The sequence below is a fragment of the Heloderma suspectum genome, chromosome 2, assembly GCF_057233095.1.
Source record: "Heloderma suspectum isolate Gila_16-S chromosome 2, 16-S_ref, whole genome shotgun sequence".
Taxonomy (NCBI): domain Eukaryota; kingdom Metazoa; phylum Chordata; class Lepidosauria; order Squamata; family Helodermatidae; genus Heloderma; species Heloderma suspectum.
Genome location: NC_139459.1, coordinates 222376405 through 222441533, shown reverse-complemented (window position 1 = coordinate 222441533; position 65129 = coordinate 222376405). Strand labels below are relative to the sequence as shown.

General features: G+C 46.6%; 1 protein-coding gene across 3 annotated transcripts; it reads left to right on the top strand.

Moving 5' to 3' along the window:
* The first annotated feature begins 19310 nt into the window (after nt 1–19310).
* On the top strand, nt 19311–63988 carry ST6GALNAC2 (ST6 N-acetylgalactosaminide alpha-2,6-sialyltransferase 2). 3 transcript variants are annotated; one of them, XM_084838199.1, is made up of 10 exons: nt 19311–19536; nt 45470–45562; nt 51609–51778; nt 58049–58214; nt 58403–58541; nt 59361–59464; nt 60120–60203; nt 61645–61744; nt 62328–62500; nt 62596–63987. In XM_084838199.1, the coding sequence occupies exons 1-9, from the start codon at nt 19319–19321 to the stop codon at nt 62493–62495; spliced, it is 1242 nt and encodes a 413-aa protein (XP_084694325.1). In that variant the 5' UTR covers nt 19311–19318; the 3' UTR covers nt 62496–62500; nt 62596–63987. The 3 variants fall into 3 exon arrangements, with proteins under 3 accessions (XP_084694325.1, XP_084694327.1, XP_084694326.1); XM_084838201.1 differs by adding an exon at nt 47350–47401 and having other exon boundaries at nt 19331–19536; nt 51604–51778; nt 62328–63988; XM_084838200.1 differs by having other exon boundaries at nt 19415–19536; nt 62328–63988.
* Nucleotides 63989–65129: the final 1141 nt, after the last annotated feature.

Sequence of the window (65129 nt, the reverse complement as noted above, 5' to 3'; positions counted from 1 at the left end):
CTGATAGGATGCTGAGGAAAGATAATAAGCTGATGTCCATGTTCTCCTGGCAGAACTACATTGCTACTTTTGGGTGCATGAGGAGACAGTATCTCTTTAGTTTGTGGCATGATTTGGGTCAGCAAAGCCCAAAGGAAATATCATGAAATTGGAGCATGTTGTGTTTCTTTATCATAATGCCATAAAAACCCATTGAGCAATGCACTCTAATATATAACATTGTAATATGTAATGCTGTAAATTCCATGGTACAAAATACAGTGCACCATATATTGGACACCTGTACAAGAAGGGAGAGTTGTACACCAAGGGAGAGTTGCACAGGCATCAAATTGGCTATTGACAGTGGTTGAAATCTGTCAATTGGGCAAGCTTGGATGCATCCATGCAGGAACACATAACACCTCAGCAGGGTTCCTCAGCCCCCAGCCGAAAGTTCCCTTGCAAGCCCACATGGTTCAGACATGGCTGGATGTAGCTTTTGCATCTCCCCATCAATTTAGTACCTCTAGTCTATTTTCAGTATCCTTATTACAATAAGCCAGAGGAAAAGAAATGAATAGGTCTTGGTTTCTGCATCCTGCTCATTGCTAAGTTTCCGTGTCACCAATGAAATGGAGGAGACTTATGTGGACATTCAAAAGACCCACATACTAAGTCAAAGTTGATGCTTGAAGTAAGCTGATTTCTGATGGCCTTTGAAGATGGATTTGGCCAACACAGCTAATACCCTTTAAGAAGGGCCTTTGGGGAAAGGGGTGGGGTGAGAGTGAGACAGAGCAAGCTTCTTTCACCCTTGAGGAGCTGTGGGAAATTGTTCCTCAGTCCTTGTCATTGGATGCAAGCATGCCTGGGGCCACCTGGCCTTCCTTGCTCTCTTTCACTCCAGCCTTCGAATAACACAGCTTCAGTCCCTGGCATCTCCAGGTAGGGCTAGGAAAGAATCTGCCTGAAACCCTGGAGAGCCATTGCTACCAGTCAGTGTCGACAATACTGTGTTAGATAGACCAAAGGTGTGATTCCATATAAAGCAGCTTCCTGTGTTCCCAACCTGCACAAAAGGATGTGATTGCTGAGAAGGTTGGTCAACAGCTTCTTGGCTACCCCTGAAACTGCATGCTGTTCCCTCTTTGTCCTTTGGATCATGAGCTACCCTCAGGTGAGTTGTGTTGATGCTGCTTCCACCATTTTATTTTCTGGAGAGGATGAGCTCCACCCTTTTACTGCGCCCCCCCCCCCCCGCCATTGTATGGACTCTTTCAAGAGGAGCCTGTGTTGAAGGTTTGGGTTACAAGAAGGTCCCAGCTCTTAACCAGTTGAAGGCCACTGTTCTACTGCAAGTTGTTGTACACTACCCAGAGAAAATTGGTTAAAGGGCGGATTAAAAGTACAGTAAAGAAATAAAGTTCCAGTTATCCAGGGAGGCTCTTTGAACAGATGAACTCCTTCTGGAAGCCAGGGTCCTAAGTCAATTTCTAACGGTTTATACCATATGACCTTGATTAATAATAATAATAATAATTTGCATGGCAGTAATACTCTATTGCAAATTAACTTCTGTTTTGGATTGTAGCCCAGGATTACTTCTTGTTGCCATAACCTTGCCCTTGAGTCTACTCCTTCATGCTCCTCCTCCAACTTTCAGTGTGACAATGTACCACAATTGCCAATATATGCACATTTTCTCATGTCAAAGCTTATCACGTTCACCACGGAAGGATTTTGTGCAAGTCTCCTGAGGCATCTGTGTCTACTCTATCAGTATGCTGCACTGTTGCCTTCCCAGAGTGCCATATGCTCCATGTTCTACTGTGGGATTGACAGAACACAATCTTTGTATACCCTCCTGCTTGGTTTTTATGGAAGATTTTATTATCTTTGTACTGGATATTCTGCAGTTGGTGGAAATGAACTTCCAGTCCTTTGTTGAAAAACTGTAAGGCGGGGGTGCAGAATTTTTGACCCTAAGAGCCACGCAAACATATACACACCTTTCTCTTCCCCCTTCTCCCCCTTCCCCTGGGCAATCCTGAAACAGGTCACTCTTTCCTCATTGGTAGTGTTGAATCCCCACTCACTCCCGCAAAAATCCTCATGTAGATCAGTCTTTCCTCTGTGGGGGTTGCACATGGTCCCTGGGATGCAGGTTGTGCGGTCCTGTTATAACAAGATATCATAGCCTCGAGGCAGCTGTGGCCACAGGCAAATAGCTATGACAACTGGCTGCCCCAGCTACATCCGCATCTGCAACAGGAGATGCTTGAAGGCCAGTTCCATGGATCTTGGATGAGCATTGCAATTGCCAGGGCTGAACCAGTGGCAGTGGCGGTGGCAGTCAGAAGGGAGCCAGGAGTCATGCCAGGATGTCAAAGCCACAGAAGCATCCCAGATGTATTGGTGAGATGTATTGTATTTCTACTTAAATCATAGTAATGATTTCTACATCTGCATCTATCCATGCTGGGAGGAGCTTCTAAGAGTTGAAGTCCAAACCATGTGGAGCTCTAGCTTCTGCCCACCCTTGCTCTAAGAATCACCTTCATTCAAGCACTGTATGCAACCTCAGCTCCTTCTCTCTGCAGTTTTTCACCCACAGTTACCCGGTCTTGGATGCTTTTGTCTGTCTTTCTCTAGCGCTGATCGCTGTTTTGGCTCTCACCCCAAAAAGGGATTAAGGGAATCAAAAGATATGGATAAGAAAGAATGCTCCCTGCCAGCCATCATAATCTCTCCTACTTCAAGACTTTAATTGGCAACTTCAGTATTATGAGTTTGGTGCTCTGAATGTTGACTCTTGCATGGGCCTCTTTGGCATGCATCCTAGCCTACAAGAATTAATGAAGAGGAGACACATTTGATGATCAGTAGTACCTCTCAGACCACGGCCTAAGCAAGGGCAGAAAGCTGCTTGCTGTGAACTGTGGGAAACTACAGCACATCAAAAAGCAGCCTTCGAGGACCAATTTCATGAAGTTTGATCAGGGCAGTGAGGCAGGTGGATGGTTAAATTTCACCCACCTTCTAGCAGAATAAAGTGAATCATCTGGCTCCATCCCTTCGTTACTGTCTGGGTCTCCATGTTTACTGAACGTACATGGCATGCAGGCGTATTATTTGGACACTCTAGTTTTGAGCAGATCCATGGCCTTCTTTGGAATATATGGAAATACAACTGTGTCAGCATAATCGTCTATATTTGCTGGTGCAAGGTGGCCCTGTGATGAAGGGCTGCCAGAGGACCGTCTTTTATTTGAAGGTGTTTTCTGTTTGAAGGGCTACTTGACAGAGGACGGACCTTTATTTGAAGGCATCCTCTATTTGAAGGGCTGTCCAGTCCAATTCCAGTTTAAAGATAATGAACCACAAAAACTGTTCTCCATCACCAGTTAGCACCTGGATAGCAGGCAGAATAGGCAGGCACATAGGCCTTTCTCCTTCTCTGGGCACTTTCTCCCTGCTTGCATTGACAGGCTCCAGAGACCTCGCCAGATCGGAGAAGCGACTTTACATAACATCAAAGAAGCGACTTTACCCAACATTGGAGATGTGATTTAACACAACAATGGAGAAGTGAAGTAATTCAAACAACAGAGAAGTGCATCATCATGAAGGCTAATTACTGGTGAGATGGAGTACAGGGCAATTCTAAAGGCTGGAAAAGCTCAGTGAGGTCACAGTCAGGTGAAAGATACACCCCAAAGTAACCATGCTGAAGTAAATGCAGAGGATAGGGGCACACAGCACTGAAAGCGCGGAGAACTGGAATTAAAGAAATAAAACAGTAAAAGTAGTCTCAGAAAATCCGGCTTTTCCACCAGAAATCTCCAGGGTGGCTGCAGATTGGCCACGACGTCATCTGCTGCAGCCTGCCAACAACCTCGAAACACAATTCGCAGCAAATCCCCTGTGAGGGCGGCCCCCTGGTCAATGGTGAGATGGACTGTATTTCTATTTAAAATAACAATTATTGCTAAATTTGCAGATATACATATGCAGATACTATACAATAATTTTCCTCTTTTGTCCTCTTCTTGGGTGGTGTGTGTCCTCTTTTTAAGGCGATTCATAAGTGGCCACCCTAGAACTGGGCCTTGTGCAGGATTATAAATACCAGGGCTATCTCATGTCACATAACAGAGAGTTACTCATTCAACGCACAAGTAGTAATGCCCTCACTGTACAGGCGCTGCTCTTCTCTGTGATCAGCTTGACCGGCCGCTCTCACATCAAGAAATTGACCCATCTCAAGTTAAACTGAACTCACATGGTTAGTCCAGTTTAGTGAAAGCCCTCTTAACAATACTGGGATTTTGATCCATTATCCAGACACAGTTGGTTTTCTTGCGGGGAGAGGGGGAATATACAGGCCTGAAGACTTGGAAGTGCACCAGGCTCTACAACCTAAAAAGGGGGAACGGGTGCCCTGCCCATCAGTTGATCCTTAGGACTACCACACACCCCAGCTTCTTAAATCACCTGAAGCCTGTTCAGCCCCCTCAGAGAGCTTAGGACTAGGGGTGAAACTATATGTTTGCCAGGCAGTTTGCAGACCCTTATGGTAGCCACCCCTGCCAAGAGCTGGGAGAGGTTCTGGAAAATGTCAGCCAAGACTGAATGGCATGTTGAACTATGGAGCCTTTATTCTCAGTCCTTTCCCATTCCCACGCACACACTTTCAACCATTTTCATAATCCTTTCAACTGGTATTTAGCTGCATTCCTGGTGTTCCAGCACAACTGCTGCAGCTGCTTACCACACAGTGATATAATACGAAGATCTAAGAAGATCACTTCCCACCTTGTTCTGTTGACTAACATGATGACCAAATCACAATGCTGAAGCTGGTTGTGAATACATAGAAAAGAATAAGTGACCAGTCCTGTGCACCCTAAATTAAGCTTTGGGCCACCCCAGGTCATGCACTGACACATACATGAGTGTGTCCTTTACAAGATGACATAACTGTCATTGTCATCTGAGGTCATAACACATTAATGTGTTTTGCCTAAAAATGACTGCTTTGATTGCAGAGAATCATTTTTATCTTTTAGGGGAAAGTCTCCTGATCATGGAGATATATGAGATGAAGTAGCCCTTACCTTATTTTGGTCTGCAAGAACATTTAAACATTAGGTCCTCATTTGATTTACTGACGGGGCTCTCTTTTAAAGTTTTGCACAAATAAGGAGCTGGAAACTAGTATGCAACTTCAGCATTATGACCAAATCCTACTTATGTGTGCATTTAGGTCGTGTGTGTGTGTGTGTGTGTCGGTGGGCACATTTGTAATTTTGATAATGTGTCATGGACACTCTCACAAAATGGCTGCCATGGAGGTCATGGGTGGTCGCAAAACACCCAGTTTCTAGAAAGCAATCTGATGAGACTAAAAGAAAAGTTAATTTGGCCAAGAGCCTAAATACAAGGCAGAGGTGGGGTTTGAGCTCCAAAACACAGCACCACTCTTAAACACACAGTTTTCTGCTCCACATCCAAAATATAGTAGTACATTTTGAAGTTCAGGCACTTATCATGACATTCCCCAAGCATGCACACTCTCCCACTCAGCCATTTAACTTCTAGGAACCCTGGGGAGGGAGCTAAACCCTGAAGACTAATGACAAGTAGAGGCCAAATATGTAGTTAGTTGTATTGAACCATATCAACAAAGCAGTTCTATCAGTTTTATTTTCACCAGGAACACGTCTTTTGCAAAGCTAATGGGTCTTAATTACCCATTCAAGACCAAACCACCACAAAATGGCTTGTGACTGCAGTATCTGACGGAACGATTCTCCCAACCTGAATATACCTGGATACTACAATCAATATCTGGGGCCTTCCTCCGAATGCCACCTCCAAGGGAGGCTTGGAAGGTGGCAACAAGGGAGAGGGCCTTCTCTGTGGTGGCCTCCCAACTGTGGAATGAGCTCCCCACTGAGGCCTGCCTGGCGCCGACACTGCCATCTTTTTGGCACCAGGTTAAGACTGTCCTCTTCTTCCAGGCATTCAATGACATATGATGGGGCATGTATGTCTGCTGTTTGAACAGGTCTATTAAATTTTTTTATTGATATTGCTTTTAGCAGTTTAAATTGTTTTTAAATTGTGTATATTAAAAAATAGACTACGTTTTTATCATAATGTTGGATTGTTGTATAATCCTGTTCTTGTATTTCTTGTGAATTGTTGTGAACTGCCCAGAGAGCTTTGGCTGGGGGTGGGGGGGAGGATAGAAATGAAAATCATCATCACCACCACCACCATCCTCATCCTTTGCACTACAAGATGAACCATATCTTGTTGTTGACCAAATTCATTTTTCCCCAGCTACTGTGAAAATTGCAGCTAAGCTCAGAGAGACCAGGGAATTCGGGGGGGGGGGGGGCAGAAGACATTCCTGCTAATCAAAAAGTGCTGGCACTGCATCTCTGTAAACCCTGGTTCCAGTACATGACTGTCCACCACCCATTTCTCTGAAGGCAGACTGATCAGACGAAGTAATTTGTTCAAGAAACGGAGCACAGGGCAGAGACGGGGTCTTTACCACAAATGTCAAATCACATATTTGCTCTCTCAAAGCACACAAAAAATGCCCATTTCACAAAAGTCACCCTGGTGATGCTCAGAGAAACACAAGCACACACACAAGAGAGACAAAACATGAAGCCACACCCACACCAACCCCCCCTGCAAAACACACACCACACACAAAACCCAGGCAAAATACACACCACACCAAACGAATAAACCAGCTAACTCAGCACATACACACAGAGAGACAACACGCATGCACAGACACACACACACACACACACACACACACCACATTGCAGGTGCAGAGAGGAATCCATAGGCACCACATTGGCGACCCAAGGAATAGTGCCTTAGTCGCCATGCACATGCATTTAAAGGCATGTGCACTAAGACAGGGTGCGTTCTCCTGCTCAGCCATTTAACTTCTAGGGACCCTGGGCAGGGATCTAAATCCTGGAGACTAACAACAACTCACACTAACACCAAGACATTTCCCAAAGGCAAAAATAGGCATACTGAGTTACTGGGGAACAAGAAAACAGGGACGCTTGGCAAATACTTTATGTACTTGTTTGCTTGAGAACATTTATATCCTGCCCTTTCACTGTATTTACAGTGGTCAGGATAACGTACGACCATGTAACCTTTAAAAATGAGACCTGCGCATGTTAATGATGTAATAAAACAGTAAAACTCTAAGGAGACAAATATAGACCCAGAGCTGACCCTACCATTAAGTAGAGGGAGACGGCTGCCTTAGGCAGGAGATGCTGAGGGGTGGGGAGTGGCAGCGAGGTGCTGCAGGACAGAGCTGTGTGTGCCACGTGGCCTGCCCTGAGCCCCCTAAGCTCTCTGATGCAGTGGAGAATGCTGTCCCATTGCCTGTGTTGAAGTAAGTGTAGGGGAAATAAATCTGGTCCCAACACTAGTTGGGCTGCTTTCAGTTTTCATGCTTCCATCAATGTCCCATTGAGACGAGTCCCTACAGCCCTAGCCAATGAGAAGAGAAATGGACTCGGGACTTAAGATCTACTCTTTTAAGATCCACTCTTTTAACTAAAAGAGCACAATTCCACAACAAGCTCATTTAAAAGAAGATAGGCTTTATTGAAAGCAGGAAAGAATTCATCCATTCACTTGTACAGAAAGGAAAAGAAGTTAATAATCTTACAACCCTTTTTCAAGCAGTAAGTTGCAATACCTGCTAACAGAGGCATTCCACTGATCCAGGACTCAGGGAAGTCATGGTGCACCCTCCAGACTACAGGATCAGAGATAGGCCAGAAGCTTGGGCCTGCTCCGTTGTATGTTTGAGGGCTTCTGTTAGCCCCTACCCCATATACCCAAAATGGTAACAATAGGATTCAAACTCCCTTATTGGTTCTTAGGGTTCCTCAAGTCCATCTCCCCATGTCCAAAGCTCTGCCCCACTTATGTCAGTTGATTCTTTTACATAATTTGGCTTACCATTGTCCTGTTGATACCTCCTGAAGTTTGTCATGTGTTTGTGGTTATGCATGGCAAGTGCTCCTCTTCATGGATCACTGCCTTGTTGTGGCGAAGGGGCTTGCGTAACTCAGTGAAGCCATAAGCTATGCCGTGCAGGGCCACCCAGGATGGACAGGTCATGGCGGAGAGTTCTGACAAAATGTGGTCCACTGGAGAAGGAAATGGCAACCCACTCCAGTATTCTTGCCAAGAAAACCCCATGGAACGTATCACAAGGCTAAAAGATATGATGCCGAAAGATGAGCCCCTCAGGGTGGAAGGTGTCCAATATAGTACTGGGGAAAAGCAGAGGGTATTTCCAAGTAGCGCCAGAAAGAGTGAAGCGGCTGGGCCAAAGCCGAAAGGACACTCAGCTGTGGATGTGTCTGGTGGTGAAAAGAAAGTCCGATGCTGTAAAGAACAATATTGTTTAGGAACCTGGAATGTCAGATCAATGAATCAAGGTAAGCTGGAGGTGGTCAAACATGAGATGGCAAGATTGAACATCGACATCTTGGGAATCAGCAAACTAAAATGGACAAGCAAGGGCGAATTTAATTCAGGTGACCATTATATTTACTACTGTGGGCAAGAATCCCTTAGAAGAAATGGAGTAGCACTCATAGTTAACAAAAGGGTGGGAAAAGCAGTACTGGGGTACAATCTCAAAAATGATAGAATGATCTCAGTACGAATCCAAGGCAAACCATTCAACATCACAGTAATTCAAGTCTATGCCCCAACCACTGATGCCGAAGAAGCTGAGGTTGATCGGTTCTATGAAGACCTACAACACCTTCTAAAACTAACACCAAAAAAAGATGTCCTTTTCATCATAGGGGATTGGAACGCTAAAGTAAGAAGTCAAGAAATCACCAGGATAACAGGCAAGCATGGCCTTTGTGTACAAAATGAAGCAGGACAAAGGCTAATAGAGTTTTGCCAAGAGAACACGCTGATCAGAGCAAACATGCTTTTCCAACAGCACAAGAGGTGACTCTACACATGGACATCACCAGATGGTCAATATTGAAATCAGATTGATTATGTCCTTTGCAGCCAAAGATGGAGAAGCTCTATACAGTCAGTAAAAACAAGACCTGGAACTGACTGTGGCTCAGATCATGAGCTTCTTATTGCAAAATTTCAGCTTAAATTGAAGAACGTAGGGAAAACCACTAAACCATTCAGGTATGACCTAAATCATATCCCTTATGAATACACAGTGGAGGTGATGAACAGATTTAAGGGATTAGACCTGATAGACAGAGTGCCTGAGGAACTATGGATGGAGGTCCGTAACATCGTTCAGGAGGCAGCAAAGAAATCCATCCCAAAGAAAAAGAAATGCAAGGAAGCAAAGTGGCTGTCTGATGAAGCTTTACAAGTAGCTGAGGAAAGAAGGGAAGCGAAAAGCAAGGGAGAAAGGGGAAGATATATCCAACCGAATGCAGAGTTCCAGAGAATAGCAAGGAGAGACAAGAAGGCCTTCTTAAATGAACAATGCAAAGAAATGGAGGAAAACAATAGAATGGGAAAGACTAGAGAACTTTTCAAGAAAATCAGAGATATCAAGGGAACATTTTGTGCAAAGACGGGCATGATAAAGGATGAAGAAGGCAGGGACCTAACAGAAGCAGATGAGATTAAGAAGAGGTGGAAAGAATACACAGAAGAACTATACAGGAAAGATCTGAATGTCCCTGATAGCCATGATAGTGCAGTCACTGAACTTGAGCCGGACATCCTAGACAGTGAAGTCAAGTGGGCCTTAGGAAGCATTACTAACAACAAAGCTAGCGGAGATGACAGTATTCCAGCTGAGCTATTTAAAATCCTAAAAGATGATGCTGTTAAAGTGCTGCACTCAATATGCCAACAAATTTGGAACACTCAACAGTGGCCACAAGACTGGAAAAGGTCAGTTTACATTCCAACTCCAAAGAAGGGCAATGCCAAAGAGTGTTCAAACTACCATACAATTGCACTCATTTCACATGCCAGCAAGGTGATGCTCAAAATCCTACAAGCTAGGCTTCAGCAGCATGTGAACCGAGAACTACCGGAAGTACAAGCTGGGTTTTGAAGAGGCAGAGGAACTAGAGATCAAATCACCAACATTCACTGCATCATGGAGAAAGCAAGAGAATTCCAGAAAAACGTCTATTTCTGCTTCATTGACTACGCTAAAGCCTTTGATTGTGTGGATCACAACAAACTGTGGCAAATTCTGAAAGAGATGGGAGTACCAGACCACCTTACCTGTCTCCTGAGAAACCTGTACGAGGGTCAAGAAGCAACAGTAAGAACCGGACATGGAACAACCGATTGGTCCAAAATTGGGAAAGGAGTACGACAAGGCTGTATATTGTCGCCCTGCTTATTTAACTTATATGCAGAATACATCATGAGAAACGCCGGGTTGGATGAATCACAGCTCAGAATTAAGATTGCTAGGAGAATTATCAACAACCTCAGATACGCAGACGATACCACCCTAATGGCAGAAAGCTAAGAGGATCTCAAGAGCCTCTTGTTGAGGGTAAAAGTGGAGAGTGCAAAAGCTGGTTTGAAATTCAACCTTAAAAAACTAAGATCATGGCATCTGGCCTCATCACTTCTTGGCATACAGAACGGGAAGAAATGGAAGCAGTGACAGATTTTATTTTCTTGGGCTCCAAGATCACCGCAGACGGTGACTGTAGCCATGAAATTAAAAGACGCTTGCTCCTTGGGAGGAAAGTTATGGCCAACCATAACTTTCCTCTTTTCTTTTGAAAAAGTTCTTTTTCATAACTTTTCATAGTTATGACTGCAAGGAGGTCAAATCAGTCCATCCTAAAGGAAATCAACCCTGAGTGCTCATTGGAAGGACAAATACTGAAGCTGAAGCTCAAATATTTTGGCCACCTAATGCAGACATGACTGGTTGGGGACTCCTTTACCTTTACCTTTTAATGCGAAAACTCCCTGGAAAAGACCCTGATGCTGGGAAAGATTGAAGGCAAAAGGAGAAGGGGACGGCAGAGGATGAGATGGCTAGATAGCATCACCGATGCAATGAATATGAACTTGAGCACACTCCGGGAGAGAGCGGAGGACAGGAAGGCCTGGCGTGCTGTGGTCCATGGGGTCACGAAGAGTCGGACACGACTTAACGACTGAACAACAGCTACAACGTGGCAAGTACTCCAGCTGAAATTCCTCCCTCACCCGTTTCCCATGTCCTTTATGATTACTCTAGGCTATTCTAGGCCATTTTATGACACGCCAAAGACTAGTTTTCTTGCTGATGTTCATTTTTTTTTCCATCCAGGGCAAATTGTTTCTGCTAATCCTTAACTAAAGACCTAATGTTGCCTTTAACAATTGTCTCATAGCAGGCCACCACACACATTGGTGGGCTTCAAAAACTCTGCCCTTATCTAGCCTGCTAAGCCTGCATAGCTTTCTTCAGTGTACCTTCTCATCTCTGCAGTGGTGAGAAAAAGTTTGTGAACCCTAATGACAATTATGGAAATTCCATAGTTTTACCATGATAGCCTTCATTAATCAAAACCAGTCCTTTTCTAAATATCCAATAGGGTTTATATTAACCAAGTCCATGTCTTGTGAATTAAAATGATGTTATAAATTAGGCAAACAATGAGTACTTAAGAGCTATGGCATGTGCAAAAGTAAGTGAACCCTGGTTGCATCAGCTCAATTAAAGGGAATAATTAGAATCAGGTGTTTAAGTAATTAGATAGATCTTCAAGGGTGAGTTTGGGAGGCCCTATCCTATAGAAGGATCAGAAATTTTGTGAGTTTGGTCTTCACCATATGGTTGTGTGGAAACATGTCATGCCATGATCAAAAACCATCTCTGAGGACCTCAGAAAAACAGTTACTGCTGCACATCAGTCTAGAAAGGGTTACAAACCAATTTCTAAGGATTTGGGGCCCCACCAGTCCACTGTCAGACAGTCTAGAAATGGAGAAGGTTCAAAACCACAGTAACTCTACCCAGGAGCAGTCATCCGGCCAAAATCTCTCCAAGAACAAACTGGCACATCATCCAGGAAGTCAAAAAGAAAACTAAAGTAACATCCAAGGATCTGCAGGCCATGCCTGCCTTGGCTAATGTGAGTGTGTTCATGACTCAATGATCAGAAAAAGACTGAACAAGAATGGTGTTCATGGGAGGATAGCCAGGAGGAAACCATTGTTCTCTAAAAAGGTCATCGCTACCCATCTGATGTTCACTAAAGATAACATAGATGATCCCCCCAAACGTCTGGAACAATGTTTGCTGGACAGACGAATCAATGGTAGAACTTTTTGGCCTCAATAAGAAATGCTATGTTTGGCGAAAAACAAACACTGAGTTCAAACAGATGAACTTCATCCCATCTGCCAAGCATGGTGGTGGGACTGTGATGGTTTGGGCCTGCTTTGCTGCCTCAGCACCTGGACACCTGGACGTCATTGACACAACCATGAATTCTGCAGTGTATCAGAAGATTCTAGAGGAGAATGTCAGGCCATCCGTCCGTGAGCTGAAGCTGAACTGAAAGTGGGTCATGCAACAAGACAATGATCCTAAACATACAAGCAGAGCTACAAAGAATGGCTGCAAAAGAAGAAATTCCGTGTTTTAGAACGGCCTAGTCAAAGTTCAGACCCTAAGCCCCATCGAAATGTTGTGGCAGAACCTGAAGTGAGCTGTTCATACAAGGAAGCCCTGAAATGCCACTGAACTGAAGCAGCCCTGTCCATAAAACAGTTGAAGAAGGCTTCATCATTAAAACTCTGCAGCCCCTGTTGGAATAAAAATGCCTTACCTAAGTGGCGGAAGGAGAGGGGGCCAGATGATCCTTGTGGCATTCCTGCCTGAGGTTCCACCTTTTCCCCAGCCTCCACCTCTGAAACTGAGAAACAAACCCCTCAGGAAACACCTGCTTTCACTTTGGGACAGCTGTACCCACCGTCCCATAAGCTTCAGCCCTTTACCCTCACTGGGTTCCAGAGAAACTCAGTATGCTCAATTGGTTCTCTCAACCCATTACAGGACAAGTAACAAGGATAGAGTTATAATAAAGGTGACATAAAATCAAATAACACATGGAAATTTGGATGTTTAAAAACAAATATTTATTTAAAACATAAAACGTGTTAAGTTATTATTATTAATCAATGCTTGTTCCTAACTTCCTTACCTACTCTACCCCTTCTAAAATCCCACACACAAATCCCACTACCTAGATCTTGCTTCTTCAGTCCATAAACCCTATCTGACTAACCCTATCTGTCAGTTCATTCCTTTTATAACCTCAGAATCCACACACACACACACACACACACACACACACAGGACCCTCCCACCTTTCACTCACGCTCCAGCATACAATTAACCCTATCTTACCTGGGTTAAATTTAACAATATAAAAACATACATAACAAAACAGGCCAATGTTGTGGCCCTCCTAAGTGGGGCTAGCATCAAGGGTAGGCATGGTTGGGCACCTGCTGAGGGCCCACACCCCAGTAGGGGCCCATGGACAAGAGCCCCTGGAGTTGCTCCTCCTCTTTCCCATTGCAACCTGCTTGTTCACCCGCCTCTCGCTCTGGCCCAGATAATGGTGGTGGTGAGAAGGAGGAGCAGTAGATGCCAAGGCCTACTTGTTCACTGGCTCTCTGCCTGTCAGTCAAGCAAATGACAGCAATGATGAGAAAGAGGATGAGGAGCAGTTGGTGACAATGGTGGTGAGAAGGAAGAGGTGGGGGTGTCTGGCCCAAGGGCCCTCAAAAACCTGGAGCCTGCACTGCTCCCAGGGCAGAGAGTTCCACAATCTAGATAGTTGGTTGCCCAACAACAACACTCTTAGGAACTTTCAAAAGTTACAGAATACAGGGGATCTTCAGGTATTTGGTCCAAACGAAGGGTCTGCTCTTTGTGCAACATAGTGGCAATGCCCTTTTATAACACAGCCTCTGCTAGTTCTTCTTGCATTTCATTTGCCTCAAATTCCTCCATCTTCAAATTTCTCCAAGTGAAATAAACTGATGTTTGAAAATACACCCAAACACACAATCAAGGAACATACTAATACGTGAAAGGACTGAGAAGCTTATTTCAATTCATGGTAACCTTCCACACTCTCTGGGATGTCCCTTTATAGCCATATGTGGTGATACGGAGAAAATTACTTCATGCCCTGCTGGATGTAGATGGATCATGAGAGTGTAAATAGAGACATTTACAGCAGCGGCATGGTGGCCATTGTGTGAAAACCAGCCTACTATGCTTTAGGGACAAGAAGTGGGGAGTTGTAAAAGTGTGGCCTAGAATTTTGAAGTTGACATTACTCATGCCAGGAAGTCAGTGCACAGACTTAATGAGAGGGTTGACATAAAGATACTGATTATGAGTTTAGTCGAGACATGTTTAATATTATTTATTACAGATTTTGTTTACCCACCCTGTCAAACGAGTTCCCAGCTGGCTTAAAAGAATAAAAAAGACAAGACAGGAAAAAGACAAATATATACTGAACTTATCACCAAGACTTTGAGTGCTCATGTAACCTGAATATTGATATTCTGTTGGAAAAATTACTTTATCAAGTCGGCAAATATTTTAAAAAACAGCGACACCCAACAATGTTGTTGGGAGGAGACAGATTCTTTTGTTTCATTATAAAATGAGCAGTAATGTATTAAATAATTGTACATTTTTAGCTTAATGCAATAACAATGTCATCATAATATTTGTATGCCACTTTTCCATGGTAAAAACACCCTCAAGGTAGCCTACAGCAAATGTCAAAGCCTTTTCTTCTGAAATTGTTGACAACCACCCTTTTAAAAAAACCCATTCAGAACCAGAATCACTGCGCAGAAGAGCTTCCTTCCCTCTTTAATCCCACCCCACTTCCTTCCCTCCAAAACATCCATTCCTAATGTCTCTCTCACACACATGCCACGTCCCCCACTCCCACTGCCTGGGCTGGCTTCCTTCGGTTCTTCTCAGCCTTGGCTGTAAAGGTCACATTGCTCCAAATGCGGTGGAAGGGCGGGTGGGCAGGCAGGCAGCCATGGCTAGGGACACCGTCCCTGCCGCCCCTACCATGTCTGCCTTAAATGTGGGGTGGGCAGGCATGCCTGGCACTATGCCTTGCCTGACTGCTGGCTGCCACAGAGTTCAGTGCATGTGTGAGGGCAGAATACTGCTGCCACCGCCAGTGTGAAATGTGGGGCAGGTGAATGGGTGAACGGCCACCACTGTTCCACTGCCTGCACCGGGCATCACCAGCCAAACCGTGAGATGGATGGGCGTGCTGCTGCAGCAGCTGCTGCTGCCTGCTGGCTCAAAGAGCTGTGAATATGAGTGGGGTGGGATGTGCCTCTGCCCACCAACTGGCCCAGAATCCAGTGTGGGCAGGCAGACAGGCCCAGCATGGCTGCCTTTGCCACAGTGCACTCTGTCCTCCTCTTCTCTTTGCAATTGCCCCCCCCCCCCGCTGTTCCGCTGGCCCCACCTCTCCTTCCTGGCCAATTGCAGTATGCAGTTAACCTGGAGGAAGACCAGGAGGTGCAGAGACGTGGGAGCAAATTGGGAAGGGAAGAGGCGGCAGAGCCGCATGATACCCTTTTGCATTCCTCCCTCCCTTCCGCCACCCTGTAAGCCAGGTCCTACAGCCTGGAGATTTGGGCTGTGGCCAAATGCAGAGACTTGTGAACCCTAATTGCAAGGGGGTTAGACAAATTCATGGAAGCCACTAGTCATGACAGCTATATGCTACCTCCAATATCGGAGGCGGTATGCCTCTGAATACCAGCTGCTGGGGTACACAGGTGGGAGCGTGCTATTTCAAGTCCCATCTTGAGAGCTTCTCACAGACAGCTGGTGGTTGGCCAGTGCCACCGTGTGAACAGAGTTCTGGACTTGATGGACCCTTGGTCTGATCCAGCATGGGTCTTCTGATGTTCTTAAGGGCACAATCCTATGCATGTTTAGACAGAAAAAACGCCCACAACTCCCAGCAAGCAGTGCTGGCTGGGGAGTGCTGGGTATTATAGGCCTTTTTTCTGTCTAAACATGCATAGGATTGTGCCTTAAGTAACTTGGCTCGTTCAAATATCTTAAGGCAGCGTTTACAAACTTTGTACCTTCAGGGAACCTTTCCTTGTGCACTGTAGGGGATTCTGAGACAAGTTCTGTACAAGAACATAGGGGGCAAGCAGGGTGCTGGCCAGAGGTTGGCCCTCACTGTCTTCCTGCATGGTGCACTTACTGTTGTTAATAAAATAGCAGCAGTAGCAACAGCAACAATAGTGATAATGAGGACAATAATGATAATATTCGTCGTCGTCATCATCATGATTGTTACTATTATTTGTTGAACCTGAAAAAACAAAGCACTGCCCAAAACAAATATAAATAGCAAAAACTGCCCAACATTCCCCCATGCCTTCACATTACAGAATGAGATTGGAAATGGTAAACAAGATAGTTAGCCATTACCACCTTTGAAGAGTCCTTGGTGAGCTTTCAGGGGCCTCAGCAAACCCCTGTCTTTCTTAAGCTGCTTTTCCAGTCAACCAGCTTTCTGCAGGGCATCTCATCTCTGGACCATGGTAGTGAGGATCATGCAGGTCGATGTACCGGTGCCTGGTGGAAAAGTAGCCCCACCATAGGCAAGTGATGACACTAGATGTGTTGAGGACAGCTGCAGTTGATGAATTTCTGCCGATCCTGCAGCTGTTCCTCACAGAGTTTCTTTAAGGAAAAATGATAGCAGCCCTAGCTAGGACACTATGCCGTTGGCAGACAGTTAAATTTTGTGAAGGTCCCAATAATGATTTTAGTCAGACCTGAAATCTCAACACATCACATGCAAGCACTTTCCTTTACATCAGGGGTGCAGAACCTCAAACCCCCAGGGCCAAATTTGGCCCTCTGGAGGTTTTCTGGATGGCCATGCCCCTTTCACATGGCCCTCCCTCTTTCTGCCCACACCAAGTATTTGGTGTTTTCCCAGCTTTGGGGCAGTTTCCACCCCATGCTAAACCGTTGAAATACCTCTCCTAAGGCATAGTTACTGGCAACAAGAACTTTAAGCAAAAATGTGGCGGTATTTTTGGTAGTTTGGCACTGCCCTTTTGCCTTCCACCCTATCCCGTTTGCCTTGAGCTCTGCCCACTCACCACTGGAATACGCCCCCCAAAGCTTCTCTGAAATGGAATTTGGCCCTCAGGTGGGAAGAGGGGCTGCTTTACATCATAGTTGAGTTGGTGGGTCATAAAACACGGGCAGGTGGTCTGGACTGAGATGGTGTTATGCGAACTGTCTGTCCCTACCCTACAGCATCATTTAGCTTGAGGGTCAATCCAGTCCCGCAAGTATTTTAGGAGCACATTCATGTAATAACATCAAAGTGACAGACATGTAATTCTCTATCACACCTCCAACTGTCTCTCTCTCTCTCTCTCTCTTTAATCTAAGTGGGTGTAAATGTGAACAAGGCTATTGGAAAGGTGAACATGAGAATTTAGTGTTGCTCAGGTAACTCTACTGATGGGGATTTAAGAGGCTGCTGGAATTTTCATTTTCGATTCGTTGAGTGAGGACTTCGGGTGTGAATCTGCATAGGAGCGTGTGTCAGATTGATTGTGGGCATGAACAGGAGTGCTACATGGGGGCAGCTTCAGACCATGGCTACACCATTCTTGCATTAACAGGGAGTACTACATTACGATTTAAGCCTTCAACTGGTGATTACTTAAGGTGTAATCCTATGCATGTTTCAACAGGAAAAAGCCCTACAAGTCCCGGCATCCCCCAGCCAGCATGGCTGGCTGGGGAATGCTGGGCCTTGTAGAACTTTTTTCTGTCTAAACATGCATAGGATTGTGTGCCCTTAGGGAATCATGGGAGCTCCAGCTTGACAGAAAGCAATACCTGAGTGGGAATTCTCCCCCTAAACCCCAGAAGTGTGGGAGCTGTCTGTGGTCACCTAGCAGACCGAGGAAGGAAATGGTGCCACATGCTCAGAGGCTGTCTCATCTTCCCCGTTGCCTTGGCAGCTATTACTTCAGACACGTCAGGGGGCTGAGCTTGGTATTTAGAAGAGCCACCCGGTTTGGTCCATGGCTACAGATAGTGTGGAAATGGGTGGCTGAGGGGGTTTTCCCTTCTGTCGTTACACAGGATGGAAGCCCGAAAAGCGGCGTCACACGCGCGGCCACTAGCGTCCGAAGGCACTTTCAACCGAGTTCTGTTGACTCCGGCAAAGTTACCATTGCGGGGGGGTCGGGGGGTGGGTGTCAAATTCATTTAGGGAAGGGCGCGGGGTGGGGCAGGCGCATGCTTATGAAAATTCAGTGAGGATATCGGTAATGGGGCATTTGGGAGAGGAACGTGGGGGGTTCCCGTGAATTTTTCAGCTTTGTATGAAGGAAGGCAGGGGCTCCACAGGAAAAGCGAGGGGGAACGATTAGCAGAGAGACTCAATCCCTTCTCCATGGCCCCTCTATTTCTTCAACTACTGGGAGTAACTCTGAAGATACAATAGATGTGCTATGTCTCTCTCCTACCCCCCCTCCCGCCGCCGCCGCCGCCGCCCGGCCGCCACACACCGACACCCACCCAGACTTCGTGGCACATTGTGTCTATGTAATATCGACACAAAGAAGGAATTTTCTGTGCTTTTCTAAAACCGTGCGTGTGTGTGTGTGTGTGTGTGTGTGTGTGTGTTGTGGGTTTGATCTAAAATCAGCTATGTATTTATTTCATTTATCCATCTATCCACGTTTTGGGGTCGAGGCTGGAGAACGAGCAACTTCCAAAAATGGCATTTCCCTGCCTGTTGGAGTAAATGTTTGATCACCAGCAGCTCAGAGTTAACAGTCGCTTCAGAAGTGCTTTCTCCCCCCTCCCCGCAAGCAAGTCTGAACCAGTTAGTGAACTGCTCCCCCCCCCCCCCCCGCTTCCTCTTCGCGATCCTCCGAAGGTGCCCTGGCAGCTATCAACAGATGGAAGTGCGCGGGGGAGCGGGCGGCCGCAGCGAGGGGAGGCGGAGGTCTCTATTTCGGCGCCGCACAATACCCGAGCCCCGGGAGACCTTTTCCAGCTGGGCTCAGGAGTGCCTAAGCAGGCAGGAGAGCCGGCCCCGAACAGCAGCCCGCGCAAAGAACTTTGCACAAGAGCTGCAAGAGCCATGCAGCGGCGAGGCGAATAGAGCGCCCCACTTTGGACGGGCGCGGCGTTGCTGGAGAGCAGAGGAGGAGGTGACTCTGATTTCGCTTGGCGATGCCTGGGTTAGGGTGCGCTAGGAAACTAGTCCCTGTTGGGCAGGCTTCCTTCCTTCCAGTTCTTCCTCCCCGGTGCGCTTTCAAACTTTCCAGGATGGGCTCCCCACGGTGGAAGAGGCTCTGCCTTTTGCTGCTGGTAGGGCTGACGGTCTCTGTCATTTTCTATGGGCACTACTACACGACGAATTCTCCCGGAAGACCCAGGACCGCATCCAGGTAGGGCTGGAGGGCTTGGTGGGGCGGGGGGAATGTTCAAAAATCAGGGGAGCAAGGAACAGTCCTAACCCTGCTCGTTACTGCAATGCCAGGGAGCTGGAGGCTGTTCTGAAATGAGGGGGATCCACTGTGTTTTGCGGGACAGTTTTGATGTATCGGAATAAGGCGCAATCCCTAAAAATCAAACGAGGATGCTGCTTAAGAGGCATCTGGCAACCCTATTAAGAGGACAGAACATTAAAGGCTGGCTGAGGAGTGATGAATATTAGCTCTTCTTGTCTAATATCCTTTTGTTTGTGTGTGATTTCTTTTGATCTGTTGGGTTCACAACCCAAAACACGGTTACTCAATTGTACAAAAAAAGACACAGGTTCGTTTTTTTAAGGTGTGGGGAGAGAGGTAAAGATTCTAAATGAAATCTTGCTTTCAGAGATGTAACTGCACGTGTTCGTTCACAATAGAACATGCGCCTCCAAAGCACAGATGCACCAAAGTGTGCATTAAACAACAAAGCACAGCAACCACAATGCTATCTTGTGTAGAGAGTGAGGAGGGACAAAACAAGGCAGGCAAGTGTTGGAGAGGAGAAAAGTATTGTCCTCCCCGCTCCCCAAAGCCTCAGAATAAAAGCCAGCAGGTCATGCTAATTACATTCAGCAGAGTAACGAATGCACGGGAGGAGCTGAGACTTCCAGATGCCTGCATGTTCAAGGATTCCATGCAATGATGGCATATTCTCAAATAGTGGGTCAGGAGGACCAGCCAGAAGATTGGAGTGTTTTTAGAAGGGCATCACCAGATGGCTTTAGTTTTGGAGATCAAGTGCACTGTTTCAAAAATTCCACTCTTGGTGGTGTAGATGTGCAGGGTGCTATGGTCCATGTGCTACCTTCGCCACTCATCTCTGAGAGAGCAGCAGCATAGCCTTCGCAGTTCACTCAGCCACTATGTCCTCTGTTGAATGGGAAAGCATCTCAGGGAAAAGATAACTGCCTTTCTCTAAGGCACTTCCCACCCTGCCGTTTGTACATTAAAGCCCCCATATGTAAGCAGATGGTATACAGAGGTACATTAAGAGAAGTGGTGAAAGCAATAGGGATGTCAGAGAATTCCGCCACGGATCTCGGTGAGGCTGAATGCCAGTGCATTCAGCCCCCGGAAATCCGTGGCGGAACGAAGCCCAAACGCCCCCCCCCCCACACGAAATGGGCCCGGAATGGAGCACCTATCTGCTGCCGTCCGTGCTGATTTGCGAACGGCGGCCACGTCTGCAGCCACCGTTCGCTTCTTCCATATAGCCGTGATAGGCTACATAAATACTTACTTAGCCTATCATGGCTAACGCAAGGATGCCATTTGCGTCCCTGCGGAAGCCATGATAGGCTACGTAAGTATTTATGTAGCCTATCACGGCAAAACTAAGGGAACGCAAATGGCGGCAGTTACGGCGGCCGCCATTTGCATTCCCTTTTTTTTTTAGCCTGCGTAAATATTTATGTAGGCTATTGCGGCAAAGAAAAAAAAAAAGGAATACAAATGGTGGCCCCTATGCCACGTAAATATTTACGTAGGCAAAAACGGCAAAAACAAAAGGGAATGCAAATGGCGGCCGCCGTAGCCGCCGCCATTTGCGTTCCCTTAGTTTTGCCGTGATAGGCTATGTAAATACTTACGTAGCCTATCACAGCTTCCGCAGGGACGCAAATGGCGTAAAAAATACGTAAAAAATACAGGGATGCAAATGGCAGCGGCTACAGCAGCCGCCATTTGCATTCCTGCAGGCTGCCCAGCGGCCGGATGTCCGGCTGCGGGCGGCCCTGGCTGGCGGCTCTGCGGAATCTCCGCGGAGCGAAGCCAACCAGAGAGAATTTCAGGGGGAGGGACGGAGCGCCTCCCCCGCATCGCGAATGTCACCCTTCGAAAAGGTAAGTGACTTTCATACATCCCTAGAAAGCAAACACTATCTGACAAGTACTAGTGGTGAAAGTAAACAAGGGGGCTGGAAAGATGCTACGGAGTCCTGGCAAAATATTTGTTCCACATTGCTCAATAAATATAAAGCACCTGTACAGCATCATGTGAGTTTCTAGGGATAGATCTGATCCAATTTCATCACTGCCTAAGAGATGAGTGAATGGCTATGGAGGGATGATTCTCTGTGAATGAACTGGGACCAAAAACACAAAACCTAAATTGTCAAAACAGTTTGGCAAACATCACAAGAAAACTACTTTGGGGTTTCACACCTTGAATTTCATTTAATCATAAAACTATGTTTACACACACACACACACACACACACACACATCTCAGTGTTTGAAAGGAGAAAGCTATCATGTCACAGCAACACCCACATTCATAAATCTGAGTTTGAACCCCTCCTTTTTTTCTATGTTGATTTTTTGTTCAGTAGTTTCAAATGTAGTAGTAAATTTTCTGAATTACATGCTCTCATGTTTCAGCTCTGGTCCCAAACGAAGAACCAATTCCATTTGTGTATATCTCTGGTAATAAATAAATAACGGGGGGAGCAATCCTACGGCCGCTAGTCAGCAGCTAGATGGCCATAGGATATCTGGTTTTCTGGGTACCAGCCTCCGAGTCTGCGCTCCAAGGTCAGTTCCCGGAGAATTGGCCTTCCCTCCCTTCCACGCAGGCAGAGCAGAACAGCCCCGAGCTCTGCGCTCCAAAGAGGAGTGTGGAGCGGCCAAAACGGGGCATTACGGAGGGCGTTCCGAGGTGGGGAAGGTGGAAATGCTGGCACAATGCATCCTATGTGTCGTCCAGCGGCCTCTTCCCCCATTCTGCCTTCCTGCGGCTAGACAGCCGAAATCAGCTGTCTAGCTGCAAATGCAGGGCAGGAGAAGCGCAGAGGGAACGATCCCCTCCGTGCTTTCCTGCCCTGCATTGGATAGGCGGCTGCCTATCCCCATAGGATTGTACCTTAAATAATCTAGGATCCACTAAACTATATAGAAGTCTTGTATGTGGATCTAATGCTGAAAAGCCTTCAAAAATCTCAGTTCAAGTTAGTGCTAATTTAGGCATAGTAAAACACCTTGCATGCTGACCATACCCTGATAGTAGACACTTGGCTGGAGGAAGGGTGAAATTGGCCCCCAGAACCCCTGAAATTGCCCCTCCCTGGACTTAAGTAAGATTATGGCTTCATACATGGAGTCATATCCCCAGACCTGTACCCTTGGTTCTGTGTGGTCCCTTTCACCACCCAGAGCAAACAGACATGTGAAGCGATGTAGTGCAAACCCACTTCTGTTTACAGTACTACTCAAAAGCTGTTGGAGGCACTTTTTGCTGGTTTGATACACGGAAGCATGTTTGTAAAAATAGCTATGTTATTCCAGTTCACCTGGGCCATCTCTCTGGAACTCACAAAATAGCCCAAAAGATACATGTCACCAACCTGCATTTAGGTCTGGGTTCAAATTTTAGCTCATCCATTGAGGCAACTTGATACATTTAAAAAGTTTTACCTGAGGACTGATGATTGAATACAAAATACTAATGAATGGTGTAATCTATGAACGCCATCATCATATAAATCAGTTTTGTCCCTCTCTTGTGTATATTTTGTAAACCAATGATTTTCCTAGTAGATATTCGTTCTGCAGGCAAAGACCATGTGGGTGGGTGGTTTCACAAATCACACTATAATAGTATCTGGTATCTGTGGAATGATAAAGTGCTTCATATACGTTATCTCAGCAATCTTTTCAAAACCCAGTGGAGTTGGCCAATATTAGCTTCATATTATACATTCAGGAGTTGAGAGACAGTGACCTGGTTTGTACGATCATGACAGCCCACTATGGCTTATTAGCCATGGCAGATTGCGTTGCCGGCGAGCGCCAAGTTGCCAGTCCAAGCCCCCACCGCCACGGCATCTTGTTACGTGCATAACTGGTGAGGGTGAGTTGTTCATGCGGTTACCAAGCCATCCAGAACCCATGGGCTGTTTTAGGGTTCCAAGTGGATTGTTAATCATCCCAACAACCCATCCTCGCTGGGTTCACATGTAACAAGAAGCTATGGTGCGCCCCTGCTGTGCCCTGAATTTTCAAAATGGCGGCTGCCACCACAGTGAGAAGCCCTTTGGGGAAATTCACCCATAGTAGCTTCTCATTATGTGGAAACTGGGCCAGTGGCTTGCCTGTATCCACCCAGCAGGTTCATAGTTAATCTTTGAACCAGGGACATCCAACAATCGCTGCGCATTTGAACCTGTACTTGCTAATCCCCACGTGCATGATGTAGGTTGCAATCCTATACACACTTACCTGGGAGTAAGTCCCATTGAACTCCGTGAGGTGTACTTCAGAATAGACATGTATAGGTTCACACTAGGCATTACAAAACAGCTTTGTGTAAGTCAGCTTGCCTCAGCTGCAGTTCCCCTAGGTATGAAATGAGAATGTGAAAGGACTGTTTATGGACAATAAGAGATGGACTACTTTGCATAGCAATAGAGCTATTGTGCAGTTAATGGCAGGAGGCAAGGAAAACCTTTTAAACATGGTTAGCCAATACATCTTGGATAATTTATGTCTACTAGCATACATTTTCTTTTCCACATGTTGATCTGGCATGTCGATGAATCCCTAATAGCTTGCCATGTATATAGGATGCCAGGTGTGATGGCTGTTTAGCCTTCTGGAAAAGAAATCATCCTCCATCGTTGAGTGTGGGTGACTCTGTGCAACTTTAGCAGTAGTAGAATTATTCATTGCCATACACTGAATATATTGTGCGTGCGCGCGCACACACACACACACACACACACACACCCCATCACCCACCACCAAATGCAGAACTGACTCTCCACAGTCAGATAATACAGATCTTACAGGCTAAGACATTTTGCCACCTGTGGCAAATAATAAAATTGTTCCCCCTCCCATTTCACATGCAGAAGCCAACGCTCTTGATGGCACAGTGTGCTCCACCACACCTGAGGACAGCAAGCTAGCTTAGAGGGTGCATAGCACCCACAGGTGTGTCCTCCCAACACCTCACTGCTGCTCCCCCCGCATCTGCTGCCTGAGGCAGCTGCTTCACTCTGTCTTTTAATAGGGCCGGCCCTGGATAATGCAGTCAGGAGGAGGGTAGCAATGGCTGGCTACAGTCTACAGTGCTCAAGTAATCGTATGAGAATCTGGTCATCTATAACACTTCATGAGGCAATTGACTACATCCCTGCTTCTCCAGATATCTGATTGGTTGTAGGTGAGTGGTAATAGCCACCTTGACATATGGTCTAATGCTACAGAATAAAATGGGGCAGCTGCCCGTGTTAGTCTGTGGTATGAAAACAAAAAGAGTCTGTGGCACCTTAACGACTAACAGTGTTTTATTACTAAGGCGTGAGCTGTTGTGGGCCAAACCTACTTCGTCAAATGCAGGAATGGATAGAAACAAGATGGAAAAGTCAGTTACAGGCAGGTAGAAAGCAAACATTCCATTTCAATTAAAAGAGACATCTACAGTATTAAAGAAAGCGAACTACAAGATGGGACTTGGACTCTACAGATGGTAATGACTAAGCCATTCAGATGATGGCTTCTCTGAAGGGCCTTCTCTCTGGTGGCCCCCACTCTGTGGAACTCCCTCCCTAGGGAACTCCACCATGCCTGCTCTTTAATGAGCTTCCGCCACACATTAAAAACGTGGTTGTTCAGGCAAGCATTTGGGGTGGGTTGGGGGATTTTTAGAAATATGGTGTTTTAATGTAGAATTTTGTTGTTTTAAAACTGTTTGTATTGTTGTACATCTCCCAGAGTGGCTGGGTGACCGGCCAGATGGGCAATCAAGAAAATAAATAAATAAATAAAATCTGTTCAAGCCAAGTTCCAAAGTGTTATACTTAACAATTAATGTCAACTCAGAGGTCTCACACTGAATTCTGTCCCTAAAGTTCCTCTGTTGCAAGGCAGCCACTTAGCTCCTTTTCACTTGGTTGCATGCTTACCATGGTGCATTTACAACTGGTGATCTTACAGTAAATGGTTCTCTGTAGGCACCCTATGGCTGCAATCCTATGCATACTTACCGAGGAGTGAATCCCTCTGAACACAAAAGACTTATTATTTCCAAATATGTATAAGTTCAAGTTGCATGTATAATTGATTTAACTTTTGCATCAGGCAGCACATCAGTAACCACTAGCAGAATTGGCATGCTCCTGTGCTGAATAACAGGCACTCACAGAAGACTCTCCAAAACCTGGACATTATGAGGAAATTATGAAAGATTGGAGCCTAGGTCCATGTCACAGTGATCTTTTCAGTTGTCAGCGTTAGGCACACTTTACCAATGATGGCTATTTTACAGTCCTTGTGGCTAAAAAAAATTAATATCCAGACGAACATATATATCTTTGTAAATTAATATCCAGATGTAATATTCTTACGCCAAGTTAGAAGTTACTTTACCTGCTTGGTCTCTTCCATGACTATACAAGGAACAGTCCCTTTACTTACTCTCCATAACATTCTCTGTCAGTGACCCTCCTTTCAAATACAATCAAACTTGGGAGGAACATTATTTAATACACACATAGTTACATGTACCAAAAAAGAGTACTAATATTTTCTCCATTTCTGCGATGAGGGCATATGGGAAGCCACACAATTATGGTTTTGAGAGAAATGTATTTATTTAACATATTTATAAATCGTCCCACCACCCAATCGGCTGTATCCAATGTTAGTCTAATTTAAGTCCAGTTCAGTTCAGTGGGTCTACTCTAAGTAGGACTAACATTGGATACAACCCAGTGGGTGTCTGGGACAGTATACAATCAGAGAAAAGCAAACAAAAATCAACATGATACATCAGAAAGAGAGTTACTTTAACATCCATTACAAAGGTTGACAGAAGAATGCTGTTTTCATAGCCTGTCTAAAACATGATAATGAAGGGGCCTGCCCACAGTTGGGGCACTGCTACAGAAAAAGCAAAATAAATATATCTAGCAGCTTACCTTCTACCTGACATTTGTGCAGGGAGCATTGGATGTGAGGGAGCATTCAGACCTGATCCCCCATCCTGCATTGTGAAGTGGTAGAGTCCCAGGAGGGCTGAGTGTGTACATCGAAAACACATTGAACAGGCTCTTGAAAACACACCCAGAGGTGGAAGTGGGACCTGCCAGTCTCTTCTTACAAATACACATGTTCCTCCTCTCCCCAAAACTGTTCCATTATTATTGCCCATACAAAGCTAGTTTAGGCTGTAGACCGATGCTGTGACCGCTTACAGTGGTTGGAACATATTCTCAGCCTGGCATGCCCTACTGTCTTTTGGAGGCAGGTACCTGTAAAAGTATTTCCATAACACCTTGAAAATGAAGATATTGTTCCTTTCTCCAGAACATCATAGCTCCACAGAACTGAAATGAATGCACATTTCCTAGTTCAACGTACTGAGAGTTCCATAATACTATTTATTTTTGAAATGTTGGTCCTTGTATCTCAGGAACTTGAAAGGCTCAGCACTTCCTCAACTTCCCCACTCCCTACTCTCTTTTTCTGTTATGGCCCACCTTTTCAGTATCCCTGAGCTCTGTAACAGTGTGATATGGTAAATGGACATACCCATCTTAAGCACTACTGTAGAATAGAAGAGTTCTAAGTCAGAGTTTACAGACAATCCGTTACCATTCATTTACTTTAGGGCAAGGGTGGGCAGAAGGTAGATCAGGATCAAAGAGAGATCTCCCGGTGATTTGCAGTAGATTGCCAGGGGTTTCTGACATCCAGTCCACTAATAATAGCAACAACTACGAAGCTTTTCCCCACTCAAACTAGTTTGCTGAAAAAGAGTACTTGAGGAAAACCTTTTGATGGTGAGCTTGATTCTGGTACTGATCACAAATTCCTAAACTGAACATGTGCTCAGATGCACCTTGTTCCTTAATTCTTAGTGTATGTCAGCCTACTGAGCCACAATTTTGCACTTCGCTCTTGTTGGTGGACCTCAGGGTTCTAGTCAGAACCAAAGCAGATCCTGCAAGTCTGAATTCTGCCCACCCCTGGTACTTTAGGAATGTCTTGGAATTCAGAGTTTGGAGGAAAAAATGGTCCAGCCTGTTTTTCACCCTTTTCATTTAAACAGAAAATTTTAAACCGAACTAACAATACACATTTTGTAAGGTCTGTCAGGGGATTAGAATAACGTGTGTCAAAAACATCTGATCGTATATTTTCCACAAACAATTCAGAATGAAAGATAAATGAGGAATGTTTGGCCCAGCGTTTCATAATTTCCCCCAGCTCTGTTAAGATATGACAGACAAGTCACTCCTCTCTTTGCTGGCATGGAAAGTTCCAGTTTCCATCTCTGCTCCATCAGGACTATTTCCCAGACTACTTCCCAGACCTTCCACAGAATAAACATTCATGTTTTGTTCTTGCTTTCTCTCTTTTAACAAATCAAAGGTACGTTTTCAGTGGGCTAGGAGCTGATAAATCTATATTTTGGGGTTATGAAGAAAACAAATGACAAGGAGCACTTTGCATCACAATTGCACCCATCTTTAATCCAGCTAAAGGGAAGAAGAACAGTTTTTTTTCCCCAATGAAAAGCAGCCTCAAAATGTTAGGATTTTGACATAAGTAACTGTGGAGAGAAAGGTCTGCTTAATACTTCCCCCGCAACCCCCTGCTCCCAGCTGGTTTTTCTCTGTGGAGTTCCAGGTGTTCATTTACCTGTATCTGGAACCCTGCAGAGGAAAAAGCAGCTGAGGGGAGGGAATTTTCAGCAGAAAAATGACCAATGGGATAAGCACACACCCCAGTTGCTTGTCAAAGAAAGAACGGGAAAGGAAGAAATGAATTAGGTGCATTTATACATAACATGTTGTAGCATGTCCTTAAGAGTAATACAGTGTAGAAGGAACTAAATTTCATGGGCTGAAGAGACACCTACATTGGCACATAGCATTTGGGGAGAGGGCAGGGGAAAGCCAGTCTTTCTTTGAGGATGTGTGGTACTAGCTATTGTGCTATTCCCTTGTAGGCTTATCTAACGTTCTACTTAATTGAAAATAATAATTGTTTGCCATGCTTTCAGTGAGTAATAAATCTCATCAGATACTCCCACCTGGACCATCTATATTCAAGAAGCTGAGCAAGAAATGCTTGCACCCACCCACGCCCTCATAATTCAGCCATACCTGGGAATATGCTCCCAGGGCTGCAATCAGAACAGACCATTTGAATATCTACTAAATAGATGCATGGATTTATTCAGTTTCTTGCTGTCCATCCAGTGCCTGGGAGAGCAATAAGTAGTATCTCTTGCACAGCATTTCTGTTCTTTAACATGCTCCACAAACCCCAACACATTTCTCTTCATTTTATAGATTTCTGGTCTGCCCCCTCTGGGGTCCCCCAAAATTAAAAGAATAATTTCTAGCCCCCTGCTGTGATTTAATCAGTTCTGAAGGAAAACCACAGATAATTTTTTAGGATGAACTTTGAAGATGTGTGTGTGTGTGTATGAATGAGAGAGAGAGAGGTTGATTTTGCCATTAGCTTCTCATTAGTTTACTATATTTGGAGACACCCCTTCTTTTAGTAATGCTAGTGTGTACAATTAAGGATATAATCTTTTGATCTGGGGTAAATAAGGTTTGGAATCACTCACTTCATAAAACTGGAATGCTAGGGGATTGAAACTTTCACAAATATGCCTCTAATGACTTGATGATGGAACAGAGATTGCTGAGTTTCCAGGGTAATTAGTAGGTATGGCAAGGAGGCTGGAAAGAAAAGCAATCAAAGCCCATTCTGTGACTCTGGGTTTGTCTTTGTGACACTTCTGATGTGATCATCTACAATGTCCAGACTGGGAAGTTTTAAAATGTTTGCTAAATTGAATGTTGGTGGTTCCCTACCTTCTTATGAGCTATTTAAATATGTCAGTGAAATCAAGGCAGCTGAAATTAGGAGTATATCAAGGGTCCCAGTCCATTGGGAAACCTAAGTTCTTCCATCTCTGCCATGGGATCTGTGTCTCTAGTCATACTAGGCAAACTTCCTTCCCTGGAATGGATCTTCCTTCACCCTGGGGCAACTCATACACTTTCTCCCCATTGACTCTGAGGGTTTCCCATCATGTCCACTTATGTGCCTTATCACTTTTGTCTCTATCCCAACCGAAAGTACCCTCCATCAATCTAGGATGGACTAATAGAGCAAATGAGAAGAATGGGATTAAAATGGAGTGTGTGTGGGATAATCCTACATGGTCTAATTCACAAGTAAGCAACCTGGTGTCTTCCAGATGTTTTGGACTACAACTCCCATCAGCCCCAGCCAGTTTGGCCAGTAGCCAGTAATTATGAGGATTACAGTCCAAAACACCTGGAGGACACCAGATTGCCTACCCTGGTCTATTCAGAGCAAAGTAAAATGGTTCCAATGCCCCAGACCTCCATTTCTTAAATAAATTACTGTGTTGGCTTTCATAACTGCCCTACCTTTGCATGAGCTAGAGACCACCTTTTATTCAGATCAGTGGTTATCAGAGTTTCTGTGTTAAAGTAACCCTCTTCACATCAGCTCATTTGTTGCAGAACTCCCAAGTGTCTGCCAAAAAATGCCAGCACATTGCAGAAGATTGTAGGGTATGTTCTAGGGCAGCCTCCCCCAACTTGGTGCCCTCCAGAAGTGTTGGATTACAACTCCCATAATCCCCAGCCAACATTGTAGGAGTTGTAGTCCAACACATCTAGATTGCTCCAGGTTAGGGAAGGCTGATCTAGGACAACAGACTGAATTCAAGCAAGGCACAGGCTTGGTGTGTTGGTGTCAGGAGGCCCTAGCCGGCCTCTTTCGGTCTACTCCAGTAGCCAACTCCAGACACAGACAAAGGATTCTTTTCAAGGCTTTATTCCTTTTATAACTTAATAACTCTATCACCAGCGACTAAGCTATGAACAGCAGAGTAATCTATGCCCCGGGTTGGAAACAGTTGGTCCCAGTTTGAACGAGAATCACTTGCAGACCCTGAACTTATGGGCTAGGGAGAGTCCCTCTCCTTTTCCCTTGGGTCCTCTGGACGCGACCGTTGCTTGCATGCCAAATGGGCACTAAGCCTCCTTTCCGCACCCTCCATAGCTCGTCGCTCTCTGCGTCTGCGTCGAGCATCCAGCCAGACCTCCTCCCGCGCTCTTTCACTCCCAGGACTGCTATCTATGTCTGGAATGCTGGCAGGAGGAATCTCTGCCAGCTGCAGGGCCTCGGAGGGATGAGCGCGCTCCTCTCCCACGGACGGCTGTTCCTCCTCAGAATCAGAACTGCTCTGAGGTTCTATGGGCTCAGTGTCCACCCTGACAGCTGGGCCACACTGTTGTCCCAGTTGAATTGATGGCATCCCTAAAACAGATCCAATTTCTATCCTGCGGTGGCCGATTTCAGAGGAAGATTCATCAAGAATGACAAGTTGACTTTAAGGGACTGCGTCAGCCATTGGTAAAATCCTCATTGAAGACCCAAAGGTTCCCCAGAACATGCTTTGAAAACCACAGATTTAGATGCCTCTGGTTTTACCCCCCACTCCCCATTTGTCTATCACCTGATTCTGATACTTGCAGGATTCCCAGCTTAAGCATAGGGATCACCCAGTATTGTGACATGCAGTTCCTAGAAATCAGGGTGTCCTACACACATAAGTGGATTGCCCAATACATGTAATTAGACTACCACTCCTAACCCTCCTGGGGTTAAACTGCTGCTGCTAATCCTGCTTCCTTGCAGCCACCACCACCACCACTACCACCACCCCCAAAAAAGGAAAGGAAAAGAAAGATTGCTGTTGGCACAAGGCTTTCAAATGTAGCCCACTGATGGCCTCAACTTAGACCTGCAGCACTTATTGCTATGTATTTCGAGGAACTATGGTAACAGTGAGCAGCCTAATAGGTAACCACAACAAAACTATGCCTGCCTCATACATTAGCCTCTCTTGACAATGGGCTGTTTCCTCATTCAGAGTTTTGCAGTTGAATTAATGGTGTGCTTTTAACCAGTTTACTGATTGAAAGTGTCTTAATGAAAGTGGAATTTGGAGGCCAGTGAAGGCAATAGTTTCAGCTGGGATCATTTATTTTTGGCAAAGCCTACTTGATGCTGACCTCAAGGCATCACACGGCGACAAGAGACGGATCTAGGTTAACTATAATGATGCCAACGGCAATGGCGGTTCTTTCGTAGTGACAGCTCAAGCGAAAGTGATTGCTGCTGGGGCCCTCATCTGATTTGACTTTCAAAAGAGTTTGCAGTGGAGATGGTGGCAACGACATGTTTGAGCAAGTCAGATTTATTAAAGCTCATTTCATGAGGCTAAACCCAAATATGCGTTTCTACAAGCTGCACAGACGTCCGCTTCACATCCTTACATTTGTGTCCCTTTAGACCAGGGGTGAACAACTTGATCGGTGCTGAGAACCGCACGGGCAGCATATGACATCCAGGTGCTGGCACCCAATTTGTGTACTTGAGCTAATTGTAATTAACATTCATTTGCATAATGACGCCGTGTGCCAAGTTCCAACAGATGGACATATTGCATTTATTTTTGTGTTATCTGAAATTATTAACCCCAAATGTGAAACTCTCCTTAGAATCTAAGGCTTAAATGGGACTGGAGATAACTCTGGGTGGCATGTGGACTTGTTACTATAAGAACTACTTTGTGGTGCCTTTTAGCACTCATGAGCGTGAGGAGGCTAACTAAGCGTTCACACTGGCATGCTCAGGGTAGCTATTTTTATGCTCAGCGTAGCATCGCTCAGCCCCTTATTTGGAGCCAGTAGGAATGGGTTTTGTGTTTTGGGGGGAGTTCCACAATAGTCTGGAATAGGGCTGATGTAGATCTAGGGCAGGGGTGGGCAACTTGTGGACCTCCAGGTGGTTTAGCCTACAGCTCCTAGCCAGTACAGCCAGTGGAGAGGGATGCTGGGATCTGTAGTCCAGCAACATCTGAAGGGCCACAGGGTCCCTGGTCTAGGGACACCTTTCTGTTTTACATTGGGTGGCTTTCCATCCACAAAACTTAAACATAACATGTTTGCAAGCAGCGGGAGTTTGTGTATATGTGTCGGAACTTTGAATACCTCAGAACAAAACAGGATAGCATTTATTTTGAACAAAAGTATATTTGAGGCGGGGGAGAGAACATACATTCAGGCATATAAGAAAATGTGAGAAACCCAAAAGTTATCTCTGCCATGCAGCTGTTTCAGGGGTGGGCAACCTGTAGACCTCCAGAGGTTGTTGGACTCTAATTCCCATCAGCACCATCCAGCACGACCAGTGGTCAGGGAAGGTAGGAGGGCTGTGGATTGCCCACCCTAAAGACATAGGAGCTCTACTAGAAGAAAAGTTGGCTGCTCTGCTAGCCCCCTGTTTAGAGATGACTGGGTTAACCACCCCAGATGTTCTAATCCAGGCGTAGGCAACCTGGTGCCTTCCATATGTTTTGTACAACTCCCATAATCCCTGACTATTGGCCAGGCTGGCTAAGGCTGATGTGAGTTGGAGTCCAACAGCTTCTGGAGAACACCAGGTTGCCTACAACTGATCAAATGCTTCACCACCAGGCAGCTTGCAACTCTAGTGGCCAAGGTTTCTGCCTACCTCATGAGGTCCCCTCTTAATACTTCCCGTCTGGCCCCACCAGTAGCTTATGCAGAAACTCATATTTTCCCTTGATGCCATTGTTTGCACTGGCTGTGTAGATATCCTGTTCTCAACTCTACAGTCTAGCAATATAACAAAACCTTAACAGTAGTATATAAACACTTATATACAGATGTTGCAAGACATGAAGTGTGCAGGGTGAGAAATGTTTACATAAACGAGTTAGTTTACATTCACAAGTGCTATGCTGAGATTTGAACATGTACCCTGGAGCTAAAGCAAACAGCTTTTTAAATTCACAAATCAGTTTACATAAGAACATAAGAAGAGCCGTGCTGGATCAGACCAGGGTCCATCTGGTCCACTGTTCTGTTCACACAGTGGCCAAGAAGCTGCCTGTGGGAAGCCCACAAGCAGGACACAAGTGCAACAGCACCCTCCAGCCCATGTTCCCCAGCAACTGGTTTACATAGGCATACTGCCTCTGATACTGGAGGTAGCATAGAACCATCAGGCCGAGCAGCCATTGATAGCCTTCTCCTCCAGGAATTTGTCTAGCCCCCTTTTAAAGCCATCTGAATTGGTGGCCATCATGACATCCTGTGGTTGCGAATTCCATAGTTTAACTACGTGCTGTGTGAAGAAGTACTTCCGTTTATCTGTCCTGAATCTCCCACCAATCAGCTTCATGGGATGACCCCGGGTTCTAGTATTTTGAGAGAGGGAGAAAAACTTTCTCTACACCATGCATAATTTTATAACTTCTATCATAAAGCACCCCCTTAACTCTGAAAATTTCTCCAGCATAGATTTGCTCTCTCTGAGCCTGTGGAAATGGCTTCCTTGGGAGTGGTATTTTAGAACCCGTTCTAATTGTTGTTGTTCAAGGAGTTGGCCTTCTGGCAATGATCCTATGACCAGGGCTAGTCTGAGTGGGCAGAAAGATAGATGAGGGAATCTTTGTGACAGCCAAAGGGTGATTTCCACATCAAGGAACAAGCAGATCATGTTTGTTCACTTCTTCATGTACATAACCTGTGTGGGATATCATTCTTTGGCCCTGCCCCAAAGCCTTGAAAAGTGAGCATAGCAATGTCTAATGAATTACAGGTGTGATTCATGCCATTGCAGAAGCAGCTTCCACTATAGGTCATTTCGCTCTTGGTGGAGGTCACTGTAAGAAAGGCAGTAGTCATATGACTAAGGCTAAGCCACAAACCAGTTCCCCAGGATTGACTTGGCTGCAAACCAGTCAGGCCCCTTCAGTTGCGGGGAAATGGCTTTTGTAGAATGAGTTATTGGGCTTCTTCACACAGAGCTTTTATCCTGCTGTTGAGATTGCTCATTCATGGAAGTTTGCGGGCCCTTTAGATGATGTTGTGACCCTCCGGGGCATCTCCCACACTAAATGACCTTTATTCCGTGTTTTAATAGATTGGAGATAATGAGGTACCAAATTATGTCGCTTGTGTTTTGCTTGAATTCCCCCTGTGAATAAGGAAAAGGTGCAAGAAGAGGAGCGAGATCGGTGAAATATATGGAAGGGGGAGAAGGGGAAAGGAAGCCCATGTAAAGGGAGTCCATCGTGATCCTGCATTTAAAATGGAAGCAGAAAGCCCCCTTTTAAATGTGGGAATTTAGGCAGATGTAGAGATGCGCATTGACAGGATAAGACAGCAGAATGCATTGCCACAAACCAGACATTTCTTATGGACATGGAAGCTCTGATGTAGGTGTAGATACAGATACAGGTATGCTCACACAGTGCTGATCCATTCATTTCACTGGCGGGAGCAAATCCTTGCACGGATTCTTTACATGACTGGGTTCTCTGCCTCTGTTGCAATGAGCAGGGAAGTTTGTGTCTGGAGCTCCACTTGCAGATCACAGTAAATGTGGGAGCTCCATATTAACGTCATTGAATGGAAGCCCTGGCATATGCCTGTCTTCCAACTGATCCCCTGCTTAGTGGAAATGGGAGTTGTATGGGTGGGAATCGGAGCACACACACAAAAATCAAGGGCCCTGTTAAACGGAGTGGATGGCAACTGTTAATTGGGCAGATCCACAGAAAAACAGAATCCTAAAGCCTGTTCATTCAGGTTAGGGGATTTGCTGAAGTAAGGTGGCTGAGTCTACTGTCAACAAGACCTTATATTTCAGAAAAAGCCTCTTTGACAACATGTGCCTTGTCTAATCCACAGTAAAGCATTTTTCGTAGACACATGATGCTATTGGTTCCCCTACCCACCCCAAATGAGGGCAAGCTGTCATGAGAGTGGCTTTGAAGTCAGCCTTCTGTTTCCCAATGAATGGGCCTCTGTCTTCCCCTTCCAGGATGACCCATCTAGCATGTAAGTGGGTGGAGCTCTAAGCTAGTTATCTATTCTGCCTGAGAAAGTTCAAGGGTCCAAGTAGCCTGACATCTTAAGAAAGTTTACTATTAGCTGGCTAAGAATGAAGACAAAACAGTCTTAAAAGAAAGAAAAAACATAGCTAAGGATTGTGGCTGCAGTGCTATGCACATTTTCGTAAGAACATAAGAAGAGTCATGCTGGATCAGACCAAAGGTCCATCTAGTCCAGCATTCTGTTCACACAGTGGCCAAGCAGCTGTCGACTGGGAACGCACAAGCAGGACACAAGTGCAGCAAGGCCCTCCTGCCCATGTCCCCCTGCAACTGGTGCACATAGACATACTGCCTCCGGTACTGGAGGTAGCACATAGCCATCAAGCCTAGTAGTCATTGACAGCCTTTTCCTCCAGGAATTTGTCTAACCCCCTTTTAAAGCCATTCAAATTCGTGGACATCACTACGTCTTGTGGTAGCGAATTCCATTGTTTGACTATGTGCTGTGTGAAGAGGTATTTCCTTTTATCTGTCCTGAATCTCCCACCACACAGTTTCATGGGATGGCCCCAGGTTCTAGTATTATGAGAGAGGGAGGAACATGTCTCCCTATCCTCACTCTCCACACCATGCATAATTTTGTACACCTCTGTCATGTCTCCCCTTACTTGCCTTTTCTCCTAGCTAAACAATCCCAGCTGCTGCAACTGTCCCTCATAGGGGAGTTGCTCCAGCCCCTTGATCATTTTAATTGCCCTCCTCTGCACTTTTCCCACTCTACAATATCTTTTGTTAGGTGCGATGACCAGAACTGTGCACAGTATTCTAAGTGTGGTCGCACCATAGATTTGTGTAAGGGCAATGTGATATTGGCAGTTTTATTCTCAATTCCCTTCTTAATTATGCCTAACATGGAATTTGCCTTTTTCACAGCAACCACACACTGGGTTGACATTTTCATTGACCTGTCCACCACAACCCCCAGATCTCTTTCGTGGTTGGTCGCTACTAGCTCAGATCCCATCAGGTTATACTTGAAGTTGGGATTATGTCAGGATTGTTTCTGAGTGTATGGAGATAGTTAGCAGTTCAGATTCAGAAGGGGAACAGCCAGAACCGGGGGAGGCATCTTCCCCAGCCAGTTCAGATATGGATAGGCATGTTTCTCAGGATGCTAGCACCCAGATGGCTGGGCCTGAAGCCTCCCCCCCCACCGTAAGAACCCAGGAGAAGGACGAGAGTGCAGGGTGTGACCTGAGGGATGCTAGACTGCGGCACAGAGGGAAAAGTTAAGAGGCGGAGCTCAGACGTACAACCCGGGTGGCTATGCGTGAGGGTTGACGTAGGGGAGCATCACTGGAAGGCACGGGCATCCCTCCCTAAGTTATTCTAGCCAGCAAGTTCTTGTTTCAAACTGCTGGCAACATCGTAGCTCCCATTTGGATCCCCTGTTACCATTCCTTTGTAGCCTGAGAGTCTTTGAGGATTTGCATCTGTAATGAACCTGTTGATAGTGAATTAAAGGCATAAGGCTGAAGCCCCCCTTCTTGTGTGTGTGCATGAGGAAGGAGGGGGCCAAGGGAACGTGACATATTTTTTGTCCCAGTGTGGGAGTTAGGCCCGTTGAACTCAGTAGGATTTACTTCTGAGTAGGATCATGCTGCGTGTCAGTTGTTCGGGGCTGTATTCATACTTTAGTTAAGGTCGAGTGGCAAACCTGTGGCTCAGGCAATTTCACGATAATACTTGGGGTTTTGATGGTACTTGCAGAAGGGAGCGCTGCTGACCTGTCCAGATCTGGAAACGTTATTTTTAGCATCACAAAAGCCCTGTTGCACAAACGTTGGGCCCTTTGAGCCCAACAGAATTGGAGGAGGTAGAGCAGCCTTGCTGGCTACTACTCCAAAAAGTTAACCATGTACTAAAATGCATTTTTCATGTAAGCACAACTGTGCTTAAATAAATAATAATTAAACAAGCATAGGTGAAAAGGTACAAATGAAGTGGTCATTAAAAAATATACAACCAGAAGGGTAAAGGTGTGTTGAAATGCAGGTGTGTGGTTATAGGTTCAACCACCTGACCTGCTGCTACATCTCTGCATGCAGCCAAACTACCCCTCTCAAAAAAGGTAGGAGGGAGGGTTGCATTAAGAAACCTATGCCTGTGGAGACTGTGCTGCTGCTACGATCTTTCCCCCTAAAGCTGGATTTTCTGCAGTCTGAAAAAAGGAACACACAGGGGAAAAACAGGTGTACAATGGCTTGGTAATGATATTGTGTCGATGCCCCATCAATGTAAGTGAACGAAGTGTGTCCATTCCACAGTAAGTGCCAAGTGTGGAAGCACCCCTGGTGTTTACTTCCTGTTCAGGAAAACACAATGTACTGTATAGAGTCGACCCATAAGAGGAAATTAAGAAATGGTTCAGGAAATCAAAGAGAATTAGGAAATATTTACACTACAGACATGTAAGAAGCAACCTCAAGCTTTCGGGGAAGGCTGCAGATGTCTTTTTCCATGGGTGGGAGCCTCTATGGTGCAGCGGCAAACTCTGCCATGTCTGACCCACCTACCATAATTCCATGAGTAGTGGGGGTCAGAATGAGGCATTCTGGGGACGTATCAGGAAGCTATGGATCTTCAAGACCCTGGCCCTCTCATTCCCACATCCCCATCGCCAAACAGGTCCCAGGATTATGTCAGCTTTGGAGCTGGTGTAGTTCATTCCCTCCCATTGGTTTCAAAGAAAAAAGAAAAGCAAAAACAAAACACCAACTTGAAACCTGGCAAAGTGACCCCACTGCTGTCCTAGTCCCTCAGAACTAGTAGGGTTTTGGATGTGGTGGGTGTTCTGCCACTCTTCCCTCACCCCCACAAGTATGATTGCTCAGCCCAGCTAGGGAACCATAGTTGTAAAGCGAGGGGCGGGGGGAGCTGATCTCCAGAATACTCAACACAATTCCCAGACTACAATTCCCAGGATTCCTCAGGGGAATGCGTGGCAGTTAAATGGGCATAAACCCGATATACACGTAAGGCCTGCCTGCAAATATTTGATCGGAGTGGGAAGGGGGAATGTGAGCACAGAATCTTGGAGTGGCAGTTGGGGAAGCTGACTGAGGCTGCAGGGAGGTCCAATATAGCAGGCTGGATATTTTGGAGGAGAGAACTGGTTGATTTCAGTAACTTCTGGATTACAGTAACCAGGGACGGCATCAAAGAGAGGCAGGATCGGACACCAGCAAGGGTCCACAGCTCAACAGGGGCCCACTGACAAGACTTGCCCACCAGACGTGCTCACCATTGCAACATCATTGGTGGCAATGATGGTCTCACGTCTCTGTTCTGAACAGCACCTAGCACATCATTGCAAAAATAGTAATAGCAGGCGTTGTGACCAATGCCAGCATGGCTGGACACCTGCCGAGGGCCCGCACCCCGGCAGGGGCCCACTGACAAGAGCCCGCTGGACGTGACCTTCCTCTTCACCATGGCAACCGGCTTGTTCACCTGCCTCTCGCTCTGGCCCAGACAACGGTGGTGGTGAGAAGGAGCTGCAGCAGATGCACTGCCTGCCTGCTCCCCGGCTCTCTGCCTGTCAAGCAAGCAAGTGGGGACAATGATGAGAAAGGGGATGAGGAGCAATAGCAGTTGGTGACAAGGACGGTGAGCAGGTAGGCTCACTGTCGGAGGGGCCCATTGAGGGTTTCTTGCCCAAGGGCCCTCAGAAACCCGGGCCAGCACTGGCCATAACCTTGTGAATCACAGTAGCCTAGTGGATTAGAGTAACCTTCCTGAGTCCTTAGGTTGTGAATTTATTAATTATGGATTTATTTTTCTCTCAGGGACTTACTTCTGAGTAGACATGGATAGGATTGCACTGTATCATCAGTAAAACCAGCATCCAGTGGTTGCAGCTGTGAAGGAGACCACATAGTCTGCCCGACATGTATCCTGACAGTTTGTATTTGTCTAAAATATCAAATATTAATTTCATGATTTTTAGACAGTAAAAAAGAGAAATTATTTTTAAAAAATTATTAAAATTGCAGTTTTTCATAATTTTAATTTTAAAAAATCTTTTAACTATCAACTTTTGCTCTTTTAGGCACAGTAATATCATGATTTTCATATATAAATACTCTGGTGTTTTCAAACCTAGGGTGTGATCCAGTCAAACATACGCACATTTAAAGTTTCACTTAATTGCCTGGACATATTGCACATGACAGGCGATACAGAAACATGTTTAAACAAATCAGTGGGAGAGCAAAGCACACCCTTAAATCTTTCTAGTTCAGAGCAGTGAGATATGCAGCACAATTATATGCATGTTTACTGAGAAGTAAGTCCCAATGTGTTCAGTGGGCCTTACACCCAGGTGAGTATGCAGAAGATTGCAACACTTATGCATGTTTAACTTAGGGCCCAAGTACATGTGACATTATTCACACTTTTTAAAAAGTGTGTTTAACCTGACCATTTTTAGTTAGAAGAAAAAGTAGACCTGGGGTCCCACTCTAGAACGTGTTTCCAATCCGGACTGGAATGTGTGCTATTTTTCTGCTGAAAATGGCCCTTCCTGAGTGCCGCAGAACTTTTGAGGACAAATCATAGCCAGGGAGGGGGCGATTTTCAGCAGAAAACCAGCCTGGGGCGTGATCCGGACTGTGGTCTTGCACTCTTTTTCAAAAGTCTGAATAATGCCATGTGTTAGTTTGGTCCCTCTGCTGAATCATCCCTTTAAAATCAGGGCTGCTTTGTTTTTGTTTTTTACAGGGTCAGTTTGCTTTCCAAGAGAGGACTGGAGACTTTTTGTTATGTAATCATCTCTTTACACACACATTGACACACAGTCAGCTCCCATCATCCACAGCCAGCAGATGATGAGAGTTGTAGTTCAGCGCATCTGGAAGGCATCAGGCTGGGGATGCTGGTTTACAGCAAAATCTGCCCTTAGTAAACAGCAGCATGCTGAAACCCAAGCACTGCTCCTCTAGAAATGTCTGAGCAACTCTAGCAGCCAGCTTCACGTTCAAAACATGATGCTTGCAGCTCTCCATGCCTCCACATCCCACACTTGGAATGGCAGGACAGTTTTCAGAGCCTCCTTCTACTCTGCAAGTTGATGTGAGCTGACCACTGAAATCAGTGCTGGCCCCAGGTTTTGGGATGCCCCTGGGCAAGATGCTGTCAGTGGTTTGAGTGGCCCATGGCTTCCTCACCACTGTCATTGCTGCCGCTCTGCTTGCTCCTCTCCCTCTGGGCCCAGTCCTCACCCACCCAGAGGGAGAGCATGCTCCTCACCCTAGTCTCTCATTGCCGGCTCTGAGAGGGCAGCTGAACAGGCAGTCACAGCAAGGAGGAGCAAGGGCAGGAGGCTCCAGGGATCAGTGGTGGCCCCCCTGCAGGACTGTGGGCCACAGCAAGTGCCCAGTAATGCCAACCGCTGACACCAGCCTTGATCCACATGGCTGGAGGGAATCTTCTGCTCTGATTAGATCGGAGCCATAGACCATGGTTTGTGACCAAGACTTGCCAAAGCTAAAAGCAGCTTTGAATAATGGCACAGCCTAGTTCATAACAATATTGGAGATACAAATGCCAAACACCTGGACATCAGTATTCTATTCATATGCACTGGAATTTAGCGTTCCACTGAACACGGAGTATGCTAACTCACTTCCAGAGAGGTGCATCTACATGTGAAACCCTTTGATTCAGTTCCTGTCCCGGGGGCATGCATGCGTTTGTGTTCCTGTACCATAGATGCACCGCCAGGCGGAATATCAATGTTGCCAGCTCTGATCTCCTGTGTGTGGCTAGGTCTAGGGCCTGTTCCTCTCCTACAGGCAGCGATAATCATCTTTTTGATGGGGAGCTGACAGTGTTAATCATCTGTTTGATGGGGAGAAATTAGATCATGAAGCACAGTAAGATCATCACTCACAAGGCTCAGGCACGTAGCCGGCTGTTGCGCAAGGATGTCCCTGAATCAGGGCCAGCTTCTCTCATTTGTTTCTGGCCTGTTCAACAAGGGTATGAACAGGGAAAAAACAGGCTTGCTATTTAAGTCATCAGTTCCTCTACACTGTCAAATAATATCAGGCAATTAGGCAATGTAGAGAAGTTTGATGAGATGTGGTTTGATAAGGCATAGGTTTAACATGCACCTTTCCTAGAATATCTATACAAGGCATCACTGGGGAACTGGGAGATCTTCTGAACTGTCCTGCCTGAAGCCTCCTTGAATGGCAGAGATCACCAAATCACACTGCTTCCATTAAGAAAATGTGGGTGGAGAGAAGTTCCAGCTTAACCCTAAGATGGCTGCTGCATGTAGCTGGAATATGTTTTGATGCCCTCTCTCTTTTCCTATTGTGCTCTTACTGTGTTCCAACCTCAGGCCAGGTTGGAACACAATTAAGCTATGTGGGATACCTACAAACCAGCCTGCCCTAACCTGGTGCCCTCCAGATGTCTTGGACTGCAACTCTCATCATTCCCAGCTAACATAGGCATGATGGCTGGGGACTGTGGGAGTTGTAGGCCCACACATCTGACGGGCACCAGGTTGGGGAAGGCTGTCTATAAATACTAGGAAATTCAGCAGAGGAGAGTTTATGTGCCTGTCCTTGAACGCCTACTTCACCTATAATGAAAGTCAAAACATGGAAACTAGAGTTGGTATTTAAGACTTGCATCCATTCTGATCGTATTTCTGAAGGTGTTATACTAAATCTGAGAATATTTGCCATGTTTTATGGCTTAACAGTAGACTAAAACATTATTTCATAACATCTGTGAATTCTTTGGCAAACCATGGGGTTTGCAGGCATAGGAGCTAATTATGAGCTAATTAAGAACTTTTGTTAAACTTGGCAGCTAGATAGCTCAAATCTAAAATCTTGGAATGCTTGCTTTGCAAGGTCTTGGAGCTGAGCTATGCAGCAGGTCAGATTTAGTCACAGTATCTCAATTCACTTGGAAATGGGCTGCAAAACCTCCGCATATTCAGGGAAACTGCACTGTGCTTTGGTTTGATCTAGCAAGGTTAGCTCATCTCTTGGGCAAGTTACCTTAACTGACAACATCAATGCTTAGAAAGTTACAGTGAAGGTGAAACAGACAGGAAATTTATTTATTTATTTATTTATTTATTTATTAAATTTATTGATCACCCATGTGGCTGGTCACCCAGCCACTCTGGACGATGCACAACATATAATAAACAGTTTAAAACCATAAAATTCTACAATAAAAACATTTTCTAAAATACCCCACCCCACCCCAAATGCCTGCCTGAACAACCATGTTTTTAATGCATGGCGGAAGCTCATTAAAGAGGGGGCATGACGGAGTTCCTTAGGGAGGGAGTTCCATAGAGTGGGGCCACCACAGAAAAGGCCCTCTCCCTCGTCCCCACCAGTCTAGCTGTCCTGGCTGATGGGACAGAGAGAAGGCCATCCGAGGCTGATCTTGTTAAGTGGCCTGTCTGGTGTTGCTGGAGGCGCTCCTTAAGATAGGCTGGGCCGGAACCATATAAATTCAACACCTTGAATTTGGCCTGGAAAACAACTGGTAACCAGTGCAACTCCTTCAGCACTGGAGTGATGTGATCTTGCCGGCGGCTGCCTTTAATCAGGCAAGCCGCCACGTTCTGTACCAGCTGCAGCTTCCGAACCATCTTCAAGGGTAACCCCACGTAGAGCGCATTACAGTAGTCTAAACGAGAGGAGACCAGGGCATGTACTACCGATGGGACCAGATGGTCGGGAAGGAAGGGGCACAGCCTCCGTATCAGATGGAGTTGATACAGCACTGTCCGGCTCACAGCTGACACCTGAGCCTCCATGGACAGCTGGGAGTCCAAAATGACCCCCAGGCTGTGGACCTGGTCTTTCAAGGGCAGCCATACCCCATTCAACACCAGGTCAATATCCCCCAGCCTCCTCTTGTCTCCCACCAAAAGTACCTCGGTCTTGTCAGGGTTCAGCTTCAGCTTACTCCTCCCCATCCAGCCACTCACCGTCTCCAGACATTTGGACAGGGATTCTACGGCCAACCTTGGTGAAGATTTGAACGAGAGGTAGAGCTGCGTGTCATCTGCATACTGATGACACTGCACCCCAAACCTCCTGATGATAGCCCCCAGCGACTTCACATAGATGTTAAATAGCATTGGGGAAAGGATGGAACCCTGTGGCACCCCACAAGTGGGTGGCCACAGGTCTGAAACCTCCTCTCCCAGTGCTACCCTCTGGTGCCTGCTGGAGAGGAAGGACTGGAACCACCGCAATACGGTGTCTCCAATGCCCAACCCCTCCAGGCGATCCAGGAGGATACCGTGGTCAACGGTATCAAAAGCCGCTGAGAGGTCGAGGAGAACAAGGAAGGAGCATTCACCCCTATCCAGAGCCCTCCTCATATCATCCACCAAGGCGACCAAGGCCGTTTCTGTCCCATGCCCAAGCCTGAAGCCCGACTGAAATGGGTCTAGATAATCAGTTTATTCCAAGTGTGCCTTCAACTGCACCGCCACCACCCGCTCAATCACCTTGCCCAAAAATGGCAGATTTGAGACTGGGCGAAAGTTGTTCAGAACTTGGGGATCCAAGGAGGGCTTCTTTAAGAGCGGTCTTATCACTGCCTCCTTGAGGGCTGATGGCATCACGCCCTCCTCAAGGGAGGCGTTCACCACCACCCTGATCCCCTCACCCAGTCTCTCTCTGCAGCCCATAATGAGCCAAGATGGGCAAGGATCAAGTAAGCAGGTGGTCGGCCTTACACATGAAAGCACCTTGTCCACTTCATCAGAAGGAAGAAGCTGGAACCGATCCCACAAAACCGGTTTGCCATAGGCCGCCTCTTGCTCACTAACTGTATCCACAGCGTGCGGAGTAACACTCCTTATCCGATCAATTTTATCTGCAAAGTGCCTTGCCAAGGCCTCACAGGAGGCCTTAGAATGCTCCAGTGGTTCCGGAGCCACAGGACCGACCAGGCTCCGGACCACTTGGAACAGCCTCCTGGGACAGCACTCTGCAGACGCGATGGAGGCAGCATAATATTCCTTTTTTGCTGCCTTCACCGCCATGTGATAGGCTGAATATACAGCTCTAGCCTGTGTCTGATCGTCTTTGGAGCGAGACTTCCGCCACCGGCGCTCTAGCCATCTCACCTCCTGCTTCAGGGCTCGTAACCGCGGATTGAACCATGGAGCAGTCTGAGCCCTATTCAGGGGGAGAGGGTGTTTTGGAGCCACCTGATCAAATGCCCCAGTGATTGTGGCATTCCAGCCACCCACCAGGGTCTCGACCGAGTGGCCGTTGGCGTGCTCCATAGAATCCCCAAGCGCGTTCAGGAATCCATTCAGATCCATAAGACGCCTGGGGCGGACCATTTTAATGGGTCCTCCACCCCTGCGGAAGGGTTGTGGAACCGAGAAGTCCAACGTCACCAGATAGTGATCTGACCATGACAAGGGGGTGGTGGATATACCCCCGACTTCCAGAAATGCAGAAGCAGTTTTCAAAGCTGCAGAGAGGGAAACATACCATAAATATTAGCAACAAATAAACGTGTGGCAGTTACACACTAACACATTTATTATGGCACAAGCTTTCATGGACGGCAGTCCACTTCATCACATGCATGAAATGTTGTCCTGGCATACAGGTATATATAAACATGGCTGGGCAGTCCTGGAAAGTTAAACGTTAGGCATCTCAGTTGGTAGGCCTTGGATATGAATATTTCTCAAGGGAGCTCATTAATGCAGCCCATACATCATGTGCAGGGGCTACAGCTACATTCCACCATTCTGGCTTGGCTGTGCAGAAGAAGCCTGCACGATATAAGGACATTGTGCTTATCTTCTCCACCTGAGAGTCTCGGCTTGCTTGCTGTGTTCCAGGCTGCTACAGCAAGAGACAGTGGGGCTTGCACGAGCAGAAATGCCCCGAAATGTCAGGAGCCATGGTCTGACCAGAGAAAGCATCGTGAAGAGGTGAGTGAGGTTGGACTAGACCATTCCTCATAGAAATGTGGTTTTGTTTTGATCAAATACCCTACACATTTAGTAGACTCCTTCAGACAAATGCCAGCCCTGGGATAGAAGCCTGCAGCCAAAGAATTGGCTGATTAGCTAAAATAAATGGGGCCGTTAGCATGACATGGCAGCCCACAGTGAGTTATTGAACCCACAGTGGGGCTGTGGCATGTGTGGCTGGCATTTTGAATATGCAACCCCTGTTTTGGGGGTGTCGTGTCATGGCAAGCGTGGGTTATGCGAGGGTTAAATAACCCCCTCATAACCTATGGTCTGTTTTAGGATTATGTGAGGGTTGTTGAACCCTCACATAACCCATGCTCGCTGAGTTCGCACAACATGACAACCCCCAACCGGGGGTTGCATATACAACCTGGCACCTAGGTGCATCACGGCTTGTTGTGGGTGTTGTGGCATGTCATCTGAACCCGGTCATCATGTTCATTCAGCCACCAACTTCTTCTTGGTCCTGTTGTCCCCTTAGGGTTGTCAAGGCCAGTACAAGCCACAAGTGGCAGAATTCCTCTGTCAAGGGCCATGTCCTCTGGGCTTGTTGTCCCATAGTCCCCAGTTGTCCTTGCTTGCCCCTTCCTCACAACAGTTCACAGGCCTAGCCCAACTTTCCGGTTTCACCACAGCCTTACTGTCTCCTCGTTTCTTCATCTCTGTGTCTGCACCACCCTCAAGACTTGCTTGTTAGGCCGCCTACTTTGTGCCACTTCTTTTTAGCTGCCCTGCCTATTGGCCAGCCTCCCTAGTACTTCTCTCTCCTTCCTCCCATAGCATACAGGGCCTCCTGACCTTGTGCTCCACTGCTTTTCAGAGCCCCCATTCTGATTATCCCCTTCTCAACTCAGTTAACTCCTGTTGTCTTTGAGGCTTATTCTCCACTTAGCCTAACTTCATATTCTGCTTTCCCATGCCATTGTTTACTCTGCACCCTTCTTTCAGCTTCTTTGCCTCTGGGCTCCTTCTTCCTAGCCTGCTCCATGTACATTTTCAGTCCCAAACAGACTGACAACTTTCTTTTCCTCATAGAAGCAAGACTGCAAACTGTTTATTTCCTTGAGCAACTGGACATTCTGATCTATCATACCAGTGTCTCTCTATTAGAGCTGCTAGTTTCACCTCCACACCTGGAATGCAAACATAGGGTTGTATCCAGTGTTAGTCTAACAAATCCCATTCATTTCAATGGGTCTACTCTAAGTAGGACTAACATGGGATATAACCACTATTTTGATATATACTAGTGTTGTTTGCAGTGGAGGCTGGTGGCTCTGATTTCGGTGGGGCTGTGGAGCCATTCTGGGTTTCAGTCAGAACCAGCCAGAACTCTAAAGGAGCTGCACCCACTTTGGGAATAGGGCTCAACACTTTGGATAGCTCCTTTAGAGTTCTGGCTGGTTCTGACTGAAACTTAGAATGGCTCCACAGACCTGCCGATATCTGAGCCACTGGTTATTTGATACTTGACTTAAATACAAACCCTTGCAGGTCGGATAGCAGTGGGACTGAACCAGTATGACAGAGTCTGATATCAATCTGTAACAGCCCCATGGCTATAAAAGTGTCCAGATTCAGACCTAGATCATCGTATTTGCATCCAGGAATTCTGTTTGGAAGTTTAGCAAATAGAAGTCCTCAGAAAGAGCTGTTGGGTCAATAAAGGGTTTTCAGTACACAACGCACACATCTTTGGGAGTGAACAGCAACCCTTATTACCTGTGTTGTTTTGCTTCTAGGGGGAGTCCAACCAAAGATTCATCTAAGGGAGAAAACCCAAATCACCCCAAGGTGAAACAAGCACACCCTTCATACGAAGTGTTTTCTTTTCTCCCCTTCCCAAAGCAGTCTAGCACTTAATGTTAATAATTTATGTAGACCTTTTTATGCACAAAATGCTTTAGGGTGCCTCACTCGTTTATCCTTACCCCACCCCAAGCGAGAAAGAAAAAAACACAAGTGTTACACTATTCCTATTTTTATAGCAGGGGTTCTTAAACTATGAGACAGTGCCAGCCCAAGGTCACTTAGTGCATGGAAGGGCAAACTTCAGGCTGGTGGGATCTGCTTTGCTTTTTACTAGAACCCTGGTGTCCACTAATCAGATCCAGGTGCAAAAGACACACTTGGAATTCAAAAATTCTGAGCCAAGAATTTGTTTTGAGTACCAGAACTAAATGGAGCTCAAAGTCCTTCCACACAAAAATCCACTTCTGGTTACCCCCCACTCTGGCTTTTTTCATTCCAGCAGTATAATTTGAAGGGTGGGGGATCATCTTGTTATTGCCATTGTTCAACAACTGGGAGTCAGTAAGGGCTTTTCTACATGAGGCTTTTATCGTGCGCTCTTCATTCCCTATTCATGGTTCTTCGCGGGTTCTTTAGACAATGTTGTAACCTTCCAGTTTCGCTTCTGTGTTTAACCAGCACTTTCTGCGAGTTTTTTTAGAGCAGGGAAAATGCGGCATTTAATTGTGAAAGCACGATTTCCTCTTGTGTATTTGCGCTATTCCACTAGGCCACAGTGCCACCTAGAGGTTATGTAGCAGAAAAGCAGGAAAAGAAAAGCTCATTGTGTAGTGCTCAGATCTCAGTGCTACGATGAAACCAAAAGTAGATAGAGCTGATTAAAAGCCGATTAACTGCCTCATGTAGAAAAGTTCTAATCTTTGCTGATCTACTGCAAATCACCCAGAGATCCACTAGTCAGTCCCCATGTGAGTTCTGCCCACCCTTGACCTAGTGCATCTACTGTTAAAGTACACTTTGAACCTAGATCTTACATTTTCCCCATCAACTCCGTATTGTAATCCGCAAAGAAAACACGACAGCCCAAAGACTGATGCATGACCTGCAGGAATATTTGTTTTATTTAAGGATTTCTTGCCACCTTTCAAGGCAAAGGGTAGTATCTAATGCTGCCGGCATGCTAGTGGGATCCACCGCTAGTGCAATGGGAAGCTAGCAGTTCCTGATGCAACTGGAAGCACTTGTTTCTGGAATGGGGCAGGTCAGTGGAGCTCACGGAACAGAGCTTTGCGACACGTCCCATTCTGCAAATGAGCATTTCCATTTCCAGGGTTGCTTTAGGAAGTGCTAGCTTCCTGTTGCTAGCTTCCTGTTGCAGGGGGTGGGTCCGGTGGGCACAACACAACCAATGCACTTCTTCTGGATCCAGGGATATGGGGCCAGGACTGAAAAGGCCCTGGATTGTGCTCAATAAAAGGATAACAACTGTGGTTTCCCATGCCTAAGTAACTTCATCTATAAAGACCTGTTCCCCCACCTATTTCCCCTATTTCTCTTTCTAGGTGGAAGGTTACTTTCCTGATGCAATACCACTTTCTGTTGTTAATGCTTTATTGTTGCTGTTTTTGTTGTTGTGCCGCCCCATAACCAAGATTCTCTGGGTGGCTTACACTAAAAACATTAAAATACAATCCCAAACCATAAAAATACAAAAACAGCATCCAAAACGCTCACACTGCCCCCACAGCCGGCAATATCCTTGTCCTCACATAATGAACATAAGGAGTGCCTGCGATTCTGTGAACACAGAAAGTGCTGGAGAATTTGGCTGCTCTTGAACAATTTGGCACAGCCCAAAGATCTTCCGCTGAGCTTTCTGAGAATAAGAGGCATGGCTGTTCGTGCCCATGTATTTTGTGATATATATAAAAATCTGTTGTTAATTTTATTGTAAGCTTCTTTGAGGTTCCTTGTGGCAGAAAAGCAGCATAAGTCTAAATAAATAAAGATTTCAGGAAAAAAGATGCTTTTGAACACAGGCAGTTCAAACCCTGGGCTAGGTATTTACACAACTGGTGCAAATGCACCCAGCAATGGAAGTTAGGCATTTGATTCTGTGGTGCTGTTTAGTAAGTGTTTTTAAACTCTTGTGTCCATAGAAGTATATTTGGAACTTTTCATTCTGTCCACTGAATTCTCTGATCTGCAGGGTGTTAGAGAATGCTGTTTTACGGGGTAACTGAGAAAAGAAAGGGTATTTCATATCCCCCTGTCCTTTTTCCTTCCATGACCCCACTGGCTTCTGGCTCCCTCTTCTGGCATCTTGCTAGGAGGGGAAAAAGCTCCCTGAGCCCTGGTTCTGTCCCCCTCCTCACAAGCTCTGGGTCCCCACTCCAGTCTGTATCCCTGATTACAGCTGCACTCTTGTGTTAGCACAGTACCTTCAGCAGTGCTTTGCTCATAGTCACCTGAATATTGCTTCCCTTCCTGGACCATTCAGGTTGTACCACTGAGCCAGGGATGTACCAGTAAGCTGGCCTGCCAGCTTCTTCACCAGGAAGCCTTTGTCACTGTGCTGAAGGGGAAAGCTCTTATCTCCTGTCAGCTGTTGATTGGAGATAAGAGCTTTCCCCTGCAGGGCAGAAGGGGCATGGCCTGGTGAAGAAGTTGCTGAGTGGTTCAGTCTGGCTTACGTCAGAGCCTTGCCATGCTTACCTCTGAGTAGTCATGCAAAGACTTGGTATTACTTTGCTTTTGGCCCCACTCACAGATGAAATGCAGTCCCAGAACCCTTTCCCAGATTGGGATTTGGCCCTCAGGATGAAAAAGGTTCCCCGCCCCTGCCCCAACTCATTACTATGGAATACAGGCAACAGCTGATGCAAAGCAAAACAAAAATGCTGCATGAGCATTACAAGAAGTTGGGGCACTTGTTTAGCCCTGAGTAGCATCAACCTTAACAGTTGAGTTAATTCAACAACTAACCTAGAGTTAAATGCTCTGGCCTAGATCCAACAGTTACTGTCCACTGGAAATTTTAACAGACACTAGAATCCAGGGACCACCACTAACAATTCCCCAGTAAAGGAATTGTTAAGAGGGTAGGTGTGCTAATTCAATGCACTTAACATTCACAAGTCGTACTGGGATTATTCCAATCTCCTGTACTCCTTCATCCCTCACTAGGGTCAACAGATACATGTGCCAAATGAGGGATTGCCTACACTGTGGCCCCAAACCCTGTAGAACCTTATTCCACCTTCTTCTGACCACAGTTTCCTGCCCTTCTGGTTTAGCACTGCATTGTGTTCCCAGCAATACTGGACATTGCCATAGGGCAGCAACCCATGATGCCGGGAGGTTCTTTCAAGTCTGGCATTTCTGCACCAGCCTAAAATCCTGCAACTTTGCCAGGGCTTTCTGCTTCTCTTTGAAATGCAGGATCATGACAGGGTCCCTCTGCACACACTTCCCTCCCGCTGCTTTCCCCCTTATCTGCCTATTCTATATGTTTCATTATACAGCTGCTAGGTGGCGCTGTGGTCTAGCTCCTCCTATTGCACAACTTCCTCTTTTCATGAGGGAACTCAACACGCTGTCATTTGATAGCTCATTATCTCTGAACTTTTTAAAAAAAGGGATAAAGGTCATTTGGTGCAAGAGATGCCCTGGAGGTTGACGACTTCATGTAAAGGACCTGTGAACCTCCCTGAGTAACAAATCTCAACTGCATGATAAAAGCCCTTCGTGGAGAAGCCCTACATTTGTATAATTTATCCTGATCACAGAATGTGAGTTTCCCAGGTGCACAAATTGGAGATGGGTTGGAACCAGGATCTGCAAGAGAAAGGAACCTTACACAAGAGGAAGGGCTCCACTCACCCAGCTTTTGGGGATCTCCCTCCCCCACACACCACACCTCACCCCATCTACAAGAGTCTCCTGACTCTCTGCAGCATTTTCAGGGGGCTGGAGGGGCTGCCATGGGAAGGAGGGGGTGGGGATGTCGAATTCAACCAGGGCAGCTGATCCAGCTTAAATCTGGATCCAACCCTGTATGTTTCTAGTGCTGCAATCTAGGGTTCCTGTATATACTTTTGGGATCTACCGTGGTAGATTTCTTGTGCTTGTAGATGTACTTTGTCAGTCTTCTAAGTGACCTGAGCAAGCAGACCTTCCAAAGAAATATGGACTGATGTTAACATTTACTGCATTAGGGTTTACTCACTCCCAGCCTCTCTCAGTCCAGCTTGTGCCCCCGGTCATTAAAGTCTACAGTGAAGATCGACCCCACGTTTAGGAAGCAATTTGATTTCGACATCCCTGTGCTGATGTGGAAGCTGCACTTCAACTCGGAGACATGGGACAGACTGAAGGAACGCAACGTTCCCTACGGCTGGCGTGGTTTGTCATATGCAGGTAATGGGCTGAGACAAGCTGATAGAAAACTGTAGTGGCGGACAATAGAGGGCTACAATGAACAAGGAGTCACGCCGGATGCATGCCGTTTGATCTGATTGTTTTAGCACTGAGCCAGGCTCACTTTGGTCTGCTCCAGAAAGCGTAGGTGGCTGGTTTACAAGTAACAGAAAGCCAATCTTGATGGGAGCGAGATAACCACTACCGCCCATGACGTTTATAAGGCAGAAGGAACGGCATGCTTTCTAGTGTCTGCCAGATGGTAAAAGCATTGTGATTTGGCATGAAGCCAGAATACGTACTTTCCTCAGGACTTGTGGCTGGCACACCCTGTGAAAGGATCCGGGGATGCGTACCTGCAGGGAATACCTTTCCTGTCTGCCTAATCTCATATTTTTACATTTTGATCTGTGTATGTTTCATTGGCTCACACCGGTGATAACGTTCAGGATTTCAAAGCTTTGGTCAATTGGATAACACAGGAGGACTTTACAAAAGGACTTTCAACCTAAAGGAAAACTCCTTCAGAGGTGGCAGAGGCTCAGTTCAGACCCACTTCTCCCAGCAGTACGATGGTCTAAGAGCCAAGTGCACTTTACGTTCAGTGTGTAGTTTGGCATGCCATGTGTGTGGAATAGCAGCTGGGGGTCTCCAGTCAGGAGCATGGGGAAGAGAGGTTAACACTTTCCCTCCATGCTGTGGTCCAGACAAAACTGCCCCCAAAGCATCCTGCCCAATGCAAATTGCAGCTTGGCGGGGCGTGTGTGTGTGTGTGTGTCCATCGAGACTGCAGCATGCTGGGCAAGGGTCAACGTTCCCATGCACTGCAGTCCCAATCCTGATCACCCTGCCAATGGCTGCTGTTTTCAGAGAAAACTGCCACGCACAATGCAGAACCATGCATTTAGTGTAATGTGTATTGGTGTCAAGTGGCATTGCCAGAGTGTGGGAGGAGGCGGACTGGAGTCAGCCCAGGCACCAGCTCGTGGCCCACCTAAAGGATCAAAAGCCCGTAGACCAGGGTTAGGCAGCACGGTGCCCTCCAGATGTTGTGGATGACTGCTCCCATAATCCCTGACCATTAGCCATGCTGACTGGGTCTGATGGGAGTGGTAGTCCAAAACATTTGGCAGGCACCAAGTTGCCTGCCCCTGCCATAGACAGTGTTATTGCATGCAGTATCCACACATCCTATCTACAGCTATACCCAGAGTCTGCTTCCTTGCTTTATGCTCACATTCTGCTGCTCCTTGAGGCTTCCCACCAGCCAGTTGCCTCACAAACAATCATGTGACTAGTCCCCATGGGAAAGGACAGACCTCACCCATTCAGATGTGAGGAGTGAGGGCAAAAGTGAAAGTTGCTGTCATTTCTGTGGCTGAAAGGAAACTCCCTTTCTCATTGCCCATTACAAGCTCATTCTGTTGAGGATTCTGCTGTACATATTCAGTGGGCATATCTACTTCTATATATCAAAAGGGTGGCTTGTTCCTCTGACACAACAGTGTCAAACACTGCAATCCTATACATGTCTACTCAGAAGTAAGACCCACTGAATTCCATAGGGTTTACTCCCTCTTAAGTGGGCATAGGAATGCACCCTAAATGACTTGAAAAATGAGTAGTGGAAGAGAATGAAAATAAAGGATTTCTTCTATTTGCTGCAGAGCCTAAATTAGTATTTTTTTCCTAGAGATTCTAATTTCTTAATAATGTTTAGCATTTGCAAGTGTCATCATTTTTATAGTGGGGTTCATGCAAATTGTGGTTTCCCTTTAAAGACCAATCTGGAGGGAGAAGGGAATAGTTGAAAATGCTAGCTGGTATCAACAGCCTTGTGATATGTGCCTGAATAAAAGGTCCCAGTGTCTTTTGTGATGATTAACTTGAACCAAAAGGCTTTGGCACAACCCACTCCTTTGTTGCTGCTGGCTCTTGGCTTCTGGGAATTATCTCACTTCCTACCTCATGCCCACTCTTCTGTGCTTACTAAGCGCGCTGTCTGCCTGGTCCACCGAGGTCCTGAATCTCTTAACTGTGAGTGAACGAGGGACATGCTTGCTCTGAACAGAAGGACAAGTGAAGTGGCATTTGGGGGGGGTGGGGGAAGTGGCTGCAGAGAACTTCTGCTGGAGGTAGAACATGTGAGAGCCTTTGCCTTGAGATGAATTGCTTACCACTAGGGTGGCCACCTACAAATCACCAAGAAAGAGGACAATAGAGGGCACAAACTTGTGTAAAATTTGCATATTGCATAAATATGCTAAATATTTATAGATGCAAATTTAGAAATAATGGCTATACTTTAAATAGAAATACTGTAAATCTCACCATAGTGCAGAAGACTGTGACTGGGTGACTTGTGTGCCTGCCTGTTCACTCTGCTCTCCAGGTGCTAACTGGTGACAGGCAACCGTTCTTCTGGTTGTTTATCTGTAAACTGGAATTGGACAAGGCAGACCTTCAAATAGAGGCTGGTCCTCTGTAAGAGGATACCTGGCCACCTTGGGATTGCCATGTGTCTGCCACTCTGTTTCTGGTCACAGGGGAAAGGGTGGGGAGTTCTAGCTGGAAGAAAGGGAGATGAGGAACAAAGGAAGATTTAAAAACAAACCAACCCTTCACCTTTGTTTGCAGGAGTTCTGGCTAACGCAAAAAGGCCGTTATTAAAACCAAATAAAGCTCAGGTCAATCTCTTACATTTTAGAAGTAGGCCTGAAACCATTAGTCAACAACTGATTCATCAGAGCTTGCTGCTCAGATTTTTGAACAAAACAATCTCCACCCACCCCTGCAAAAGAAAGGCTGCTCCAAGCTGGTGCTGGAGAAATAAGCAAGCAGTTCTTTTATCTTATTTGGTGGAAATAGGGTCATATCTTCATTAAATATCCTCAACATCTTATTTACATTCATCTATGCCGATATACAATACATAGATTCATGGATGTTTCACAGGCCTTTAGAACTCAAAAGGGACTAGAAGCTCATCACGTTCAGTTCCCTGATGCAATGCAGGATCCTTCACCTAGCAGCCTCCCAACCCCCACAAACTAGCCCACGTAATTCCTTTCCCACTAGCTGTTTTAAAGGTAAGTGGACAGCAGCAGTGACTGATGCTATGGGCTTCTCACATTTGAATTATCAAGTGCACCATGTTGAATTTACCATTCCATAGACACATAGGCAATAGGGAACTCTTCTGCACACACACACATCAGTTCTTTCTCATGTGTGCGCATACTTGCACCAGTGGTGTAGTGGCGCCAAGGCTTACAGGGTGGGACACAGCACCAGCACTTTTTTATTAGCAGGAATTCTGACCACATCTGCTACTCCCCCCCCCCCCGGTTTCCCCTGCTCCCTCTGAGCTTAGCTTAGGGATGTACGAAAGTCACTTACCTTTTCGCAGCTTGGCTTTGCGGTGGGGGGGAGGCGCTTCGCTTCTCCCCCCGAAGTTCAGGCGAGGGTGGGGGAGGCGTCCCGCCTCACCCAGCCAAAATTCAGGCTGGGGAGAAGCGCCCCGTCTCCCCGGCCGCGAAACAAAGTGTAAAAACAAACAAACAAAAAACCCGTGATAGGCTACGTAACGATTAACGTAGCCTATCATGGCTAGATTTCCAAAGTCAGCTGTGATAGGCTACGTAAATCGTTACGTAGCCTATCACGGGTGACTTTGAAAAAAAAAAAGCGCGTATGCAAATGGCAGCGCCCTATGGGCGCCGCCATTTGCGTTCCTTATTTGGTCCCGGTAGTCTACGTAAAGATTTACGTAGCCTATCACGACTGACTTTGGAAATCTAGCCGTGATAGGCTACGTTAATCATTACGTAGCCTATCACGGGGTTTTGTGTTTTTTTTACACTTTGTAATGGCGGCGGTGGTGGCAGCCGGTCGGAAGCCTGGCTGCCGCCCCCGCCCCCGATGAAAGGCCGACGAACTGCCACCGGGACCCGCCACCGGGAGGGACATTCGCCAAAGGTAAGTCCCATCCCGGGGGGGGCGGAGAATTTCACCGCTGATTTCGGGGGGCCGAATGCGTTGGCGCTCGGGGAGAAATTCTCCACCATCCCTAGCTTAGCTGCAATCCTCGCAGTAGCAGGAGGGAAATGAATTCTCTCAGCAACTACATATTGTTCCCTGTTGTAATGCAAAGTCTTTTGGGGGTGGCTTGGTCTTGAACAGGCAACGAAGACCTCTTAGCTTTACAAAAGACCCACTCCTACCAGATGAAAACTGCTAGAACAAGTTTGTTGATATGGACCAACACAGCTACTTGTCATTTTGGACTTTCTTTTGGGGGCATGGCTATGGGGACTGATAGGATGAATGCCTGCATGTCCAAATCTACCACTTGTCAGGGTTCCCCTTATGACCTGGACCCTCTGAGCTCCCCTTAAGGATCTCTTGCCTCCTTAAGAGTCCCACCTTCCTTCTTTGAATCCCCTCTTTCCCAATAATGTGGGGTTTAGGCTGTAGATGTGGGGTGACTGACATTCCAGAGTAGATTTAAAGCAAACAAACTACAACAAAAGGTATTTACACAATTGAGCTGAATGACACAAAAGGCATTAAAAGAAAATAAAAGTTGCAAAATGCAAGTTCCTTTACCCTCGCTGTCCTTAGACTTTTCTAAGCTGCTGCTTCTTGCTCACTCTTCAGATTCTGCCCTCACTTCAGGCTCTGGCTGTGTCTCTCTTACTGGCTCTCTCACTCTCTTTATATACCCTCCTCCCTCAAAACCGAAAGTATTGCTTCAAACCTGAAGAAATGAAACTTAAGTGGAGAAATGAAACTGACACTCTGTTGGAGAAATGAAACTACTCTTCTCAGGATTATCCCCCCCCCCCAACAAAAAACTCCAGGCCTCTAAGCATGACCTTTTCCCCCTTTGCCTCTGTAGGCCTCAAACCTTCACACCACTACACCACTGACTCACACATTTTTGTCTTGAGCATCTGGTGCACCGTCCTTTCCCATTATTCTTCGCCATCTGTGCAGTCTTGCTCTCTCTTACACATATGCACATACGCTTTGTGTTCTTTGCCTAGATCTAGGCATGCAGCAGCACCCACATCGCCTTTTTTCTTTCATTGTAAGAAAAATCAGATGTTCACAACATGGCTGAGATCCAAAGAACTGTGCACGTAGTTCCCTAACTCCCAAGGAGGCTTTGGGCTTCTGTATCTAGAACAGCAGCCCTCCATCCTACATGGCGACCCATGGCTGAAACTGATTGAACTTTAGAAAAAGCAGCTCTTGATATGATCATTCCAGCTGGGAATTATGGGAGTTGCAGTTCAATGCATCTGGAGGGACCAGGTTGGGAAGGCTGGTACAGGGCATAGGGATCTGCTTTTCGGAGGAGGAGGAGGAGATGATGATGATGATGATGATGACGACCACACTGTATGCCCCAAATTTTAGCTCATGGCTCCTTATACAGTGGAAGTCCTTGCTGGTAAGATTTAGAGTGGTGATTGTAGGGATGGTCTGGGCATGGGGGTGGGGAAGCCTTGGGAAAAGTCAATTCCATTCAGATTTTGGTTTTGCTTTGCTGGAAAATGTGCATGGGGCGGGGGAGCCAATATCATCTAGTACATTTCAGTCTACCAGCTAAATCTCCTTGTCAGAAATATTGGCATTTCCAAATCGGTTTCATGATTTCCATGCATGAAAGGGAAAGGGAAGAGAAGGGAGGCAAGAAATAAAAAGCTACTGTTCCAAATTTATCATGGTTTGCAAGGGTTGGATTGTCCGTTTCCCTGCAACCTGCAAGGTGGTACATTATCATGTTGAAACTAACCTGAACATTGCCTTATGTGATTCCTTCCTGGCTTCTTAGTGTGTCATCCCTAATCCCAGGACTCTTCTGCTAGTGTTTTGACCTTTGTCAGTGCCAGCTCCGGGTTTTAGAGGAACCTTTGTTAAGATATCCTTAGTGGGCCCCTCCCTCAGGGAGTCGACCTTCTCACTGCCATGGCCACCAGCTGCTCTCGCTCCTCCTCTTTCTCACCACTGCTCCCGCTTGCTGGCTTGACAGGCGGAGAGCCAGGGAGCAAGGAGGCCGTGGCATCTGCTCCTCCTCCTCCTCACTGCCACTGTGGTCTGGGCCAGAGGGAGAGGCAGGTGAACAAGCCGGTTGCAGTGGGGAAGAGGAAAAGCAACTCCAGGGGGCTCTTGTCAGTGGGCCCCTGCTGGGGTGTGGGCCCTTGGCAGGTTTGTGCTTGGTACCACCCTTTCTTTTGACTTGCATCAACTTCTGTCCTGCAGCGATCGCATCCACAGTGCAGCTCCTCAATGACTCTGCCAACAGTAGGCTCTTCAGCAAGATTGGGTTCCCTGACAGCTGCATCCGCTGTGCTGTGGTCGGAAATGGGGGAATTCTGAATGGATCCCGCCAAGGCAAGGAGATAGACGCTCATGACTTTGTCTTCAGGTACACATCTTTGGGAAAGGGCTCCAACCCAAACCCAATTTAGTGTCAGAATGGAGGTTAAAAGAATCCTTGAGATTCTTCTTCTAAAGCTTTCCAAACAAAAACTCAGACCTCTGGAACCTGTAGTTGTGCCTTGTTTTTAGCCACAATGCATTCCTCAGAATCTCTGTTTTCTTTTTACCTTACAGGCTTAATGGGGCAGTGACCAAAGGCTTTGAGGAAGATGTTGGGACTAAGACCTCCTTCTATGGTTTCACAGTAAACACCATGAAGAATTCTCTCATTGCTTATGCAGAATATGGCTTCACCCAGGTACCACAGACCAAGGTAAACACACAACATTAGCTAAGATATTGTTCTTCAAATGTGTAGCTAGACCTTAAGACATAGGTGAGCTTAAGTAGGCCCCACTACAACACAGTTTGCTTGGCCTTGCTGGCTGTTGCCATATAAAACTTCTCAGTCTATGGAAAGTGCAGGGCGGAGCAAGGGCTTTCTGTGTATAATATCCCAAGTTCAGTCTTTAGCCTTTTCAGTGACTGGATCTCAGGTGGTAGGCCTGGGGAAGACCTTTGCCTGAGATGTTGGAGAGAAAAAGGAAAAGCAATGGAAAGAAGGGCATGATGATGCCACTTGTAGCAGGCGGGAATGGATCTCTGTTGCTCAAGGAATCCTTTCACATTGCTTGGGATCGTATTTTCTTGCTTAATCATCATCCAAAACACCCTTCCCCATTTTGGTGCCCTCCAGATGTTTTGGACTGTCATAACTGTATGTAACAGTCCATACTAATAACAAACTCATTCTCTGGATGCCGACCCTTACCTAGCCAAAATAGTACCACCCTTGCACAAGAGGGAAGAACCCCAAGGTTTGCAGAAGTACAAAGAACCTAGGGGGAGGTAATGAGGAGGGCCCCCACAAAAACAGCCCAAATGAGGATTGAGTATGCTTAATGGCCACAAAACATTGAGTGTCTGTTGGAGTGGGGGAGGGGATGGAATGGAGTATCCTGGAAAAGGGTATGTAAGGCTGGCTGGCACCCTGATCAGGAAAACCCCCCACTGCACCATTTTGTTGCAGGGCCCACTTGTAAATCTTACATTCCTATTTTGTATTTTGCATTTCCCCTTATCTTGGCTGCAGGACATACGGTACATTTTCATTCCCTCGGATATACGCGATTACATCATGCTCAGGTCTGCCATGCTGGGCATCCCCATTCCAGAAGGCTATGACAAGGGCGATGAGTAAGTCATGCTCTGTCCTCCTGTTGCTGTTTCAGTCAAGATGCCCCTTATGGGGATGTCCGCTATCCCTCTCGCCACACCTCAAACTTGTGAGAGCCCCTTTTACATGGGGAGGGCAGCGTGCAGGGAGAGTCATCCCCATGCACGGCCCTCCCCATCACAAGCACGCTCCCATGAGCCTGCTGAGCAGTTGTTTAGTGGGCTGGCGGGAGCACCATTTACATGGAGGGTAGCATGCGGGAATGGCTCCCCCGGCACACCGTCTCTCTCATCGTAGCTGTTTGGCGGGTTGGCAGGTGTGCGATTTACAAGGGAAGTGGCAAAATTTTGCTGTGAGGGAGGTGGCGTGAGCACCAATGCAGGCTGCACTGAAGGTCTCCAACAACATGCTTTCAGGTTGCCCACATGTAGACTAGAAGGTCCCATTTGGGTTTTCTATCCTGGGTGCCAAAATGTCCTGACCCCACTCTGGAAGTTTGGAGAGTCGTATATTTTTCCCACCATTGATTATTCTCTTCTCAGACATCTCAGTGGCTGACAAATGGTACCACTGTTCAGCTTATGTACTCAGGTTCCTTCCCAGTTGTGGGATCAGCTGAAAGCTGTCTAATTACTGCCGCATGACCAAACTGTTCTGTTTGATCTCTTTCCACAGGCCACAAAAATACTTTGGACCTGAAGCATCTGCAGGAAAGTTCAAGTTGCTGCACCCAGAATTCGTGTATTATCTAACAGAAAGGTAATTCCGTGAGGCTTTGAACGCTGCAACAAAGCCTGTTTCTAACAGAACTCAATAGCCACAGATGTACTAATTGCACCTTTCACATTGGTGGGATGGGTGGGGATGGAGGAACCCAGATTCTAGCATTTGAATGCATTATGAAGCACGAATGGATGAGTAGCCACTTGTTCACGTTGTATTCCAATTCCCTTCCCCACCCTTTTTTTCTCTTTGGTTGCAGTATTCACAATGTGGGGCTGGTGGAAGGGACGAGGCAAGGGATCATGAGACATTTGAGTTCAGGTGGAAGACTGAAGCACAAAGGGCTGGGAAGTTGTGCAGAAATCATATTCATATCCTGTGAGATTTCTGAACTAGGGATGTATGAAAGTCACTTACCTTTCCGCGGATTATGTTTATGGTGGGGGGGGAGGCGTTCTGTCCCTCCCCCCGGAATCCTCGACCGGGGGGGGAGGCGATCCATTCCTTCCCCCTGGAATCCTTGAACGGCCAGCTGTGCTCCGCGGCAGCGCTGCGGAGCAGCTGGCCAGGCCCAGGCCACAGCCGTCCGCGGAGGGCTCTGGGTAAAACAAAAAACGAAAAAAAACCCACGTATGCAAATGGCAGCAGCTATGGCTGCCGACATTTGCGTTCCTCATTTTTGGCCGTCGTAGTCTACGTAAATATTTACGTAGACTATTACGGCGAAAATAAAGGGGAACGCAAATAGCGCCCGCTACGCTATTTGCGTTCCCCTCTATTTTCGCCGTAATAGTCTACATAAATATTTACGTAGACTAAGACGGCCAAAAATAAGGAACGCAAATGGCGGTGGCCGTAGCCGCTGCCATTTGCGTACGCGTTTTTTTTTTAACCCAGCCGTGATAGGCTACGTAAATCTTTACGTAGCCTATCACGTCTCTGTAAAAAACAACAACAACAACAACAACCTCCAGACTGCAAATGGTGGCAGTGGCAGCCGGTCGGAAGACCAGCTGCCGCCGCCACCGAAGCCGCCGCTGGAGCCGCCACCGCCCAGAACATCTGCCCCAGGTAAGTCTCGTCCCAGGGGTAATCTGCGGGGGGGCGAGGGGGTGGCAGGCCGTTCCGCCACAGATTTCGGGGGGCCGAATGCCAATGCATTCGGCCTCACCGAGATCCGTGGCGGAATTCTCTGACATCCCTATTCTGAACACCAATACAGATGTGTAAGCAGGCTGCCCTCTCATAAGAGTTGGACCACCTCCAAACATACATTTGAAAGCATGTCTGTGCCAAAAATTCCCCATATGTGGAAAGCTAGCATGACAGGGTGATGGGTAGACTGGAAGTGTGAAATCTTTTTGTTTGCCAAATTCTTACATGGCCAATTTCCTTGCATCTCATGCCAATAGATTATTCTGACTTTTCCGATAGCCCCTAAAGTTCTCTGCCATAATCCTCTTTTTTCTGTGTACAGGTTTTTAAAATCAGAATTAATGAACACTCAGTTTGGGCATCTCTACATGCCCAGCACTGGAGCACTTATGCTTTTAACAGCATTGCATACCTGTGATCAGGTAAGAATCCTTATAGTGTTCCCAGTTTCTGGTAATGCAGTAGCAAAGGGTGGAGAGCTAAATTGAAAAGTGGCGAAAAGATGAACAAATGACTCTTGCACATTTAGAGGAAACTTGCATGTGGTGACCATATGCATTTTTCCTTACAAGATGTTCCACATCCATTTAGAATTCCTATGGAGTAAGCCTGCAAGTTGCTTCTTCTCGGGTTATCTGGAAGCATGAGCCACTCTGGCATCTCCTTCATGCTGCTTGTTATTACGTATGAAGTGGCTGAACTAGGTGTTGCAAGGAGGTCGGGGGGCATAGCTCAGTTGGTTGAGCCCCTGCTTTGCTTACAGAAAGTCCCAGGTTCAATCCCCAGGTAGGGCTAGGAAAGAATCCTGCCTGAAACCTTGGAGACCCATTACTGCCAGCCTGTGTTGCCAATACTGGGCTAGACAGACCAATGCTCTGACATCTAAGGCAGCCTCCTATGTTCCTGTGGGAACTACAGCCCATGTGACACACATGAAAGGCTGGGCATTGCTCCACGCTCCCCTCTTAACTCATCCTGTCTCTCCTGCTTCCTCCACCCCCTTAGGTCAGTGCCTATGGATTCATAACGCAGAATTACAGGACATTTTCGGATCATTACTATGAGCATGAGAAGAAGCCCTTGGTGTTCTATGCCAACCATGACATGTTGCTAGAGGCCGAGCTATGGAAGAGCCTGCACCGGGTTGGCATCATGAAGCTGTATCAGCGGTGAAGGCAGTGAGTTGTGTGGACAAGAAAGGGCGGGGGCTACTCCCCTCGATTCCCTGCGTGTGAACGCTTTCCTGATCCACAGGAGTCCTTCCTTTGTGTAGGTCAACGATGACACACCGAACAGCAGCAGGTTCCAGGCATACGAAGGGAAGTACTGCAGCAGCCGTTCACCTGTGGAAATCATTCCCAAAGGATTTGGTAAAGAGCAAATCACCGTATACAAATCCATGCTAGAAGAAAGGCCCGCCGATTATTCAGACCAGTCAGGAGGTGCAACGGCACAGCCACAATCCTGCCAAAGCGCCAACTGCGGGAAGCCAGGACTGGCTGGCAGAAAAATGGTCACAGCCATTTGTGACTACTGTGCTTAGTGTGCACTTTCAGCAAGGCGTCCATCAAGCCTTCTGCTGAGACTTTGCCGGGAGGCCAGATGGCTGATCTTTATGGAATATTGGCCTGGCCCAAGATGGCAGATTTTGGAATCAAGCCCCTGTCCTCCTCCTCCTCCTCCTCCTCCCTTTAGGAGAGGCCCAACAAAACTTCCTGTAAAATGGGGCAACGAGGCTGGAACACACTGCCTATGCTGTGATGATCCTGCCCCTGCCCCTGCGGTGGCAACCACAGAGCTCTGCTCACAGGTGGTAATGAGACTGCGAAGCCCCCAGCACTCAGAACAGCTCTCCCATTCAGAACACTTCTGCATAGCTGGCACCCGGTTCATAGGGTGTTATTGTGGGTGGGCTAACAAGTTCCAGTACTGTGCAATGAGAACCAGCATGGGGACAGTTTGAAAGGCAATCATTGTTCAGGCAAGAACGGTAGATCAGGCAAAGACCTTCCACCTCTGCAAAGGAAAATGAAGTCACTGCACTGGTAAGGCTGCCTGATACCACCTTCACATGAATCCCGGGCACGTAGCATCTATTGTAGGACAATATCTCCTTGTCCTCTGTGGTGCAGTGAAACTCCCTTTCCCCATAAGCCTGCTTTCACGTTTCCTCCTCCAGGCTTGATACTATATCGGTCAGGGGTGTGGAACCTCTTTCAGCCCTCGGGCTGAATTCAATTTTGGAGAAGCTCTCAGAGGCTGTGTTCCAGTGGTGGGCCGGGCCAAAGGTGCCAGAGCCAAAAAATACCTATAGCCCCGGCCTCTTTCAGCTGAAAGCGCTTCCTGCCAGTAACTAGGACTTAGGAGAGGCATTTCAACATTTTGGAATGAGACAATACGCAAAAGGTGGGAAACCATCAAACAATTGGCAGTCGGAAGAAAGGGGTGGACCCAGGAGAAGGGGGCCTGGCCATCTGGGGAAAATGTCTCCTTTGCTAGGTGAGCTAGGAAGCACCATAACTGGTTAATTTTAGCATTGGATTAAACAGCCAGACAGTTCTCGCCTTGCTGGAAAATATCGATCATGCTACATCCGCAGTGTTTGGCTGCTGCAGGACTGCGAATACTCTGCCATTAAAGAAAGAAAATCTGTGCCAAGAAAAGTTAAATTCAGTATGTTTGCAAATGTTTCTGTAATCTGGGCTTTTCTCTGGGCAAAACTGGGGACTCACAGCAAAGACAAATTTTAGAGGCAACACTTCACACAGAATATCTAACAAACTTGAGGTCGTTTCTTAACACGGCAATGGCCCTGTTCAGACATAACAGTAAGCCATGATGGTTAAGTGTTTTGAGCCAACTATGATGGCCTAGTGTGCTGTGTGTAAGGCATTTTTCCTAACCATGGCGGCTACAGAACCATGGCTTAAGCATGCTCACTAACCACACGCTGCAGCAGGGCCAGAGGCCCTAACCGTGGCTTAGCGTAATGTCTGACAGGCTCCCATGGTTATCTGAGCACTGCCATAGAGCTCTGCGGCAAGAGCGGCTAAAAGTGACTCTGCTGTTTCCACCAGTGCATGAGAACTCCATGGTCTAAATCTGCCTAGCAGCACATTGTGCAGCATTTGACAGCCAGCCTCCTCGCTCTTGGTCCCTGCCCGCAGTATGCAATTGGAGAAGTTCCCAGGGAACAAAGATGTTTTCGATCCCACACCACTGTTATCAGCACAGCGACTCTGGGCACTTCACACTCCCAGGCACAAGCACCTGTGTCCGCTGCAATAAGAGAAATCATCCCTGCCTCTAATAGCATCCCTCCCCCCCAAACTGTAGCCCCCCCCAACCCCCAGTGGCGCAAAGGCAAAGCCCCAGTATACAAGCAACGTCACTGCCCCGCACCACCGTGGGAGGGATGGGCGGGGAGCTGGAGGGTGATGTTCGGCACACGAAAGCCAGATCACAGGCTGCATGTGCGCAGGTGGCCGGATATGCCCACTGGGGAGGTAGCAGCTGCAGCGCCGAGCCCTAAGATGGCTGCCCGTGGCTGCTTGCTCCGCTGAGGCCACTGGGATGTGGTGGCCCATCTGGAGGACTGTGGGGATTTGCAGGATGGGGTGGTTAGGGAGTGGTTAGGCTGACCATGCTGCAGGCCGTGGTTCCGTGCAGATGTTGTGGGAGCACGCGGCATGGTTAGTGGTAACCACCACGCACCATGGTTAGCTCAACCACCCTTCCCTGTGTTATGTCTGGACAGGGCCAGCATATTGAAGTATAAAGTATATATGAAGGTGTAAAAAGGTAAAG

What these genes read in the sequence shown, in the direction of transcription:
- ST6GALNAC2 (XM_084838199.1), top strand. Translation starts at nt 19,319, where the DNA reads ATGCCTGGGTTAGGGTGCGCTAGGAAACTAGTCCCTGTTGGGCAGGCT. An exon ending in GCGTGGTTTGTCATATGCAG is followed by an intron (nt 51,779 to 58,048) that starts GTAATGGGCTGA and finishes TCTGTCCTGCAG; the next exon opens with CGATCGCATCCACAGTGCAG. An exon ending in GCTCATGACTTTGTCTTCAG is followed by an intron (nt 58,215 to 58,402) that starts GTACACATCTTT and finishes TTTACCTTACAG; the next exon opens with GCTTAATGGGGCAGTGACCA.